This window comes from Pan paniscus, chromosome 4, assembly GCF_029289425.2.
Source record: "Pan paniscus chromosome 4, NHGRI_mPanPan1-v2.0_pri, whole genome shotgun sequence".
NCBI classification, from domain to species: Eukaryota; Metazoa; Chordata; class Mammalia; order Primates; family Hominidae; genus Pan; species Pan paniscus.
This window is the reverse complement of record NC_073253.2, coordinates 58,896,662-58,968,750: the sequence shown is the minus strand read 5'-3', so window position 1 is coordinate 58,968,750 and position 72,089 is coordinate 58,896,662. Positions and strand designations below refer to the sequence as shown.

The 72,089-nt window shown below is 39.5% G+C and overlaps 2 protein-coding genes and 1 long non-coding RNA gene across 3 annotated transcripts; 1 reads left to right on the top strand and 2 right to left on the bottom strand.

Moving 5' to 3' along the window:
- Positions 1–6,502: 6,502 nt before the first annotated feature.
- ESM1 (endothelial cell specific molecule 1) lies at positions 6,503–14,499 on the bottom strand. The gene is made up of 3 exons (XM_003827357.6): positions 13,857–14,499; positions 10,637–10,786; positions 6,503–8,079 (listed from the first exon to the last, which is right to left on the bottom strand). The coding sequence occupies exons 1-3, from the start codon at positions 14,452–14,454 to the stop codon at positions 7,976–7,978; spliced, it is 852 nt and encodes a 283-aa protein (XP_003827405.4). The 5' UTR covers positions 14,455–14,499; the 3' UTR covers positions 6,503–7,975.
- Positions 14,500–49,671: 35,172 nt separating this feature from the next.
- Positions 49,672–52,742, bottom strand: LOC130541566 (uncharacterized). Its single transcript, XR_008955635.1, has 3 exons — positions 52,502–52,742; positions 51,191–51,279; positions 49,672–50,074 (listed from the first exon to the last, which is right to left on the bottom strand). It is a non-coding gene; the product is annotated as an uncharacterized LOC130541566 (long non-coding RNA).
- On the top strand, positions 52,455–63,134 carry GZMK (granzyme K). Its single transcript, XM_003827358.6, has 5 exons — positions 52,455–52,959; positions 53,233–53,380; positions 58,998–59,148; positions 59,927–60,196; positions 62,330–63,134. The coding sequence occupies exons 1-5, from the start codon at positions 52,896–52,898 to the stop codon at positions 62,489–62,491; spliced, it is 795 nt and encodes a 264-aa protein (XP_003827406.1). The 5' UTR covers positions 52,455–52,895; the 3' UTR covers positions 62,492–63,134.
- The last annotated feature ends 8,955 nt before the right edge of the window (positions 63,135–72,089 follow it).

Here is a 72,089-nt window from a genome sequence, read left to right as displayed (position 1 = left end):
TAGGTGCAGAAGGTACATTGTAATTTAAAATGTGTACTTTGGTCCAGATAATCTAAGGATTCACAGGCATTGCTTCTGTTGAACCAAGGATATTTTCCAGAAGAGAGTTGCAATGTATGCACATGTGCTTTGTTGCCTTTCTAGCATTTACTAGAAAACTAGAATTCTCTACATTTACTTAATTTGAAATTCTATTTCCATATCTAACAATGTGCCAAGATGAAAAAATACGTCTCAAAACTACTGAAATATAGGATCATGTTCTTAAGTCACATTTTGTGTAGTAAGCCACTGACTTGTTTTGACATTGCAGTCTACGTTTTCAAAAACTGGACAGAGCTCCATTTTTTCCTAATTACAAAAGTAACTGCAAAAATTTCAGAAAACAGCTAAAAATATAAAGAATAAAATAAGTGTCACTGATAACACCTGGATTTATAGCCGTTTAAATATTTTTTCACAAAAATAAGACTATTCATATGGCATTGTAACTTACCTTTTTTTGCTTAATATACAGTAGAAGTGCTTTTAGGCAAACTTCACTTAATCACCTCACTGAAATCACCAACCTTGTCCATTCTCTCCCCCAAAACACAAAAGTATCGACATGGAGTACACTGATGGACCAGGCTGGCAGCACCCCCCAACCCCGCCCCACCCGGGATGTACCTGTTACTTGCACTACCACTGTTGAATTAAAAATATACCAAGAGATCAACTTTTTTTAGCTCCCACATATGAATCAGAACATGTGATATTTGTTTTTCTGTTCCTGACTTATTTCACTTAACATAGTGTCCTCCAGTTCCATCCATGTCGATGTTAATGACAGAATTCATTCTTTGTATAGCTGAGTGGTATTCCATTATATATATATATAGATAATATATGCATATATATTATATATTATATATATACCATGATCTATACCATGATATATAAAATGTGATATATATGATGATATATATCATGATATATATCATCATATATATCATGATATGTATCATTACATATACTATGTATACACATTATATATCACATTTTATTTATCCATTCATTCATTGATGGACACTTAGGTTAATTCCATATCTTTGCTATTGTGAACAGTGCTGTAACAAACATTGGGATGCAGGTATCCCTTTGATATATTTTCCTTTGATTTCCTTTCCTTTGGATAAATAAATACCCAGTAGTGGGATTGCTGGATCATATGGTAGTTCTATTTTCAGTTTTTTGAGAAATGTCCATGCTGTTTTCTGTAATGGCCATACAGATTTATATTCCTACCAACAGCTTATAAATTATATTAAGTGAAATAAACCAGGCACATAAAGAAAAATATTGCATGTTCTGACTCATAAGTGGGAGCAAAAAAAAAAAAAGTTGATCTCATGGAAGTAGACAGTAGAATGAGGGGTGGAGAATGGTTGGGAGCAAGCGGTAGGGACAAAGATTGAGGTCAGTTAATGGGTACAAACACAGAGTTAGACAGAATAAATAAGCCCTAATGTTGGATAGCAGAGTAGGGTGACTGCAGTTAACAATAATGTATTGTATATTTCAAAATAGCTAGAAGAGAGGATTTGAAATGTTCCCAACATATAAATATGATAAACACTCGGGATGATGAATACCCTAAATACTCTGACTCTATCATTACACTTTCTATGCATGTAGCAAAATATCACATGCACCCAACACTCAAGATGATGAATACCCTAAATTCCCTGACTTGATTATTGCACTTCCTACTCATGTAGCAAAATATCACATGCACCCCGTAAAAACGTACAAATACTATGTATCCATTAAAAAAATTTTAAAAGCATACTGAGTCTGCTGCATTTGTTCTCAAACCTGTTTGTGCAGTTATCACTGTTATATAACTTAATTAAATATTACATACATCAGTAAGCTAGCAATGCAAGAGAATTGTTATTTCCATGAATATTAAGGTGAATGTTTTAGGGAAATCTGATAAAAGTATTACTTTAAAAAACAGCTGCTCTCAAATTAGGGAGAGGGGAGTCATGAAAATCTAGGAGTCCACACTCTGATTGTGGTATAGTCAAGAAAGATGATGTGCACTCCTTCTGGCAGCCACACTACCTGACCAATGACCAGAACTCAGTATATGGCCTCTCTCTGCTTTGGAATTAACACATTGTACATCATCAATCATGATATATGTACCTCATGATTTTCAATATCTAAATTATATTCAATTATTGGCTATACTGTCTTTTTTTTTAACCAATGCTGTATCAATGACCTTTTCAGATTATTTGCCAATAGCAATTTTCCAATACTATAAAAAGGTTGTAACTTTTATTGTATATACACTTATGCACACTTTAACAAAGTATTTCCTTAGAATAAAATCATGGAAGTGGAATTTCTACACAAAAGAATGTATACTTTTTGGGCTGAGTGTAGTGGCTCATGCCCGTAATCCCAGCCCTTTGAAAAACCGAGACAGGCAGATCACTGGAGATCAGCAGTTCAAGACCAGCCTGACCAACATGGCAAAACCCCATCTCTATAAAAATACAAAAATTAGCCAGACATGGTGGCACATTCCTGTATTCCCAGCTACTTGGGAGGCTGAGGCACGAGAATCGCTTGAACCCAGGAGACGGAGGTTGCAGTGAGCCAAGATCGTGCCACTGCACTCCAGCCTGGGTGATGGAGTGTGACTCTGTCTCAAAAAAAAAAAAAAAAAAAGAATGTATACTTTTTAAAACCTACATATATGTGTGTATTTTAAGATATAGAATACATAAACTAAAAATGTTTAATATTTTCATTTTTAAAAATTAAATGGCTAAATGTGGGACGATGTTAATTAGTAGAATTTTCACCACCATGTACAAGATTTTATCACTGAATTTATTTGGATCTAGGTGTTTCATCTGTAAAATAAAAGGTTTAAACTAGATTGCCTTGAGGCCTCCTTCTGGAGTCCAATAAGACATTGCCATGCATGCCTATATTCTCTCAGGGGCTGGGAAGTGTATAAATGCATCTATTTTGTGAGTGTTATGTCTCAAAAGTCAATATAAGTGGAATTTTATAAACCAATTCAAGTAAGCAAATCAAACTATATCATCACTTACAGAAAGTCTCTATCTTCATTTCTGACTGATGGTCCTGACCTTAGAATGGTGTCTTTCTAACCATGGGGGTGGGGCTTTGGGGTGAACAGAAAGAAACTCCCTTTGTAACTCCATTTTCTCTCTAATTGCAAACTAAACCTTTGTCCTTCCCAGACAACCTTCTGAAAAAGTGCTCACCTTACATGTAGCATTCACACCCTTGTCTGGCTTTCACCCAATCTCCCCATGGACACTGCTCCACTGTGGTCACAAGGGACTACCTAAGGACTCTGGTTCGGCCTTTTCTTTCCATGACACATGACACCATTCACTCTTCTTGAATGTCTTTTTTTCTGTGAGACTATATTACTTCATTACTTCCCAAGTCTCTGGTTCTTCTACTTCCATCCTCCTTTTGTGTTCTTCCTCTATTTGTCCTCACAAAGTTCCCACAGTTTAGCTTAAAGTTTCTCTGACTTCTCAGCAGCTTAAACAGTTAAGAATCTTCAAACAGGCCAGACATAGTGGTTCATGCCTGCAATCCCAGTGATTTGGGAGATCGAGGCAAGAGGATCATTTGAAGCCAAGCATTCAAGACTAGCCTGGGCAACATAATAAGACCCCATCTCTATAAAAAAAATTTTTTTTAATCAGCTGAGTGTGGTGGTGTGTGCCTGTAGTCCTAGCTACTCAGGAGGCTGATGGGGAAGGATCACTTGAACTCAGGAGTTTGAAGTTAGCATGAGCTATTATTGTGCCACTGCACTCCAGCCTGGGCAACAGAGCAAGACCGTGCCTCCTCCTCTAAAATAAGAGTTTTCAAACAAATTAAGTATACCAGCTAGTTATGATACATTGCAATGCATTCCTTCATAAGGCCAACAATGATTAGTTTTGATCACCCCTTAGTTTATCTCCTTTCTAGACAAATCTAGATTTTCTTATATCTCAAAATATAAATCCCTAGACCAGCAGCATCTGCACCACCTGAGAACTTGTTAAAATGGGAAATGCTTGGACCCCACCTCAAACCTACTGAATCAGCAATATGTGTTTCAGCAGGGCTTTCAGGTGATTCTGATGCATGCTAAAGTTTGAGAACCACTACCCTATGTCAGACACCCTTTTAATGCTAGCTCTCAGTTTAATGACTAGGATAACTGATGGGAAATCAGAAATAATCACTTCTCCCTCTAAATTTCTGTATGGTGTTGAATGACATCTATAGATTCGTTACTCCTAGGGAGACCAGGATGAAAGAGGGAATAAAATGCAGGATGCAAAGGCAGTCCTCCCAAATTGCCTTTCACAGGAAATGACAACCTGGTCTGACTATGAGAATTACCTTACTGTTTTTGCTACCACTGGTGATATCCCCAATGCCTGAGGGAGAAGCACTTCCTGTCTTTGTTGTCTTGAACAGCCCTATTTGTCAGATTCACTAACTGTGTAGGCCCCCAACATTTTCAATCACCTCACAACCCAACAGGATGGATAAGTAGCTGGGCAGATGGGGATCTGACAGGTGAAAGGGAAGGAAAGCCTGTCTTCTTGAGCAGCTGCTGCTCTGGTGAAGACACAGGGCCTGTTACAAGCTTTATTTATTAATTCCTTCACCCATCCATCCTTTTATTCATTCACTCATCCATCCATCCCTTCATTCATTCATCCATCCTTCCACCAACCATCCCTTCAGTCATCCATTCATCCAATAGCCATCCATCCCTCTTCCCATCCATCTTTCCTACCTTCATCTATCTACCTATCCACCCATTCATTCATCCAATCATCCATTCATTCCAGAAATATTTATTATGCCTCAGCTTAGTTTCTCTCCAAAATCAAATGAGATTAGGCCCATTGATCTATGGAATTTTCTTGTTTCCCAAGTGTTTTCTGGAATGGTACATTGAAGTGTGGGAAGAAAATTTCAAAACTTCTATTTATATCTCTTATCTCTTCATTTTAATAATGTCTAGTTGGAGTGTATGTTTTATAATGAACGCAATATATTAATACGATAGTGTGTATATAGTTTGAAATTACATGCTCAAAAAAATTTTGCACTAGCAAAGTGTGCAGTCAGGGGTGTACAGATCCAAAGATTTTGGAGACCACAGCTATGAAGATTAGTGGTAAGACTACAGAGCAATTTGGGATAGACAGGTACTAGCTTTTGGGGTGAAAACCATGAAGAGCCCCCAGTACCATAAAGCTGGGCAGCTAGAAAACATGCCTGCCACTCAGAGCAAATGGGCCCACTTTCATCTGATTTTATTGCCCATGATTGCACAGGTGGTTACTGCAGCACCAGAAACAGAGGCCAGTCCTGCTCCAGTCTAGCTCTTTTTCCACACTTCCTCAAAGAAGCATTTGGACTGTGGCCCGGGCTTCAAACCAAGAGGGCAGATCTTTAAATAACCTCACTCCCTACCAGAGTAGCCTCAAACTTTCTTGCCCATAGGTGAAAATAGAGATTTTCAGTTAATGAAAATGTAAATATCTGACATTCATGTAACTTTGTATCTCATTCACACCCAATTTCTATCATCTTACAAAATATATTAATTCGAGCAAACAGGATTTTTTCTTATATAGACTTTTTTTTAGCATTTTTATCAATTCACCTGAAATGTTTCCATAATTTGCCCACAAGGCAGAATGAACATAGACTGTTCTTGAATACGATACTCAAGCTTCAAAGCTGTAAAATACTCTCTTCTTTCATAGGTACTGAAAGGTTTGTCTTTGGCTATGTTTTCTAAAAGCAACCCCCTTCAAAAATATTAGAAAATAAATGAAAATAAAATGCTAGTATTAATTATGAATGAGAAACTTAAACTGATAAAAGTAAAAATTGTTCGACATTTTTAGAGCTGTAATCTTCAGTAAAACAGCTAACAACTGATTGAGAGTTAATTTTAAGGGGTTTCCCCACAGAACATGGAAGAATGCAAAGGAGTACTCAGTAGCTGTTTAATGGCAAAGTTTCTACCATTGAAAATGTCAAAATCCAGGAAGAGAACACAAAACAAAGAAGAAAAAATGCTCTAAGTCTAGGACCTCAAGAACCATACAGGTAGCAAAATAGAAATGGTTATTTCAAGCCTGAGCTCTGCATCTAACTAATGATGTCAACAGAAGTGTTTACCTTTTGTTGTTGTTTTGCAGAATGAGTTAATATATTGGGACGTACTTTTAGGAAACTCTAAAAAATGAGTAGACCAAAAATGTGAGGCAGAGAAGCAAGTATCCTGACCCCCTGTTTTGATAGAAGAGGCTTATCCAGAGCAGAAAATTCTGTTGAAGAGCTTGTCCTTTAATATGAATGAGAGTTCTTATTTATTGAATGAATTGTTAAAATAACATTTAGCAATTTAACAAAATCACAAATCAACACAGAGAAGCTGTATCTTGTTCTTTTTTATTGAACAATAATAAACGTGTCCTTTTAAAACAAAACCTAACAGCTTATGCAGCTTTACATTCAAAGGCCTTCCCACACACATTCACAACTCTGTTGGCCAACTTCAAGAATAAAATACAGGTAAATACTGAAATAATTCTTAAATAAGTTCTTCACTTCAAATAAAATACTTCTGAGTTATTTCCTAACAACATCTAGTACAACAGTCCTGTTTGTGCTAAGATTCTTTCAAATATACTCCTAATTCCACTTATCAACCAAGTTTAAAAGAAAAAAATATGAAAATAAACTATATTTTAAAGTTGACATGTTTTCTGCTGAAAATTGATTCTTCTTTTACAAACCTCCTAAAAACTTATTTTCTACCTTAAATTGAAAATTCACCTAAGTCACAGCACTTATGTTTAAATAAGGACCCTCTGTTGCTCATTTTTTGACATTTTTGAAATCCAGAGTAACTCTGTTTTTCTTATGCTTATTAAGGTTATTATTACTATAATTATGGATAATAAATTTATCATGCCTCAGATGTTTGAAAACCTTATAGAGTCATAGCTTTATTCTAACCATTTTCAACAAATAATACTAGATTTCTTTCCTCAAGAGGATGATAAATATGGGTAGGGAGGATGACTTGCACTAACACATTTATTTATAAAAATATATAAATATTTACCTTCATACACACACAAACCACCAGTGGGTAAAATACTTCTTAGACTTATCTCTGAGGTGGCATACGTTAAAGCTATTTATGGAAGTGTATGTGTTTCCTCTGCCCCAGAACCGTCCTTCAGATACAGGTAACCCGGGAACTACATCAGCAGCCTTTTGAAATTGCTCTCAGTTCAAAGCTGTTTGTTACTCAAATTTCCATAAGCTTCAAACATCTTACTTCCTTCAGGGGTTTTCTGGTTGTTCTATTTTGACTTTTCCCAAAGCCAAAAAAAAAAAAAAAAAAAAAAAGCACAATTAAATTCTAGAGAAGCTACCTACCAAGGAAGGGCTAAATATTTTATTTCCCACTCCCACCCCCTCCCCATCTTCTCCTGCTCTTAAGTCTTCATTCCGTATCCCAACATTAATGTACATCAAAGTCAAAGAACTAATTTGACTCACTGCGGTCTTCAGCTTTGCCTAGCTCCCTCTTTGGTTGACCTGTCTCCATGTAAGATTACCTAAATTGCATTTTTAGTTCTTCAGTGTTACTATACACACACATTTAACAAATCTATATGCATTCAAATATTTAACAAATACATACAAGTGTTCAGTCATATGGATGTTATGGATTGTAAGTAGCCTACTTTTTGTTTTCTGGATCCACCATGCATCACATTTGGTCTTCAAAAATTACATGTCCTTATGCTATAATCTAGAAAGTTCCTAAAATGTTGGCTGTGTGTTGAACAATCACGAAAATAGAGCCTTCTCTCAGAAATCGCAGCCGGGATCAGCGTGGATTTAACCATTTCCTCATTATGGGAGACCCGGCAGCATTCTCTTTCACAACTTCTTCTCTCACAATATTGCCATCTCCAGATGCCATGTCATGCTCTGAAAGTAGACGGAATACAAATCATGTCCAAACATCTATAGCTCAAAGACAACACAGTTTTGCTTTATTTTTGTTTTACATGGAATTTACAATGAAATCTTTAATCAATTTAAGATTCCATGCTAACTGTATTCACTGCTCTATATCAGTGAGCACCTCTATATACAATAGCACCCCTTGAATTACTTATCTTTGTATACCTATCGTCACCTGACATTATCTTCTACATGTATTTGTCTTTTTTTCCTGTGTATTATTTCACTCCACCACTAGAATTCCAGTTTCACAAAGGTAGGGACTTTATTTTGCTCACTGCTATATCTCCAGCACTTAGGACAGTGCTTGCCACATAGTAGGCACTTAATAAATACTTATGGAATAGGCAAATGTTGTACAAACAGGTCTCAAGTTAGATTCTTACACTAACTGGTATGAAAGACAGATTAACTTTTGCTGCATCCAGAAGGCAAAAGGCAGACCAATGGGTAGAACGTTCATAAAGACACTTCTCACTCTACATATGAGAAAAGTTTGTAATATTTGAAATTTGCTAAAATGAAATTTTCTACTTCAAGGAGTAGTGAGGTGTGCTTGCTTTGGCAGTGCACATTCTGATATGGAATGCTTTAAGAAGATTAGCGTGGCCCAGCAGACGAATGTGTGTAAGTCCATGAAACATTCCAGATCTTACTCCCCCAAGACCCTCGTGCACAAAAACTTACTTGTGAATTCCCAACTTGGGAAGCTCACTGCCAAAAAAAAGAACACCAAGTGGAACACTGTGGACAGGAAGCACATTTGACAAGAGTGCTGTAGCCAGCAGGTGGAAAGTTGGAGAAGACCATGCTCTGGGGGGTCCTAGTGCTGGTGAAGCTTGCAGCCATTTAGCCTGCTCTCAAAGGCTGGGCCCAAACAGGTTTGTGCAGAGGTGATGTGAAGCCTGTGTCAGGAGTGAAGCCCAAGCCTTCTCCTGTAAACTCCAGTGCATGAACCTGGAAGTCTCATGTAGTCTCAAAGACACATGTAGACTACAAAGACCCCTAGGCAGCCTCCCCAAGAGGTCCTTAGGGTTTTCTGCTCTCCATCCTGAACCTGACTAAGGTTTACCAAGATCACACTAAAAATCATCTTCTGCTGGTTGCACCTTTAGCTAATGAAAGGAAATACCCTAGGTCAGAAAAGAGAGAAACTGACTGCTTTTTTCAAATATTTCTGATAAGAATTTCAATGCCTAACTTTGATGTGGAAATATTTTTGTGTAACCTATAATGTACGTATTGTTATGGGCATCACCATACTTAAAACTAATAATTCACTTAAAAGCACGATATTTCCGCTTCATTTTAATGTGTTTAGTTGACCCATACGTAAGAAGGAGGTAAAATTAGAAAACAAGCACCTTTGCCAAATAGTTTATATTTTATTAACTTGAAATGCAAAAGACCAAAAGCAAAAACTAAATAAAATGGACTTGAATTGTTTTTTATAGTTGTGGTGGGAAAAAGTATATCATTTGTTGATACTAGCCATCTCTGTGACTATATGTTGGGCTTATTATTTATTTATTTTTTATAATTTTAAATACAGTTTTTAATTGACAAATAATAATTGTATATATTTAGGGTACAATATGATACTTTGATATATATCTCCACTGTGGAATGATGAACTCAAACTAGGTAGCATATCCATCACCTCATATACTTATTTTTTGTGATGGGAACATTTAAAATTTATTATTTTACCAATTTTGAAATATATAAGAATTATTAATTACAATCGCCATTCTGTGCAATGGAGGCCTAAGCTTTAGTGATGCATGTTGCTTTAAATGAGCTACTTTCAGTTTAATGGAACTCTCCTGTACTGGCCAGCTATTCAACAAAATAAACAAATATGTACATAGCACCATCTCATAGGTTGTGTATTCCTCACATTCTAACACCTGTATAAGAAATACACACGGACTAACAAGCAGCACGTATTACTACAGTTTCATTCATTTCCAAAATTTCAATCACATACTATTTCTTATCCTCTCCAAAATCCATAAAAACACACACTTGGAATTATTCCACTTAAATGCTTTCATTTGGTTAAAAAAAAGAAACGTTCTATATTTTCTATCTTGACTCTTAAAGCTTATCCAATAAATTCCTCACAGTACTTTTTCTATGTGAAGTTGGGAGATAAATAGTTTTGTCTAGTAAATATATAAAACAGATCACTGAAGAATTTAAAGAAGTTTATGTATCTCAGTTGGTTATTTTTTATTACAGATTTTTGGTAATCAATCATATTTATCCTCCTATAAATCATATTTAAACCAGGTAAACTTTATGAGAAATTATATGTAAACCTCAAAATTATTGATGGGCTCTTTTTAGAAAACAGCAACAGCAACCAAACTCAGCTACCACCCACCGTTCCCCTGAGTAAAGCAAAGGAAATAAAATCATTCCAATCCACATCTTATTCTACTCACAGATATTTTCTAAGTTATTCACACTGAAATGAGACTATTCTTCCAATGCTTATACCAGAATCAATGCTTACCTGTGAGAGAAACAAATCTGTTGGAAGACTTGGTTACTGAATATTGGAAGAAGGGGAATTTCAGGCATTTTCCCGTCCCCCTGTCACAGATGCCTGACTGGCAGTTGCAGGTCTCTCTGCAATCCATCCCGAAGGTGCCGTAGGGACAGTCTGGGGACAAAGGAAAGGTTGGAGAGGACGCTGCTTGTTGTAAATACGTCTCCATCCTAACAGCCCTGGGTGCATAGCCTTGCGATTTGAACCAACCTCATGACTCTTGACTGTAAAGTAAAATCCAATTCTCCAAACCCAGGATTTGAAAGTTGAAACTTTGAGTCATAAATATGAAATCACACATTAAGAACAGATAATGGATGCCTCGGGCTTAGTGTTGTGACGTAAAGTTAAGTTGAAGACAGCTACACACAGCCAGTCTCCTTGGACCAGTCTTCATTCTGGTGATGTTCTGCTTAGATACCAATAAATTCTCACAGATGACCCCTGTAACAGCTCAGCAAAGGTGGGAAATTGAACAGACATATATGCATCAGCTCCTCAAAGAGTTTTTAAAATGTGATGCTATCTTTGAATCTACTGTATTCACAGATAATTTACTATTTTAAGTGTATAGGAAAGGGCTTCAAACTAACCAGGGAGAGAGCTATCATCCTAGCTCACCATGAAGCAATCAATCTTCCATCTGCTCCAACCCTTATCAAGTTCCTTATTTGTCGAAACGGCATGTCATACAACTTGCCTGACTCCCTCAGTAGTTAAGAGGGCTCCCTAGTAAAATCCTCTGCAAGGCTAACATGCAAGATGCTAAATGAGCAAGAAAGCTCAGGGCTTATACACCCTGAGGGTTTGTACACCTACCAAGAACTAGAAGCTTTTAGACCTCCAGTGCTTACACTTATGCCAAAACATCCTACATTGAAATAAAGAGGACAAAGTCGTTTATTTAAAATGCATAAAATTATTTAAAATGGTGTTTTTAGGATAAACAGCATCTCAGTAGACTAACCAACCTTTAAAAACCAGCAGAATAGATATAGAATATTCTCTTGTTGTGAAAATACCTTGTAAATGTACAATCACAGGTGGGTAAAGAACAAATTGTGAGCCATCTGAGTCTCTAGCAGTCTAATACTCCACTGACTGACCAAGTAGATCATCAATGAGCTATCTTTTTTTAAAGAGTTCTATGAGTGCTCTTTTCAATATGGTTCAGATCACAGAGGAACCTGGTTTTGAACACTGTTCTCTTTGCTGGGAAGAAGAGATCTTAAAAAGGGATCCTGAAAAGGCCTCTTCCAGAAAAGCACACAGGATTAGGATTTGACTGTGCCTGCAGCGATATTGAAAACTAAAACTTTAGCCAAATTCCCAGAGATACTTCTAGTGTATCCCCTGATGTACTGAACAGTGCTGGGCAGATAGTAAGTGTTCATTAAATATGTGTTGGCTGCTGATTGTTAATCTGGGCAAGATGTTCACAGACATCTGAATATTTAGAAGACATTTGGATACGCAGCTGAAGTTTACAGTTTTCATGTGGATGTTCTTTTAAAAAGCTGAAGAAGGGAGATGATTGCCAAATGTATTATCTCCATCTCGAGTTGCTAAGGCTCACAAAGTCTCCTATTTCCAGCAGAGAGAAAAATGCTTAAAACTAGATTCATCAGCAACCTGAAGAAAGCCAAAAGAAGCAATCTTAAAGATCTTTTTAGTGTCTTGATCATTCAGTAGAATACTACAGTGCTAAAGACTCCAGATGCCACACAGCTTGTTTCTTTGCCCATATGTAATGTACATTTACAATCACATGTACAAAGGCATATTATGCCAAGAGAAAAAGCAATCCACTGCATATACATGCTATATCATAAGTATGATTGTGTTAACCACTTCCTCCCTAATTTCCTTATGTGAAGTACTGTTTTCTTGGTCAATAAGCCCCATAATTTACAAAATATACAGATCCTATTCAGTTGAAAGAAACATGCATATGTGTTCACCAAACAAAATATTTTCTCAATATTCTATTTCTTATTGTATATAAACAAAAATAAACTAAGCAAAAAATAAAACTCTCCTAATACTTAAAGAATTTGTTTTTTTAATTTTGTATGTCTTGCAAATTAAAAGATGATTAATTTATACATTATATGTCTAAGAAGTAGGAGAATTAATGAGATTAGCACAATACTGGATAAATATTATTCATAAAAAATATATTAAATACATAAAACATAATAATTATTTAGAAATTTCTCAGTCCTTTTTATAATTTTGAAAGCTTCCTGGTATTACACAACTGATGGATGGGGTTATAGCATGTGTTGCTTCTTAATAATAGCTCTTCATAATAAGATCATGAGATATCTATACGTAGAGTATTTTTAAATCATCATTCTTTTTATTCTAAACATTTTTAAAACGTTAAATATTTTAAACTAGTTACTATGTTTAAAATAAATTCTACAAATGCTTAACTACATTATTTAGCTAAAATTTCAACCGACGAAGTTTTTCTTTAAGTGTACAAGTGGTCAACCTCATTCTTTACAGACTTCCAGTTTTTATTTTTCTCTATTGTTATTTTTCCTTGTCTTAACACCATCTGCTATTTTTCCAGATGACCAAAACCTTTATAAAGTCAGATGAGGTTTGTTTTATGCTTCAGGGGACCCTCTTTGAAGAATGAGTTATTTTGTTAGATGACTTAAGCTCACTCTATTCCATAAAGTGCATTTGTGTTTATCAGAAATATTTGATCTTGAGAGTGGCCCTCCATCCTGTGGACCCTTTCAAGATCAAAGAATCACTAAATCTGGGGGCTAGAAACCATTCCAAGAGGTTATCTAGTGCAGACCTTTGTAATCGCTGCCTCGCAGAGGAGAGAGCACCTAAACCATCCTTAACAGATTACCTGTCAAGTTTCTAAAGTTTTCCAGAAAAGGAGCCAACACAATCTTCCATTGCAGCTTTCTTTTTGCGATCTCCTAAGGCAACGAGTAAAATGCCACACTTCTTTCTGTGCCTTCCTGCACACTGGTTTCAGTTGCTACTTGGAGCTATCCTTCAGTCTCTACCCATGACAATACCTGTGTGGTGCCTTGTCAAGAATCCACCTGCCTTTTCCCTCTTACTCTTGAGGAGCAAAGCCACCTCACCTCCCAAGCTGGCTAAAAGCTCTCAGCATGCCCCGGGAGGGGAGAGGTAAGGGGTCACTCTTTACCTTTGCAGATACCAAACTCTTCACCAAAAGGATCCTCCCCATTAGAAGGCTGACACCTCAGCCCCGGGCCACACTTCATGCCATCCATGCCTGAGACTGTGCGGTAGCAAGTTTCTCCCCGCCCTGCAGCGCACACTCGGCAGCAGCCACAGTCGTCGAGCACTGTCCTCTTGCAGCGCGGGCTGCTTTTGCACTCACTGCTGTCACAGTGTTGAGGGCAGTCCACCGCATAATTATTGCTCCAGGCGGCCACCAGGTGTGCAGGCACGAGGAGCGTGGTCAGCAGCAAGACGCTCTTCATGTTTCCCAGCTGCCTCCGGCTCGGCTCCCCAGTCGTGGTCTTTGCTGGTGGGAAGCAGCCGTCCAAACTGGTAGCTGAGCCTCTGCCTACACGTTTATGAGTTTTATACACTGGGTTGCCCGCATGCTTTCCCGTCATCAATTTCCTCAACCCAGCAGCAGCGCTGTCCTCCTGCCAGGCTCTCTTGTTTTGGTTTATGAAATCCAGGATGAAGGCTGGATTAACACGCTGCTGCCATCCAGGAATTGAAAAGCCCAAGCTGATGTCATCTGTTATGTTTAGATGGTTGTTTTGCATGAGGACTGAAAAACTCACTCACATCCGTCTCAAGGGCTCAAGGACGTCTGTGAAGGAGGGATAAAGAAGGTTGCACACCCTCCTTCAGGACGGGAATTGTTCTGACCCTGGCATATCACTTGAGGTGTAGCTTTGTCTCAGAGCCTCTGTAGTCAGGAGGAAAATGATATCAACATGAATCATCAGGACCGAAGAAGCTTCTTCAAAAAAAATAATAAACATTTGGTATTTCCCCTCAACAAATAGCTATGAGATCATTTGAAAGAAGAAAGGGTTATATTGTGTCTTTTCAATACTTAGAAGAAAGAAAATATTTTGATAGGGCTATTTTTTAAGACCCTCTCTTCCTTCCTCTCACCCCTCTCCTCAAATGTTATTTCTAAAGCAATTCATGTCACATATATCTAAGTCTATTGTGGATATAGCTGTGCTTCCAGTACAATGTGGAACTGCCTCTGAGAATTTCTTTTAAAATCAATACAAAAAGCCACAAGAGAGGTAAGATCCTTTCGGCACTGCTTCTGGGTTACTCAATTCTGGAAAAACTTATCAGTTGGACTTCTGATCCAAAACTTCCTCAGGGGAAGGCTCATCCATCACTAAGTCTGCTTGTCCAATGACGGAGTCCACCCAGAGCCCTTCCCCTCACCTCCTGGCATCTATCAGAGCCCTCACTAAAAACTGCCAAGCGCGGCAGCCAGCCCAAGGCAACAAGTGGCTCAGCAGGAAAATCAGAACACAGCCCCCAAGAAACAAGTCACAGGGAAGGGAAACATTACCCCTCAGGAAACAAGGTCTGCATGCTAAGAGGGTTACCGTGCCTAGGTCCCTCTGGGAAAACAGAGTAGCCCTCTTAAAATATCAACTGTGCCAGGGTCTTATTAAGTAAGGTTAAAGAGGAGAGAGGGGAGTTCTTACACCAACCACATGCCGAATTCCATGCCCCCACCTCACTTGTCAAAAGAGATATAGACTCACTGTCACTTAGTAAATAACAACCCAGTAAAGTGGGTAATTCTTGGTCTGTCACAAATGAGCTGTAAGAAATTCACAGGACTTCTCTTGGCCTCAGCTTCCTCTTTTGAGAATTGATGGTGTTAGGCTACCTGACCTCTAAAATTCTTGTTTCCCATAGAAGATGAGGCAGAGCGAGCATTGGATGTAACTTGAAGATCGGCTTTTGCAAATGCAATTTTAGGGGGATACAGGGAGTAAATTCAGAATACAGAGAATTGAGGCAGTAGGAAATGAAAGCAAGCGTTTTAGCTTTCAAATTTTCCAAATTTTTCATGACAATCCAATTTGAAATACTCTATCTCCCCAGAAGCACTTACTTAGCAGGTGGCACACTCTGATGTTTTCAGTAATGGGTAATATTTGTTGAGTTAATAGCTTAAACACTTTACATGCATTAACTCATTTGTACCTCATCACAATATTATGGCTGCTATTATCATGCTTATTTTTTAAAAGAAGAAACTGAGTAAGAAAGAGGTTAATTTGCCTAAGGTCCCTATATTGAAGGGATGGATGTTAGTCTAATGTCAGAGCCACATATTCTATTGCCTATTACAATACATAATTGTGCTTTCATGGCCAATAGTTCCAATGGCCTAGGTCGCAATTTAGGCTGACCCTAGAAAATGTCCCTTGTTACTGAACACCACTTTCTGAGGAGTAGTTAACTGGAATAGTGGTTAATAATAATATCTAACCTTTACAGAGATCTGACTGTGTGCCAGATGCCATGCTAAGCAGTTTATGTAGATTACCACATTTAACTTTAAAAACAACCTCAAGAGCTAGGTGCTATTCTTATCCCCATCTTAGATATGAGAAAACTGAGGCCTAGAGAGGGTAAGTAACTTGTCCATCATCACACAGTTAGCAAATGGTGAAGCCAGGACTCCAGCCCTGAGACCAACAAGCTCTGGAGACTGGATTAAGGATTGTAAAATCAAATACATACAGGTGCCAAACAGGTGCCCAAGGTGGGTGACATGGTAAGCTATACTAGATGTAATACAGAAGGAATGGAGTGGATTTTGTCCTCCTGAATAGCACATAAAGACATGAAACTCTTCCACTATGGAAGATAAAGGGAAAACAAATTGATAATACCTTCAGTAAATGACAACTAAACGAATGTAAGTTGAGAGTACCAAATCCAAATAGTAAACCAAACTACAATGCACAGGTAAGTGCAGAAAATATGCCCAATAGAGTTCACCAGTGGTGGAACTATCTCAATACACAGTGCCTAACAACTCATTTTAGGGAAACCTTCAATCCCTCCAAGACCCAACAAAAACCATTTGTCCCAACACAATCCCTGTAAGATTTTTATCTAGTGATTTCTGTCTTCCCCAGAGCCTTGAGCCCAGATCAATGAATTCCATTAGGAAAGTTAGCAATGACCACAAAGGGTTAGGAAATGGGAGCACCAGCAACCAAGGAGCCAACTCTAAGCTGCATTAAAAAGCAATAAGATGATGGCAGAGCTGTTGATACTGAGTGCATGAGGTCCACCCATTTCACTTGCTTTGTGCTGGGGACTGGAACATCTCTCATCTTGCTCTGCCTGTATATCAGTTGTCAAGTCACAGTGAGAAAGGGCAAGAGGAATTGCACAAGATTTTCACAACTCCTAAAATGTAAGTTCAAACTAAGGTGGGTCAAACCACACCATCTGTGGATCCAAATGTTACAGCATATGGTGTTTTGCAATGGGGACAGAGAAATGATAAAACCAAATATCTATTTAACCCAGTATACCCTGTATACTTAAAATGCCACTTTGATTTTTTTCTTAAAGCTGGTATTGTGTTAGGAAAATAAGCTTTGGTAATGTGCATTAATATTTTGTGTTTATTTTGTACATTATGATTGCTTCTATCCAAATAACAAGGATTTTTTTCTGGATAGGTAAAAGTAGTCCAGTGGAAAGGCTCTGGGCAGAACCCAGACTCTCAGAAGGTGGTTTATGGTAAAGCGAATTATACTGTACTTACTGTGCCTTCCTAACAAACCAGCTCTACCAGAGAAGTCTGGTTTAAATTGAATTACAAAGGCAGACTTGAGGGCATAAAGTTTGGAGGAGCAAGTGGAGACATTTACATGCAGATTTTAGGTGATTTGGTTTTTAGGTTAGTTTTGGTTGTGGTTTTTGATACCATCTGAAAGTCTTCCTGCTTTGACACTAGCTGATAGCAATTTTGCATGTGCCTACTGCAAGGTCTAGCCCACAGCAGGAGCTTAATACTTAATAAACACATAAAAGGAACCAACTGTTTCCCAGAATCATCTTCAGATGATAGTAAGTTAAACGGGCATCAATGTGTTCCCTTTCTTTCTCTTTCCACCAGGAGAAGCAAAGTGAGGCCCAGATTCTAGGGCAGGCTGGGTTAAGCTGCAGAATGTGTTTACTTCTGGGAATGAGGTAGAGGTGTCAAGAAACAGCAGAAGACATCAAGGATTGGATGGAGCCTGAGCAAAGACTGTAGTCCCATTGCGGCAGTTCCTTCACAGCTAACCAAATTTGTCCTGTTGACCTTGGGCTTGGCAATATCACATCCACCCTGGAAAGTTCATGGGAGCCCCTCATAGCCAATAGAACTTGGTGAAATACTTCTGCCAAACTGGCTGGGATTCACGGCAGTCACAGGTCAGCTGTCAAAGCCCAGGGCCTGAGGAATCTTCCCAGAGCCTCCTGCCCTGAGTACAGTTTGCCTAGAAACAGCTTTACCACTGCCAAGATATGTGATCTTAGGCAAGTCACATGCCACATACCTTAGACCTCTCCTTTCTCCTCAGTACCTCAATAATAAGAGGGCCAAACAGGGCAATAGATATGAAACCACCATGACTATTATTATCAAGAGTCTCATTTCTGAAGATTGGCTTCATTCTTTAAATGTGATCTTATGTCTTGGAGCAAATATTTTCCCAAAAGAAATCTCTCTAATTCTTTACGTTTCTATTTTTAATAAAGACAATTTTAATAGCAAAGTGAAATTGAATGTACCAATATATGATTTACAGGCAATTTTCAAAAACTACACCTGCTTAGAAGAGCAAAGTGAAATGCATCTGCTTTAATTAGGCTTCTTGCCCATATGGGGGCTCTCTGATTTGTCTTGATGAGCAGGTCAACCTCGTAGGCAGCTGGGGTGCCATCACACAGAGCTCTGCAGGAGCCCTGAGTGTGAGGGTGTGTGAGTGACTGCAAGAAGATAAGGAGAGGACACCCACAGTGTCTGCTACAAACCCAGAATGTCTGGGCACCTCTCAGAGAACTTGGCACTATATCCAGATTTTTACTCCAATGGAGCCTCTGAGGAAGCAGCCACAGAGTCAGGTTGTTTTTTAACCCTGTTCAAATCTAGAAACTTCAACTTTGGGTTCACGCTGCTAGGAACTTTTTTAGAGCCAGGAAGTCTGGCTTGGAAACATGAAGAACTCTTACTCACTGAGGTGCCTTCTTCTCCTCTTTGCCCCCAGTTCTGGCAGTTTCTAATGTGGGGCATCAAGGCAAGCTTTTCTTTCTAACAGCTAGCTCCTTCTCAAATCAGGTTCTGAATCTCGGACTCCATCAGCAAGAGATTCCTGTTTCACACAGCATCCCTCTAGCTGCAAATATGAACCCACATCCAGAAGCACCATGTGCCACCCTGACATGAGAAGCAATGTGAGTAGCAAAAGTAGCTCTGAACTCAGGACCAGAAGACGTAGGTTGGCATCCCAGTTTCATAATCAGCTATGGGTAAGGCACCAACCAGCCTCCTCATTAACATTAAGTCATTTTCTTTTAATAAAATATAAGGGAGAGAAATGCCTTCCCTTTCTCAAAGAGATGTTGAGCTCAAAGGAGAATGTGGATTAAAAACATGATGCCAACTAAATTACTGTACAGGTGTAAAACATTATTACTTACTCTATAAGACAAATTAAACCATGAGAGAAAATAAACCAGTGGCTCTCTCAGGTCTCACGCATTCCTCCATTCCTCTCACATTCTGCAAGATGGTCTAGTTTCTCATTCACTTAATTCATAGCAAACCATGATGACTGAGTTTCAACATTCTTCCTTAGGAAAACTCCACCACCCCTCCTAGCAGCCTGCCTCACCCCATTCAAGCATGGGATGACTAAACAGCTCACTAAACTTCTCTGCTAAAAGAGTTTTTAAAAGTGTCACCAGTTTCCTACATGACTAAAGAATTACTGTAGGCATTGGAAGTCATTTAGACACTAGAACTAGAGAACATAGATTTTTAAAGTCATATTAGAAGTTATTGCTAAGATATTTGGAATTTCCACTAGGAATTTTAGAAAGATAGAATTTCTCATTAACACAAGAATCATAGGAAATGATTCTGCTACTTTGCTTCTCTAATGACATGAAATTTCCTTTGCCTAACCTTAAACTGACCCCTTTTATAATGTAATAAAATGTTAATCAGGACCACCCTCACCAAACTCATCAGTTTGTCCAGTGATAAATCGCCTTAGCCTTTTATATGACATGTGAGTTGAATAAATGATTGAATGTTCAAAAAAAAGTTAACCACTAGATGAAGAGAAATAAGAAACATAACTTCCAAGCCCCTTATTTAGGACATTTTCAGGATTTGGCAGTTTCAGACTCACTCTAATTTGGCGTCAAAATATTTTGGCTTCTTTCTTCCTAGGCAGTTCCTGATGAAGTCTTTTTTTTTTTTTTTTGGCTGCCACAGACTTCATGAAGTCTCCAAGCCTGTGATCTGAGAGCTTAGTGCAGCACAGCTGAGGGTGCCTGTGATGGGTCTCAGCAAGTGTGTCTCAAAACAATTCTCCACACCACCTGCATGAGAGTGTCCTGGGAAGTTTGTCAGAAATGCCACAGCCAGGGATTCCAATCTGATGGGTTGGGGTAGGTCTGGGAGTTAACATTCTTAACAAATAAGCCAGTTGATTCTGACAAATCCAAAAATTTGAGGAACCTCTAAACTAACAGTTTTTCCCAGTCACATCTCTTCAGGTTAGTGAATTAGTACTTAACGTTACTCTGAAGACTTCTGACAGAAAAAGTCTGTCTCTGAGGGATTGACCTAGGATTTTTATTTATATTACACTCATGAATTTTTAGCTTATTTCACTAATACACATCTTCACATGTTAACATCAATGAAGATGAGATGTAATCATCATGATGTAATTGTCGCTGACTACATGTGCACATTAAAATTTGCAGGATGGGTGCCAGTCTCTGGGAAGAGAATCTTAAAGACAATCGTGGAGTTCTCTTTTTAAAAATGTTGTATCATCAATGATTTTGATGACCCAGAAGACAATACTATGTGAAATAAACATGGATGGCATTTACATGTGATTTAGGAGGATCAGATACGAATGTGGAGACATTTTAGGAATATTTTAACCAATTTGTTGAGTTTATATTTTTCTTTCTTTTGAAGGTACAAAAGTTCTAAATTATAAAAATCTATGTCCATATAAGCCCTAAAAGGGTCCTTTCAATAAGTATGAGTAAAAATTCTAGTGCTACACGCATGTTTACAGCTGCACATTTTGCAATTGCAAAAATATGGAATCAGCCCAAATGCGCATCAATCAATGAGTGGATAAAGAAGCTATGGTAGATAGATAGATGATAGGTAGATAGATAGATAGATAGATAGATAGATAGATAGATAGATGATAGATAGATAGATGATAGATAGATAGATGATAGATAGATAGATAGATAGATAGATAGATAGATAGATAGATAGATAGATGATAGATAGATAGATGATAGATAGATAGACAGACAGACAATGGAATACTACTCAGCCATAAAAAGGAATGAATTAACAGTATTCGCAGCAACCTGCATGGGATTGAAGACTATTATTCTAAGTGAAGTAATTCAGAAATGGAAAACCAAATATCATAGGTTCTCACTTATAAGTGAGAGCTAAGCTATGAGGATGCAAAGGCATAAGAATGATACAATGGACTTTGGGGACTCAGGGGAAAGGGTGGGAAGGGGGTGAGGGATAAAAAGCTACAAATTGGGTACAATGTATACTGCTCGGGTGATGGCTGCACCAAAATCTCACAAATCACTGCTAAAGAACTTACTCATGTAACCAAACACCACTTATTCCCCAAAAATCCATGGAAATAAAAAATTAAAATAAAAAAATTCTAGTGCTACAAAAGCATTATATCAGAGATTAATTGGAAGAATTTTTTTCTTTAATGATACACTTAAAATAATGGTACATATCACACTGATGCCATCTTAGATGCAATGAAATATGATAGTTGCCTAAATAGATAGATTTGTTTTTATTTTTGTTGACCCGTCATCAATTTACCTAGTAGTAGAATGTATTCTGTTTTATCAATCTTTAATCTCCTACTAGGACTTTACATGATGAAATCTAAGACCTTACTCTTACAAGCTGCCTAACAAACATCATCCTAACTTGATCTGACTAGAGGTATTTTGTGGTAAGATATATGTGCTGTAAAAATCCAAGTTTAATATTCTACTCTCAGTTTCAAATTGCACAAACACATACTCCCTTCAGCTAACATTTCTAACAGCATATCATGAGTCTGAGCGTACACCACCACTTACAGATAACATGCTGAGCCTGTCTTCCTCTGTAAACATATTTAGGAAGTACTCATTGAATAAAACACCAAACAATGACCCGAAGAATGAAAGGAATCCAAGGTGCTTTGAGCTTTCTCTATTCAGAGTGTTCTCCAGACAGCAAATAAAAATTTCAACCTTCATGTGGCCTAGTCTAGAAAGCTGGTCTATGAGAGATCAGAGTTATTACAAATGGATAATTTGATGACCCAGGCTATTTTTTTAAGCATTAATGTCTTCATTTTACTAATTTAAAATAACAAAACTTTAAATGAGGCCATAAACTTTCAAGTATCCCGTATTTGGACAAGAACCTATGCTAAAAACAAGAAAATGCAGGGCATCTGATCTTACCAGGGAATATTGAAGGACACTTTGAAGGGGCCTGAGGAAAAAAAATCACTGAGTAATGCTATTTGGAAGAGGGGTTAACATGTGTGGCATGCTTCCCATGGTAACCTCTTCCTAATTGCTTGAAATACATACATATACATACACAAACACACACAAACACACACCCATAGAAACAACAGCAGCAACAACAACAACAATAACAGAACTTTGAGGGATTCACTTGATCAAATAATCCTACCCATGGAGAGCCTTCAAAACCGTTCACTTGCAATGTGAAAGCCACACAAGCCTGCTGAAGGAGAGCGCCTTTCCCCTTTGAGGGATAGGATATATACCAGAGCATTTCACATTCAATTAGGAGAGTTCAAGTCTTCAAAACACAGAATAATGCTTCCTTCCACATACAGTCCCACTGCTAGGACAATTATAACATGCAGCTGATCAGAAACCTTCAATACCTGAAAAGAAGAGGTAGAAAGGAGAAGCAGGACCAATAAATGTGGCCCCAGAAAACTCCCCAAGCCCTAAATACACCAGAACTCTGAGCTTAGAGCTAGAAAACATCTAATTTAAGAAGTGGTTCAGGGAGAATTGTTTATTCAACTGACAAAAAAAAAACAGAGTTTTTAAATATTTGATGGCTTAGAATTTTATAATTTATTTTCAAGTAAATATTTTTAAACTTTTTTGTTCTTTTAAAATCTCTCTACAGTAGTATACTGTATTATATTAACATTAGTATTTACAGTCTAATAACTTGCTAAGGATTTCTTTTCATAAGAAAGAAAATGGACCAGAATGTAGGCAAATGTAACCATTCCTTGGTCAGTTTGTACTGCTATACTAAAATACCACAAACTGGGTGGCTTATAAACAACAGAAACTTATGTTTCCGTTTCAGAGGCTCGAAGTGTGAGATAAGGGTGTCAACATGGTCAGGGTCTGGTAAGAAACCTCTTCCGGGCTACAGATTGCCAACTTATCCTTGTATCCTCACATGGTAGAAAGGAAGCAAGAGAGGTCTCTGGGGCCCCTTTTATAAGGGCACTAATTCCATTCATAGGGGTTCCAACTTCATGCCCTAATTACCTGCCAAAGACCCCATCTTGTAATATGATCATTTTGGGGATTATGATTTCAACATATAGATTTGGGAGAAACACAAATATTCCATTCACTGTCATCTATAATTATGATAAATGTGGCCTGGGCCTGGGCCTGCTCCCCTTCATCCACCTGCTTAATCTTCTCCACCCATCAGAACACCTCACCCTTCAAGGGGCAAGGCTGGCATGCCAGTGTCTCTTTGATGTCCTCACCAACTTCCTCCAGGCCCAAATTAATCCCTTGCCCAACCCAAATTTTGCATTTCTGGACTTCTTGCACAGTCTTCTACATGCAGGGGCCCTCTAGTTCGCAATGAGCAAGAACCGTTTTATGATCATTGTGTGGTTTTCACAATGCCTGGCTTAGGTCTTACACATAGTAGATGCTCAATGAATGACATAGTGTCTAGAAAAAATATAAGCCAACTTCAAAGACCAGCCTCATAGAGCCCACCCCTCCATGGGAAAGTGAATGGGATAGTCCTCACCCCCTTCCTTTGGCTTCCTCCCACCTGCCCAAGGTCTCAAGGAGTGGTGTTTAAGGAGGGCTCTCTCTCCTCAACCAATTTTTTTTTGAGACAGACTCTCGCTATGTCACCCAGGCTGGAAGGCAGTGACGCAATCTTGGCTCACTGCAACCTCCACCTCCTGGGTTCAAGCGATTCTCCTACCTCAGCCTCCCGAGTTGCTGGAATTACAGGCGCCCACCACCACGACTGGCTAATTTTTTTGTATTTCTAGTAGAGGCAGGATTTCACCATGTTGGCCAGGCTGGTCTTGAACTCCTGGCCTCAGGCAATCTGCCCACCTTGGCCTCCCAAAATGCTGGGATTACAGGCATGAGCCACCATGCCTGGCCTCTTCAACGACTTTTAAAATTAAAATGCCAGAGGTCGCTGTAACATTGCATCACTAACACATTAGTGGGTGGGAGTTTATCAAGTCACCTTCCTCTCTACCACCCTCTCTTGTACCAAGTGCACCACTCCCTGTGACCCCTGCCTCCTCCATCAGGAATTAAAGGGAGGTGGAAGCAGCAAATTGATTTCACAATATAGAGCATACACTCTGAATGCAGACCATCCGAGTGGGAATCCTGAGTACACAACTTACTAACAGTACAAACTGAGCACAATGTTTAAATCTCTGGACTTCTATTTCCCAAGATGCAAAAAGAGACATACGAGAATACTTACTTCAATGCCTGGTAAGTAGTGAGCACTCAAAATATGTTGATGACAACATGGCCTTTGGCAGGGCCTCCAAGAGACATCCCTGCTGCCCCAGCTCCCCATGACCCCGTGATTCCTGGTCTCCTTAGAGCACCCAAGCGGATACACAATGGTCCCTGGGAAGTGACAGAAGTTCAAGCTGTGTTTCCACCCACCAAACCCTTTGATTCAATTTACTTGGGAGCAAGGGAGGGAATGAAGCTTGAATCAACCCGTTGAAAAATCAATTTAACACCAAACAAAGTGGTTTGTTTCTACAGACACGGCCTTACATATTTGGAAAGAGTCCTCAGCATTCGTCCAGGATTCTAGGGGCTTTGAGGTCTGCAGAATCCAGTTGAGAGGCTGAAGTTCAAGACAGCTAGGAGTGGGCTTTATTTATAACAGTCCAACAGTTTCCAAGGGAGTGAAACAACAAAACCTTGTATGAGATGAGTCACACGGACTTGCAGGATCAGAGAAGTCATGGAGGATCAAAGAACGGATGAGCCTTCCAGCTCACTGCCCCTCTGAAACCAAAAGACGCATTTCACAGAGTCCTCTCTAATCTGTTCCAACTAATTTTCAGGGATTGAGTCTAAAGGAAGATTCAACAGGAGACTTAGTTGCTATAGCCACTTGGATCCCTGACAAAGTGGGCTTCAGTGCAATAGAAAAGCCACATTTTCCCCACAATACCTTCCCCCCAAACAAAATGAATGGAAGTCAAAACCTTATTTCCAATGGAGGGATGAAAGACAAAATTGAGCCACTTGCAAAACAGTCAGAAATAAATACGGACATCATTGAGCAACTTGCAGTGCACCATAAATAAATATTACTAATTTATTCAAGGGCAATTATGTAACTGTGTTTTTCATGGGCACGTCTATTTTGCTTTTCCTTTTTAATTTGTCAGCCCATTGTGTAGTCTGCCCACTGAGCCACAGGTGAGGGATTAATGCCAAACATGCTGGGTCACAACATTCAGTATTCATCCCACTGATCATCTCACTTTGCAAAACATCATAGCTGAGTGGTGTGCAGTCGTCTTGGCCCCATGAGCTGGCATGCAGTTGATTAAAGGAGGTGCTGGCTAGAGGTCTGGGGAACAGGAGAACTGTCCATGTCAGCTGTGGGAGCCCTGCTGCCACCCATGCTATCCTGAGCTTCAGCCCCAGCATCTTGCAAACGAGAGCAAATGGCAAAGTAGTCCACACACACAAGATCGGACAAAGCAGTTCCCAGGGGAGACAGGATCAGTTTCCCTGTGACCCACGTAGAGCAATGCACAGGGAGTCAAACAGAACTAGACTTTGGTCTGTACAGCTTTCCAGCTCCTTCCCTGGTGTGATCAGAAATGGGACACAAGACTAACATGACGTGTCAGTACCTAACTCCGGCCCTGTACCATCACTCAGCATGCATGCTTAGGAGAGGCTGCTCTTTCCCGGCACAGTGGGGGCTGAAACTGAGGCTTGCGGCTCCAGGATGTGTAAGCTAGCTGAAGAATACCCCAAGGCAGCATTCGTGGTGGGAGAAGCACCAGCCCCTCTCCTGGCTTGATCATAGGCTGACCAGGATTGTTTGTCATAAGCACTGGCGCATCTAGGCTTCCATGGAGAGGCCCATCTTTTCAGGGGAGAACAGCCAATCACATTTAACAAGCTAACCATCACCTCTACCAGATGAGGGCCGCTCCATACAGTCACATACCTACCACCCACGTTGCCCACCTAGGCCCTGCCTATGGCCAGAGAAGGGATTTGGACTTTTCTATCTGAGCACAAATAACAAATTTCTAAAGTATCATGTGGGTTTTCTCCATTTGTCCCTACCCACCGCAAATCCAATCTCCACTCTTTCTTGCCCTGCCTTATGCCCTCTATGGACTATATCACCCAGGTACCCCTACCCTCGGCATCTGGCTGGGTTTGGCCTTTAGGAGACACCCACAGAGGATCAGAGGAGGAGACCGGGGCCATGGTATCTCTTCCCTATGCTCTGGCCTTCGTTTCTAGCAGGGCCTGTATCCCTCAGTGCTTACAGATCCTGCTGAGCAGCCCCTCCTCCACAGCTCAGCTCTTGCTGGGCTATCCGGAGCAGCTTCCTGCCTTTGCATGTCACTGGGTGCCTCAAGTCCCTCAGCCCTGCCTGACCGTCTGTGAGTTGTCCCCTTATTAAATCTCTTATCTGAACCACCTGAGTGAGATTCAGTTTTCTGACAGGGGCCGGGCATGGTGGCACACGCCTATAATCCCAGCACTTTGGGAGACTGAGGCAGAAGGATCACTTGAGCCCAGGAGTTTGAGACCAGACTGGGAAATATGGCAAAACTCTGTCTCTACCAGAAATACAAAAATTAATGGGGCATGATGGTACATCCCTGTAGTCTCAGCTGCTCAGAAGGCTGATGTGGGAGGACTGCTTGAGCCCTGAAAATGGAGGTTGCAGTGAGCTGAGATCTCACCACTGTACTCCAGGCAACACAACAAGACCTTGTCTCAAAAAAAAATAATAATAATGCTGACAGGATCTGACTGAAAGAGGAATCACAGTGGTTCTAACACTTGTGATCCATCCAGACATGTTTATGTGCTTTGTTAAAACAACATCCTGAAAGAAGTGTTGTAATGGACTTCCATGCTTAGGAAAAGAAGTGCTATAATTTGCTTCCATACTCAGGTGGGTTTTGTTCTGCCTGGAGAGTCATCCTACATGAGCTATTTCTTTAAATCAAGATGCTAAACAGTAAAAGGACCTATTAATAATAATTTAATCCATTTATATCAAGTTTACTAAACAATTACCTTGAAAAACACATATATAAACATACCCATATGTGTATATATACATACTCCGAAATAGTATAATGGTGCAGGTTCAGATATATACTTTGTATTCACTAACGAATTCGAGAAAACAGAGTTGGTATGGGTTGGCTGTGTCCACATCCAAATCTCATCTTGAATTGTAGCTGCCATAATTCCCACGTGTTGTGGGAGGGATTCAGTGGAAGATAATTGAATCATGGGGGCAGTTTCCCCCATACTCTTCTCGTGGTAGAGAATAAGTCTCACAATGTCTGATGTTTTTATAAGGGGTTTTGTCTTTCCCTTGGCTCTCATTCTCTCTTGGCTGCCACCGTGTAAGACATGCCTTTCACCTTCGGCAATGATTGTGAGGCCTCCCCAGCCACGTGGATCTGTGAGTACATTAAACCTCTTTTTCTTTGCAAATTACCCAGTCTTGTGTATGTCTTTATCAGCAGCGTGAAAAAGAACTAATACAAGAATAATCCCTGTTGACTTGAACTCAGCTCTGCACCAAGCAGACCTCATAGACATCTACAGAACTCTCCACCCCAAATCAACAGAATATACATTCTTCTGAGCACCACATCGCACTTATTCCAAAATTGACCACATAGTTGGAAGTAAAGAACTCCTAAGCAAATGTTAAAGAACAGAAATCACAACAAACTGTCTCTCAGACCACAGTGCCATCAAACTAGAACTCAGGATTAAGAAACTCACTCAAAACCAAACAACTACATGGAAACTGAACAACCTGCTCCTGAATGACTACTGGGTAAATAATGAAATGAAGGCAGAAATAAAGATGTTCTTTCAAACCAATGAGAACAAAGACACAACATATCAGAATCTCTGGGACACATTTAAATCAGTGTGTAGAGGGAAATTTATAGCACTAAATGCCCACAAGAGAAAGAAGGCAAGATCTAAAATCAACACCCTAACATTACAATTAAAAGAACTAGAGAAGCAAGAGCAAACACATTCAAAAGCTAACAGAAGGCAAGAAATAACTAAGATCAGAGAAGAACTGAAGGAGATAGAAACACAAAACATCCTTCAAAACATCAATGAATCCAGGAGGTGGTTTTTTGAAAAAATTAGCAAAATAGGCCACTAGCAAGACTAACAAAGAAAAAAAGAGAGAAGAATCAAATAGATGCAATAAAAAATGATAAAGGGGTTATCACCACCGATCCCACAGAAATACAAACTACCATCAGAGAATACTATAAACACCTCTACACAAATAAACTAGAAAATCTAGAAGAAATGGATAAATTCCTGGACACATACACCCTCACAAGACTAAACCAAGAAGAAGTTGAATCCCTGAATAGACCAATAACAGGCTCTGAAATTGAGGCAATAATTAATAGCCTACCAACAAAAAAAAGTCCAGGACCAGATGGATTCACAGCCAAATTCTACCAGAGGTACAAGGAGGAGCTGGTACCATTCTTTCTGAAACTATTCCAATAAATAGAAAAAAAGGGAATCCTCCCTAACTCATTTTATGAGGCCAGCATCATCCTGATACCAAAGCCTGGCAGAGACACAACAAAAAAAGAGAATTTTAGACCAATATCCCTGATGAAAATCGAAGCAAAAATCTTCAATAAAATACTGGCAAGCCGACTCCAGCAGTACATCAAAAAGCTTATCCACCATAATCAAGTTGGCTTCATCCCTGGGATGCAAGTCTGGTTCAACATATGCAAGTCAATAATGTAATTCATCACATAAACAGAACCAAAGACAAAAACCACATGATTATCTCAATAGACACGGAAAAGGCATTTGACAAAATTCAACAGCCCTTCGTGCTAAAAACTCTCAATAAACTAGGTATTGATGGGACATATCTCAAAATAATAAGAGCTATTTATGACAAACCTACAGCCAATATCATACTGAATGGACAAAAACTGGAAGGATTCCCTTTGAAAACTGGCACAAGACAGGGATGCCCTCTCTCACAACTCCTATTCAATATAGTGTTAGAGGTTCTGGCCAGGGCAATCAGGTAGGAGAAAGAAATAAAGGGTATTCAATTAGGAAAAGAGGAAGTCAAATTGTCCCTGTTTGCGGATGACATGATTGTATATCTAGAAAACCCCATCGTCTCAGCCCAAAATCTCCTTAAGCTGATAGGCAACATCAGCAAAGTCTCAGGATACAAAATCAATGTGCAAAAATCACAAGCATTCTTATACACCAATAACAGACAAACAGAGAGCCAAACCATGAGTGAACTCCCATTTACAATTGCTTCAAAGAGAATAAAATATCTAGGAATCCAACTTACAAGGGATGTGAAGGACCTCTTCAAGGAGAGTTACAAACCACTGCTCAATGAAATAAAAGAGGACACAAACAAATGGAAGAACATTCCATGCTCATGGATAGGAAGAATCAATATTGTGACAATGGCCATACTGCCCAAGGTAATTTATAGATTCAATGCCATCCCCATCAAGCTACCAATGACTTTCTTCACAGAATTGGAAAAAGCTACTTTAAAATTCATATGGAATGAAAAAAGAGCCTGTATTGTCAAGACAATCCTAAGCAAAAAGAATAAAGCTGGAGGCATCATGATACCTGGCTTCGAACTATACTACAAGGCTACAGTAACCAAAATAGCATGGTACTGGTACCAAAACAGAGATATAGACTAATGGGACAGAACAGAGGCCTCAGAAATAACACTACACATCTACAACCATCTGATCTTTGCTGAACGTGACAAAAACAAGAAATGGGGAAAGGATTCCCTGTTTAATAAATGGTGCTGGGAAAACTGGCTAGCCATATGTAGAAAGCTGAAACTGCATCCCTTCCTTATACCTTATACAAAAATTAACTCAAGATGGATTAAAGACTTAAATATTACACCTACAGCCATAAAACCTGTAGAAGAAAACCTAGGCAATACCATTCAGGACATAGGCATGGGCAAGGACTTCATGACTAAAACACCAAAAGCAGTGGCAACAAAAGCCAAAATAGATCTAATTAATGGGATCTAATTAAACTAAAGAGCTTCTGCACTGCAAAAGAAACTACCATCAGAGTGAACAGGCAACCTACAGAATGAGAGAAAATCTTTGCAATCTACCTATTTGACAAAGGGCTAATAACCAGAATCTACAAAGAACTCAAATAAAGTTACAAGAAAAAATCAAACAACCCCATCAAAAAGTGGGCAAAGGATATGAACAGACACTTCTCAAAAGAAGACATTTATGCAGCCAACAGACACATGGAAAAATGCTCATCATCACTGATCAACAGAGAAATGCAAATGAAAACCACAATGAGATACCATCTCACACAAGTTAGAATGGCAATCATTAGAAAGTCAGGAAACAACAGGTGCTGGAGAGGATGTGGAGAAATAGGAACACTTTTACACTGTTGGTGGGACTGTAAGCTAGTTGAACCATTGCAGAAGACAGTGTGGCGATTCCCCAAGGATCTAGAACTAGAAATACCATTTGACCCAGCCATCCCATTACTGGGTATATACCCAAAGGATTATAAATCGTGCTACTATAAATTCACATGCACACGTATGTTTATTGCAACACCATTCACAGTAGCAAAAACTTGGAACCAACCCAAATGTCATTAATGACAGACTGGATTAAGAAAATGTGGTACATATACACCATGGAATACTATGCAGCCATAAAAAAGGATGAGTTCATGTCCTTTGTAGGGACATGGATGAAGCTGGAAACCATCATTCTGAGCAAACTCTTGCAAGGACAGAAAACCAAACACCGCATGTTCTCACTCATAGGTGGGAATTGAACAATGAGAACACATGGACACAGGGCAGGGAACAACACACATCACACATCAGGACCTGTCATGGGATGTGGGGAAGGGGGAGGGATAGCATTAAGAGAAATACCTAATGTAAATAATGAGTTAATGGGTGCAGCACACCGACATGGCACATGTATACATATGTAACAAACCTGCACGTTGTGCACATGTACCCTAGAACTCAAAGTATAATTTAAAAAATAAATAAATAAAAGAATAATCCCTGTTGTAGATTTGTCTGAATTATCTCTCATCTCTTACTTGCATTGTCCACATTCTGATAATCCTTCTATGTATGTTCCTTGTTGATCTTGTTTTATGTCCGGGACTTACTTGACTCTCTCTCTATAGTATAAATTTCAGCAGGGATTGAGCCTTCATTGCTAAATTGCTACGGAGTCTTGGCTTTGCTCTGATTTACTTGGCAAAATGCTGGCTGCCTGCTTCTTTTATTCCTTGTTTTCCCATCAGAAGAGTAATCTTTATTTAGTAAGTTGAAAATATAGTTCAGGGTGCCAATTGTTGCCAGTGATTGTTATTACTACTTTAAAATTTGAAAATGAAGGGATTTCCCCCAAAAAGTTATTTCTAAAATGGAAGATAGGTTTACCATCTGCTAGTTTTTGACCCAGAGATTTCCCATCAGTTTTCTGACCCTTTTCTGCAAGTGTATTGGTCATTTGGATGCACATAATCTGCCTCATCAGCAGTCTCCCTTCCCTGGATCTCTTCTGACACATTCACAAAACAACATCTGGGAATAAAAGCCTTAAGAATAAACAATGGAAGTGTTCTAGATGTCTGGGATGGAACGTGACTTGTCTGCTAGAAGAGTTTTCCTTCCTCCCTGAATTATGAGTTATTGAAAACTTCCTTGTCTTATAGAACACTTTGAGCACTTCGGTTTGGATTCCACAACAAGCATTCTCGGCTTTGATTTGGGTTGTTTTTGTTTTTGTTTTTTGCATAATATCAGCCAGTACTGTAACCTGCTGGCTTGGGTCCTTGGGTCCTATTGAGTGAGTCACGAGGACATTTTTCTGACTCTGACTCCAGAAGACTTTGTTCTTAAAGCAAGTTAGGAACATAGGGGAAGTACCACTCTGGGACTAGACCTTCTTCCCTAACATCACGCTATGCTACTGCCCGACTTCCATTAGTCTTATTATTTATTACATTGGAAATGGCTTGTATACCTGTGTGCGCTCATGTGTGCATGTGTATATGTGCATGTGAATGCAATCTGTAGACTGGATGCTCCATCCTCTGCCTGGGGACCTCACTCTTTAGGTTCTTTGCTTCTTCAGAGAGGTGTTTAAAACTGATGTTAGTGAAAATAGTACTTTCTGACTGAAATCCAAACTTTAAAATATTTCTCTACTCATCTTCCGCATAACATACATACACATTGGGCAGAAAATGCATTTGCTTAGTCCTTCCAGTGTGACAGTTTTAAATATCCCCGGGCAACAACCACGCAAAGGCTTCTGGCTCATCTGTGACCCAACAACATGCAAAAACAAAACATCATGCCTAGTGCCAGACTGTTACATACTCAAAGCAGGTGATGCCCATGTGGTGTGATTTAACAGGAACACGGAATATTCTCAATCCAAACTATCTCCATCCCTGTCATCACTCTGGGCATCTCATCAGTGGAAATCCTTCCTCTGAATTTTCAATTTTTTTAATATTTAAGAAACACTAAATAAAATGAGAATACACTGAAAAGTGACAACACTTTAAATTATTCTTGAGCAGTGAGATGTTGGTGGATATTTGCTGACAATTAAACCCTTGCAGAAGAGGACTGTTCAGAGAAACAGAAACACTGAGAGTGGAGATGGCAGGATTCATGACCTGCTTCCAAATTTGATCTTGAATCGATTTGACCAGTTCTGGTAATTCTGTGTTTTTTGGCAAATTTCAGAAAGCATGGAGGGAACTAAAAGACAGATATTGAAACTTCATTTTGTTTATTAAGAGAGAAATGGGCAGAAGTGGATTTTGAAACATGTTCTTTCCTGTTGACACATGTTCAAAGAATGTCTGGAGGAAATACTAAGTTAAAATACAGACTGATTCAACTATTGGCATCAAATCACTTACAGTGAAATATGGTTGCTATCTTGGACATAAGCAAATAGAAAAGAAGCTTCTCAACATTAAAATTTTGTTGAGGAAAACAATGAAAATCTTAATTTAGAATCTATTTTATGTTATTTTTATTTTATCATTGTGAATTCCCTTGGAGACCTTTATTCAGAATGACTCTATTATATCCCTAGTTCCTGATATTACTGGTGTAAAGAATACAGGGAGAAAAGGCTTTAGTATTTAGAATATACAATTAACAACTATAAATGTTCACCTGTGAATATTTACACTGTAAGGTAAATTTTTAATCTTCCCCATAGAAAGTCAGGAAAGGTAGTCGACAGATGACAAGTTATAAAATCTTGACTAAATGCATTTGGCACAACCGTTTGTTTACTCACTTAGCAAGTCTATAGAATGTACAGTGTACTCTGTGGAGGCTAAACAGAAGAATATTAAGGTGTAACATATGCTATTCCCAACCTTGCTGATGGAACATTTATTTTGTTCATGTCTGTCTTCCTCAGTGATGATGACCCAAATCCCAACTCGGCTGATATGTCTAAGTCAGTCCAATGGAAAATTCTATTCCCTTGCTGGTGACTGGCTTCAGGAAAGCATGTGATGTTGTTCTGTCCAGTGAGATGTGAGAGGGGAGAGGTGCTTCTTGGGAAAATGTGCAATCCTAAAAGGCACCTATAGGAACAGCTGCTCCCTCCTTCCCTTTATCCTTGTTGTGGCCAGATGTGACACCTGGGACACAAGGTTAGTGAGTATGAGGACTGGGAAAGCACATCAGAGTCTTGATAGCAACATTGAGCACTGTATTGATCAACCCTGGTGCCACCTTCCCTCTGAGCTTCTTATTATGCGATAAAAGGAATTTCCTCATTGTTTAAGTCCATTTCTGTTAGATTCCCTGTTATTTTCAGTTCAGAGTATTTCTTGCTGGTACAAAGTGCATAGATGCAGCCCTCAGGAAGTTACCAATCTCAGAGATGAACAGAGAGATAAATAGGGAAAATATGAAAATATAATAATATTGTGCAAGATGTTGACTCTGTCACTTCTATGGGTCCCTACTACTTTTAGAAAAAGGAAAAAGCACTTCCATCTGGAATGATCAGAAAACACTGTGGAGAAAGTGGCATTTCCCATAACACGTGAGTAATAGGGTAAGTGCTTGACTGGCATGGAGTCAGTGAGTAGAAAATAATCAATTTTTACTTAACAGTAAGGAAGTAAGAGGAGAGCAGTAGAAGAAAAAGTTGTTGGAGCAATATTATGAAGAGAGGTCAAGGGAGAAAAAAAAATCCACAATGCAGTTGATGGTTGACATTCTGGGAGTGGGAAAAATCCTCACAGCGTCTTCCATCCTGAGTTCTGTAGAATCTGTGAAAACTATGCTCTATAAAAAGAACTGTTCTGTGGTCCAGAAAGTCCCAGAAACTTAGCATACCACATAACCCCTTGGTTATTAACAGTACACCTTAGTGTTCAAAGGCCCTTAGAAGTCATATACCAGAACTAAAGCTGGGCAAGATGGTATATGCCTACAGTCCCAGCTACTTGGGAGGCTTAGGCAGAGGATTACTTGAACCCAGGAATTTGAGTTCAGCCTGGACAACATAGTGAGAACCCCCATCTCTTAAAAAAAAAAAAAAAAGAGGGCGAGTGATCAAGATGGCCGACTACAAGCAGCTAGGGTTCGTGGCTCTCACAGAGAGGAATGAAAGGGGCAAGTAAACACAGCACCTTCGACTGAAACATCCAGGTACTCGCATTGGGACTAATCAAGGAAGCAATTCGACCCACAGAGAACAGAGAAAAGCAAGGCAAAATGATGGCCCACCCAGGAGCAACATGGAGCCAAGGGAACTTCCTCCTCCCACGGAAGTGGTGAGTAAATGTGCAACCCCAGGAAATCACGTTTCTCTGACAAATCTTTGCAACCCTCAGCTCAGGAGATCCCTCATGAACCCACTCCACCAGGGCCATCAGTCTGACAAACAGAACTACATGGAGTCTCGGCAGATCAGCCTCTCAGGCATGCACAGAGGCCCAGGAGCTTTACATACTCCAGCTCTGGGCTTCCTGGCAAAAGTACCCGGGAAAAGTAACCCAGCAAAGTGGGAGGTTAGTCCTCTGTGCATACCTTTAGGAAAGAGGCTGAATCCAGGGGGCCAAGCAGTGACATTCTGCAGGCCCCACTTCCACAGTGCCTCACAGGATAAGATTCACCACTTGGAATTCCAGCCAGCCACCCGCAACAGTGTCACAACCACCTGAGATGGATTTCCTGGGGGAAGGGATGGGCCTCCATTTTTCCTGTTTGTGCAACTCAGCCGTTCCATCCTGGAGGCTTTGGAGAGTCCAAAACAACCAGGGATGGAAGGGGACCCCCGGCACAGCACAGCTACTTTACCAAAATGTGGCCAGACTACTTCTTTAAGCAAGTCCCCAATCTGTTCCTCCTCACTCGGCAGGACCTTCCAACTGGGGCCTCCAGCCATCCCTGCCAATGTTCTCTGGCCTACAGTGGTATGAATTCTCCCTAGGACAAAGTTCCTGGGGGTATGGGCAGGCTGTTTGGGAGACTTAGATGTTCCAGCCTGTTCAGAAGTGGTACCCCAGCACAGCACAGCTGCTCTACAAAGGCATGGCCAGACTGCTTCTTTAAGCAGGTTCCCAATCCCATTCCTCCTGACTAGGGCGAGAGTCCCAGCCAGGATCTCCAGCCACCTCCTACAGTTGCATTTGGACCAGCAACAAGTCCATACCTCCCTGGGACAGAGCTCCCAGAGGAAAGGGCAGGCTGCCATCTTTGCTGTTTCACAGCCTTTGCTTGTGATACTTCCAGGTACTGGAAAATCTGAGGTAACTAGGGACTGGAGCAGACCCCAAGCAAACCACAGGAGCCCAATGGAAAAGTGGCCAGACTGTTCAAATAAAATAAAAATAAAACCATCCAAAGGTCAGCAACCTCAAAGATTGAAGATAGATAAGCCCACAATGATGTGAAAAAATCAGCACAAGAATGCTGAAAACTCAAAAAACCAGAGTGCCCTCTTTTGTCCAAATGACTGCAGCCTCTCTCTAGCAAGGGTTCAGAACCAGGCTGAAACTGAGATGGCTCAAATGACAGAAACAGGCTTCAGAATGTGGATACTAATGAAGTTCACTGAGCTAAATGAGCACATTGTAACCCAATGGGGGGAAACTAAAAATCATGATAAAACATTGCAGGAGCTGGCAGAGAAAATAGTCAGTATAGTGAAGAATGTAACTGACCTGATAGAGCTGAAAAACACACTACAAGAATTTCATAATGCAATCACAAGTATTAGTAACAGAATAGACCAAGCAGAGGAAAGAATCTCAGAGCTTGAAGGCTGTCTTTCTGAAATAAGACAGGCATACAAGAATAGAGAAAAAAGAATAAAAAGGACCGAACAAAACCTCAAAAAACTGGAGAATGGGATTATGTAAAAAGACCAAATCTATGACTGATTGGTGTACTTGAAAGAGATGGGGAGAATGGAACCAATTTGGAAAACATATTTCAGGATATCATCCAGTGATTGTATTATGAAATTCTTATAGTGTGTTTTTCAGCTCTATCAGGTCAGTTACATTCTTCCCCAACATAGCTAGACAGGCCAACATTCAAATTCAGGAAATGCAGAGAACCTCATTAAGATACTCCACAAGAAGATCATCCCCAAGACACATAATCATCAGATTCTCCAAGGTCCAAGTGAAAGAAAAAATGTTAAGGGCAGCTAGAGAAGTCCAGGTCACCTACAAAGGAAAGCCCACCAGACTATAATAATGGACCTCTCAGCAGAAACTGTATAAGCCAGAACAGATTGGGGGCCAATATTCAACATTCTTAAAGAAAAGAAATTCCAAACAAGAATTTCATACCCCAAAATAAGCTTCATAAGTGAAGGAGAAGTAAGATCCTTTTCAGACAAGCAAATGCTGAGGGAATTCATCACCACCAGAAATTCCTTAAAAGAGCTCCTGAAGGAAGCACTAAGTATGAAAAGGAAAGACCATTACCAGCCACTACAAAAACACACTGAAGCACACAGACCAGTGATGTTACAAAGCAACCACATAAACAAGTCTGCAAAAAGCCAGCTAATATCATGATGAGAAGATCAAATCCACATTTATCAATACTAACCTTAAATGTAAATGGGCTAAATGCCCCAACTAAAAGACACAGAGTGGCAAGCGGATAAAGAAGCAAGACCCATTGGTATGCTATCTTCAAAAGACCCATCTCACATGCAGTGACACACATAGGCTCAAAATAAAAGGATGGAGGAAAATCCACCAAGCAAATGGAAAACAGAAAAAAGTAGGGGTTGCAATCCTAGTTTGTGACAAAACAAACTTTAAACCAACAAAGATCAAAAAAGACGAAGAAGGGCATTACATAAAGATAAAGTGTTCAATTGAACAAGAAGATCTAAGTATTCTAAATATATATGTACCCAACACAGGAGCACTCAGATTCATAAAGTAAGTTCTTAAAGACCTTCAAAGAGACTTAGACTTACACAAAATAATAGTGGGAGACTTTAGCATCCCACTGACAATATTAGACAAATATATTTAGGACCTGAACTCAGCTCTGGGTCAAGCAGACTTGATAGACATCTATAGAACTCTCCACCCAAAAACAACAGCATATACATTCTTCTTATGACCTCATGGCGCTTATTCTAAAATTGGTTACATAATCAGAGGTAAAACACTCCTCAGCAAACGCAAAAGAACTGAAATCATAACAAACAGTCTCTCAGACAGCAGTGCAGGCAAATTAGAACTCAAGACTAAGAAATTCACTTAAAACCATACAATTACATAGAAATTGAATAAACTACTCCTGAAAGACATTTGGGTAAATAATGAAATTAAAGCAGGAATCAAGTTCTTTGAAACTAATGATAAAAAAGATTCAACATACCAAAATCTTTGGGACAGCAAACACGGTGTTAATAGGGAAATTTATAGCACTAAATGCCCACATCAAAATGTTAGAAAGATCTCAAGTTAACAACCTAACATCACAACTATAAGAACTAGAGAACCAAGAGCAAACAAATCTCAAAGCCAGCAGAAGACAAGAAATAACCAAAATCAGAGCTGAACTGAAGGAGATAGAGACATGAAAAAACATTCAAAAGACCAATGAATCAGGAGCCGGTCTTTTGAAAAAAATAATAAAATAGATAGCCCACTAGCTAGACTAATAAAGAAGAAAAGAGAGAAGATTTAAATAAACACAATCAGAAATGAAAAGGGGGATGTTACCCCTGACCCCACAGAAATGCAAACAACTATCCAAGAATATTATAAACACTTCTGGGCACATAAGCCATAAAATCTAGAAGAATTGGATAAATTCCTGGACACATACACCATCCCAAGACTGAACCAGGAAGAAACTGAATCCCTGAACAGACCAATAATGAGTTCTGAAATTGAGGCAGTAATAAATAGCCTACCAACCAAAAAAAGGCCAGGACAAAATGAATTCACAGCTGAATTCCACCAGATGTACAAAGAAGAACTGGTACCATTCCTACTGAAACTATTCTAAAAAATTGAAAAGGAGGAACTCCTCCCCAACTCATTCTACGAGGCCAGCATCATCCTGATACCAAAACTTGACAGAGATGGAAACAAACAAACAAACAAACAAACAAAAACTTCAAGCCAATATCCTTGATGAACACTGATGCAAAAATCCTCAACAAAATACTGACAAACTGAATCCAGCAGCACATCAAAAAGCTTATCCACCACAATCAGGAAGGCTTCATCCCCAGGAAGCAAGGTTGGTTCAACATATGCAAATCAATAAATGTGATTCATCACATAAACAGAACTAAAGACAAAAACCACATGATTATCCCCACAGATACAGAAAAGGCTTTTAATAAAATTCAACATCCATTCATGTTAAAAACTCTCAATAAACTAGGTATTAAAGGAACATACCTCAAAAATGATAACAGCTATATATGAGAAACCCACAGCCAACATCATACTGAATGGGCAAACGCTGGAAGCATTCTCCTTGAAAACCAGCACAAAACAAGGATGTCCTCTCTCACCACTCCTATTCAACATAGTATTGGAAGTTCTGGCCAGGGCAATCAGGCAAGAAAAATAAACAGCATTCAAATAGGAAGAGAGGAAGTCCAACTATCCCTATTTGCAGATAACAGGATCCTATATCTAGAAAACCCCATCATCTCAGCCCAAAAGCTTCTTAAGCAGATAAATAACTTTAGCAAAGTCTCAGGATACAAAACTGATGTGCAAAAATCACTATCATTCCTATACACCAAAAACAAACAAGTCAAGAGCCAAATCACGAACAAACTTTGATTCACAATTGCCACAAAAATAATAAAATACCTAGGAATACAGCTAACCAGGGAGGTGAAGATCTCTACAAGAAGAGCTACAAAATACTGCTCAAATAAATCAGAAATGACAAAAACAAGTGGAAAAATATTCCATGCTCATAAACAAGAATAATCAATATCATTAAGATGACCATACTGCCATTTATAGATTTAATGTTATAATGCAATTTATAGATTCAATGCTATTCCTGTCAAACTACAAATGACATTCTTCACAGAACTAGAAAAAACTATTTTAAAATTCATATGGAACCAACAAAGAGCCTGAATTGCCAAGGCAATCTTAAGCAAAAAGAACAAAGCTGGAGGCGTCATGCTATCCAACTTCAAATTATATTACAGGGCTACAGTAACCAAAGCAGCATGGTACTGTTATAAAAACAGACACATAGACAGTGAAATAAAATAGAAAGCCCAGAAATAAGGCTACACACCTACAACCATCTGATCTTCAACAAAGCTGACAAAAACAAACAGTGGGGAAAGGATTCCCTTTTTAATAAATGGTGCTGGGATAACCATTCTACCCAACCATTCCATTACTGGGTATATACCCAAAGAAATATAAATCATTCTGTTATAAAGACATGTGCACACATATGTTTGTTGCAGCACTATTCACAAGAGCAAAGACATGGAGTCAACCTAAATGTCCATCAATGATAGACTGGAAAAATAAAATGTGATATATATACACCATGAAGTACTATACAGCCATAAAAAAACGAGATCATGTCCTTTGCAAAGACATGGATGGAGCTGGAGGCCATTATTCTTAGGAAACTACAAGAACATAAAACCAAATACCACATGTTCTGATTTGTAAGTGGGAACAAAATGATGAGAACACATGGACACACAGAGGAGAACAGCACACACTCGGGCCTTTCAGAGGGTGGAGGGTGGGAGGATCAGGAAAAACAACCAATGAGTTCTAGGCTTAATACCTGGATGATAGGAAGAATCAATATCATTTACCATTAAAAAGCCTATACTGCCCAAAGAAATTTATGGATTCAGTGCTATTCCCATTAAACTGTCATTGACATTCTTCACAGAACTAGTAAAAACTATTTTAAAATTCATATAGAACCAAAAAAAAGAGCCTGAATAGCCAAGGCAACACTAAGCAAAAAGAACAAAGCTGGAGGCATCACACTACCTGACTTCAAACTATGCTACAGGCCTACAGTAACCAAAACAGCATGGTACTGGTACAAGAACAGACATAGAGGAATTTAAACAAAGTTCAGTCTTGTTCTGGTCTTTTTATTCTTTTTTTTAACCTTTATTTTAAGTTCAGGGTTACAAGTGCAGATTTGTTACATAGGTAAACTTGTGTCATAGGGGTTTGTTGTACAGATTATTCAATCAACTGACTCATCAACCAACATTAAAAATTTAGAAGACTGAAGGGCAGTTCCAAGACGGCCAAATAGGAACAGCTCCAGTCTACAGCTCCCAGTGTGAGCAACAAAGAAGATGGGTGATTTCTGCATTTCCAACTGAGGTACTGGGTTCATCTCACTGGGGCTCGTCTGACAGTCGGGGAAGGACAGTGGGTGCAGCCCACTGAGTGTGAGCTGAAGCAGGGTGAGGTATCGCCTCACCCAAGGAGAGCAAGGGGTCAGGGAATTCCCTTTCCTAGCCAAGGGAAGGGGTGACAAACGGCACCTGGAAAATCGGGTCACTCCCACCCTAATATTGCACTTTTCCAATGGTCTTAGCAAATGGCACACCAGGAGATTATATCCCGTACCTGGCTCGGAGGGTCCCACGCCCATGGAGCCTCACTCATTGCTAGCACAGCAGTCTGAGATTGAACTGCAAGGCAGCAGCGAGGCTCAGGGGAGGGGCGCCCACCATTGCTGAGGCTTCAGTAGGTAAACAAAGAGGCCAGGAAGCTCAAACTGGGTGGAGCCCACTGCAGCTCAACGAGGCCTGCCTGCCTCTGTAGACTCCACCTCTGGGGGCAGGGCATAGCCAAACAAAAGGCAGCAGAAACCTCTGCAGACTTAAATGTCCCTGTCTGACAGCTTTGAAGAGAGTAGTGGTTCTCCCAGTATGGAGTTTGAGATCTGAGAACAGAGAGACTGCCTCCTCAAGTGGGTCCCTGACCCTTGAGTAGCCTGACTTGGAGGCACCCCCTAGTAGGGGCAGATTGACACCTCACACAGCTGGGTACCCCTCTGAGACGAACCTTCCAGAGGAACGATCAGGAAGCAACATTTACTGTTCAGCAATATTTGCTGTTCTGCAGCCTCCGCTGCTGATACCCAGGCAAACAGGGTCTGGAGTGGACCTCCAGCAAACTCCAACAGACTTGCAGCTGAGGATCCTGACTGTAGAAGGAAAACTAACAAACAGAAAGGACATCCACACCAAAACCACATCTGTATGTCACCATCATCAAAGACCAGAGGTAGATAAAACCACAAAGATGGGGAAAAAACAGAGCAGAAAAGCTGAAAATTCTAAAAATCAGAGCACATCTCCCCCTCCAAAGGAACACAGCTCCTCACCAGCAAAGGAATAAAGCTGGATGGAGAATGACTTTGATGAGTTGAGAGAAGAAGGCTTCAGACGATCAAACTTCTCCGAGCTAAAGTAGGAAGTTCAAACCCAATGCAAAGAAGCTAAAAACCTTGAAAAAAGATTAGACAAATGGCTAACTGGAATAACCGGTGTTGAGAAGTCCTTAAATGACCTGATGGAGCTGAAAACCATGGCATGAGAACTACGTGATGAATGCACAAGCTTCCGTAGCTGATTTGATCAACTGGAAGAAAGCATGTAATGTAAAAACATTACAAATTGTAAAGACTTATCAATGCTAGGAAGAAACTGCATCAACTAATGAGCAAAATAACCAGCTAACATCGTAATGACAAGATCAAATTCACACATAACAATATTAACCTTAAATGTAAATGGGCTAAATGCTCCAATTAAAAGACACAGACTGGCAAGTTGGATAAAGAGTCAAGACCCATCAGTGTGCTGTATTCAGGAGACCCATCTCACTTGCAGAGACACACATAGACTCAAAATAAAGGGATGGAGAAAGATCTACCAAGCAAATGGAAAGCAAAAAAAGGCAGGGGTTGCAATCCTAGTCTCAGATAAAACAGACTTTAAACCAACAAAGATCAAAAGAGACAAAGAAGGCCATTACATAATGGTAAAGGGATCATTTCAACAAGAAGAGCTAAATATCTTAAATATATATGCACCCAATAAAGGAGCACCCAGATTCATAAAGCAAGTCCTTAGAGATCTACAAAGAGACTTAGACTCCCACACAATAATAATGAGAGGATTTAACACCCCACTGTCAACATTAGACAGATCAACAAGACAGAAAGTTAACAAGGATATCCAGGAATTGAACTCAGCTCTGCACCAAGCGGACCTAACAGACATCTACAGAACTCTCCACCCCAAATCAACAGAATATACATTTTTCTCAACACCACATTGCTCTTATTCCAAAATTGACCACATAGTTGGAAGTAAAGCATGCCTCAACAAATGTAAAAGAACAGAAATTATAACAAACTGTCTTTCAGACCACAGTGCAATCAAACTAGAACTCAGGATTAACAAACTCACTCAAAACCAAACAACTACATGGAAACTGAACAACCTGCTCCTGAATGACTACTGGGTAAATAACAAAATGAAGGCAGAAATAAAGATGTTCTTTCAAACCAATGAGAACAAAGACACAACATATCAGAATCTCTGGGATACATTTAAATCAGTTTGTAGAGGGAAATTTATAGCACTAAATGCCCACAAGAGAAAGCAGGAAAGATCTAAAATTGACACCCTAGCATCACAATTAAAAGAACTAGAGAAGCAAGAGCAAACACGTTCAGAAGCTAGCAGAAGGCAAGAAATAACTAAGATCAGAGAAGAACTGAAGGAGATGGAAACACAAAAAACCCTTCAAGAAATCAATGAATCTAGGAGCTGGTTTTTTGAAAAGATCAACAAAATTGATAGACCACTAGCAAGACTTATAAAGAAGAAAATAGAGAAGAATCAAATAGATGCAATAAAAAATGATAAAGGGGATATCACCACCGATCCCACAGGAATACAAACTTCCATCAGAGACTACTATAAACACCTCTATGCAAATAAACTAGAAAATTTAGAAGAAATGGATAAATTCCTGGACACATACACCCTCACAAGACTAAATCCGGAAGAAGTTGAATCCCTGAATAGACCAATAACAAGTTCAGAAATTGAGGCAATAATTAATAGCTTACCAATCAAAAAAAGTCCAGGACCAGACGGATTCACAGCCAAATTCTACCAGAGGTACAAGGAGGAGCTGGTACCATTCTTTCTGAAACTATTCCAATCAATAGAAAAAGAGGGAATCCTCCCTAACTCATGTTATGAGGCCAGCATCATCCTGATACCAAAGCCTGGCAGAGACACAACAAAAAAACAATTTTAGACCAATATCCCTGATGAACATCAATGCAAAAATCCTCAATAAAATACTGACAAACCAACTCCAGCAGCACATCAAAAAGCTTACCCACCATGATTAAGTGGGCTTCATCCCTGGGATGCAAGGCTGGTTCAACATACAAAAATCAATAAACATAATCCAGCATATAAACAGAACCAAAGATAAAAACCACATGATTATCTCAATAGATGCAGAAAAGGTCTTTGACAAAATTCAACAGCCATTCATGCTAAAAACTCTCAACAAATTACATATTCATGGGACGTATCTCAAAATAATAAGAGCTATTTATGACAAACCCACAGCCAATATCTTACTGAATGGACAAAAACTGGAAGAATTCCCTTTGAAAACTGGCACAAGACAGGGATGCCCTCTCTCACCACTCCTATTCAACATAGTGTTGGAAGTTCTGCCCAGGGCAATCAGGTAGGAGAAAGAAATAAAGGGTATTCAATTAGGAAAATAGGAAGTCAAATTGTCTCTGTTTGCAGATGACATGATTACATATTTAGAAAACCCCATTGTCTCAGCCCAAAATCTCCTTAAGCTAATGAGCAATGTCAGCAAAGTCTCAGGATACAAAATCAATGTGCAAAAGTCACAAGCGTTCCTATACACCAATAACACACAAATAGAGAGCCCAATCATGAGTGAACTCCCATTCACAATTGCTTCAAAGAGAATAAAATATCTAGGAATCCAACTTACAACAGATGTGAAGCACCTCTTCAAGGAGAACTACAAACCACTGCTCAATGAAATAAAAGAGGATACAAACAAATGGAAGAACATTCCATGCTCATGGATAGGAAGAATCAATATTGTGAAAATGGCCATACTGCCCAAGGTAATTTATAGATTCAATGCCATCCCCATCAAGCTACCATTGACTTTCTTCACAGAATTGGAAAAAACTACTTTAAAGTTCATATGGAACCAAAAAAGAGCCTGCATTGCCAAGACGGTCCTAAGCCAAAAAAAAAAAGCTGGAGGCATCACGCTACGTGACTTCAAACTATACTACAAGGCTACAGTAACCAAAACAGCATGGTACTGGTACCGAAACAGAGTTATAGACTAATGGGACAGAACAGAGGCCTCAGAAATAATACGACACATCTACAACCATCTGATCTTTGATGAATGTGACAAAAACAAGAAATGGGGAAAGGATTCCCTATTTAATAAATGGTGCTGGGAAAACTGGCTAGTCATATGTAGAAAGCTGAAACTGGATCCCTTCCTTACACCTTATACAAAAATTAATTCTAAATGGATTAAAGACTTAAATGCTAGACCTAAAACCATGAAAACTCTAGAAGAAAACCTAGGCAATACCATTCAAGACATAGGCATGGGCAAGGACTTCATGACTAAAACACCAAAAGCAATGGCAACAAAAGCCAAAATTGACAAATGGGATTTAATTAAACTAAAGAGCTGCACAGCAAAAGAAACTACCATCAGAGTGAACAGGCAACCTACAGAATGGGAGGAAATTTTTGCAACCTACTCATCTGACAAAGGGCTAATATTCAGAATCTACAATGAACTCAAACAAATTTACAAGAAAAAAACAACCCCATCAAAAAGTGGGCAAAGGATATGAACAGACACTTCTCAAAAGAAGACATTTATGCAGCCAAAAGACACATGAAAAAATGCTTATCATCACTGGCCATCAGAGAAATGAAAATCAAAACCACAATGAGATACCATCTCACACCAGTTAGAATGGCGATCATTAGAAAGTCAGGAAACAACAGGTGCTGGAGAGGATGTGGAGAAATAGGAACACTTTTGCACTGTTGGTGGGACTGTAAACTAGTTCAACCATTGTGGAAGACAGTGTGGCGATTCCCCAAGGATCTAAAATTAGAGATACCATTTGACCCAGCCATCCCATTACTGCGTATATACACAAAGGATTATAAATCATGCTGCTATAAAGACACATGCACACATATGTTTATAGCGGCACTATTCACAATAGCAAAGACTTGGAACCAGCCCAAATGTCCATCAATGATAGACCGGATTAAGAAAATGTGGCACATATACACCATGGAATACTATGCAGCCATAAAAAATGGATGAGTTCAGGTCATTTGTAGGGACATGGATGAAGCTGGAAACCATCATTCTCAGCAAACTATCGCAAGGACAGAAAACCAAACACCGCATATTCTCACTCATAGGTGGGAATTGAACAATGAGAACACTTGGACACAGGAAGGGGAACATCACACACAGGGGCCTGTTGTGCGGTGGGGGGAGGGGGAAGGGAAAGCATTAGGAGATATACCTAATGTAAATGACAAGTTAATGGGTGCAGCACACCAACATGGCTCATGTATACATATGTAACAAACCTGCATGTTGTGCACATGTACCCTAGAACTTAAAGTATAATAAAAAAAAATTACAAAAAAAAGAATATAGTTTGGGATTATCTAGTGTAACTAGCAATTCAAATATATGATTGTATTTTCTATAATATTTACTTCAAAGCCTTAATTTTAAACTTATTTGCACATATTTCTGTAACATAACTAATGCACTGAATATTCCCATTCATATTGTCCTTATGTGGTATTATGGTTAACAACTTAAGTCCTTCATATTTCCTACTGGAGTATATATAGTCTGTGAACCATCTATGCATCTGGAATTTTTGTAATTCTCAATGTGATTTGCTTATACCTAGTAGAATAAGTTGAATGTGGTATAAATTTATAAACTAACTAATTCATTCATTAATTAAAAATAATAAAGAAGATACTTGGTAACTTCTCAAAAAAAATTTAGAAGATTATGCTTTTGTTGATAATCTCTTCTCAGCCTGCAGCCTTTTTATCAAATACTTGCTATAGCAGTTGTGTCCTTAGCATATCAAACTTATGTTTATTAAGCCTTGCAAAAATGTAAAATGTGCTTCATTATTTATCCTGTAATAGTCATCAAAATTATTTCTAAATATCATTTATATACCAGGTCCCTAGTGAGGTAGTTTAACTAAAATACTGTTTTATTTGTCTTCATATTGATTTGCTCACATTGAGCCCACTTATTGTTAATTTTATTTATAAGGACCCTTCACATATTAAAGATATTGTCTTTGGGGGGAAATGCTTTCAATGTAAGTGACAAGCATTTTGCCATATGTCTTTGGATATTGCCTATGGTATTTTCTACCTTACAAAAGTCTTCTATGCTCTAACTTATTGATAGTTTCCTTTATGCCTTCCCCTCTTAAACATTATTTTTAATTTACCATCTCATTTAGTGTATATAATTATTTCATTTACTAATAGAAAAAAGGGTGGGAGGGGAAGGTTGTGTGTGTGTGTGTGTATGTGTGTGTGTTGTTTGGTCACTTTTTGGAAAAAGTATTTATATCATATCTAGATTTCTACTTGAATTGATTCTCAATGGAAAATTAGTGAATACTGAATCAATTGATAACACTTGCTGTGTTCCAGCTTGACCATAGCAATTACTGTGTTTCCCTCATTAATGAATGTGTTCGTTCATTTTGAAATTCCTACTACTTTGCCTGCTGTGACTTCGTTTATTTTGTAAAATCATCCTGACTAGTTTAAACAATTTAATTGCTTTCAGCATGATGAGATTATTTCTTGTAATGTATCTGTTTCTATTGTAAAACAATGATAACATATTTGGCTTTGGGGCACAGTACTGTATCACAGTAGTGTATCTGAGATGTTCAAATATAAATGGAAGTGTTCCATTATAAGGCCTCCCATCCTCAATTGATCATTTTTCCTTCTTTATTCAACAGTATTTATTTTCTTCCCTCCCTTCCTGCCTCCACCTTTCCTCTGGTCTTTATTACCTGGTCCTTCTCTGGTATTTTTCCCTTAACTTGGCCTACATATTTACCCGTTTTCTCCCTATAATACTGGTAGGCTCATATAGTCCTCACCTTCCTCTGTGCAAGGCAAGGGTACCTACGAGCCTGGAGCTGAAAACCTTCCTTTGGCAGTCATTGCTGTTGAAAGGATTTCCACATGTGCAAATCTTTCAGGACAAGTAATTGCGGACAATGTGAGTGATCTGTCTTGAGTCCAGCGACATCACAGGGACCACCCCATGTGGCACTTTCCTCATCCCACCCATAACATTTGAACTTAGTTAAAATGAACATCAAAGCCTGCTCTAAAGAAGAAAAGAAAAAGAAGAGGAGTCATAAAAGGGCAGTGTAAGGCCTGGAGACAAAGTTGAGATAGGGACAGTGTATGACCAGGCAGCCAGCACCAGCAGTGCTGGGACATCCCTATTTGCCAAGTCCTCAAGGTATTTTCCTGATTACTCCATATGTGAGGATCCTGCACTTAAGGCAATTCTCATCCATTCCAGTCATTTCATAGCTGACGTGGAGAGGAGTAAAGGAAAAGGAAGTTGAAGTACTATTGTGTGACTTAACTCAATAATGATGGTTTAGAAAACGTATCTTCATATTTATGAAAGGAAGATTTAACATGCAAAATATATTCTGATTTAAAGTTGAGATAGAGGAAGACAAAACAAATTTCCCTCAATCTCACCTTTGCCACCACCATCATTCCACCAAGAAGAGGCCCTAGAGCAGCCCTCTGAAGTATTTACATTTAAGTTGCTTAGGAAAAGGCAGTATTCCGTGTGCCCCAACCCTTGTTACAGCCCCAGCTCTGAGCTGAGGGGTACTTTGCTTTCCTTGCCAACTGCCCTTAAGCTCATTCATTTTAAGGACCTAGTGGGAGGGATGGCTGTAATCTGAGGTGAGATTTACATTTTCTTGAGAACTTTGGACTTAATATCATTATATAGCACCCCAATATCCTTCCCAAGCCCAATTTTCAAATCTGCCATAGTTTCACTATGGGTGTTAGCAGATACATTTACCAAATTAGCTAAGCCATTACTGGACAGAAGTCAAGGCCTGGAGGGTGGTGGGCTACAAGGGAGGGATCCAGTGAAATTCTGCCAAATCCTGATGTCAAGTGCCAAGGGCTGGGGATGGTTGGATAGCCTAGGAAAACTTGATATTGAGAACATTTTTCAAAAGAATGTAAAAGGGAATAAATGGGAAGAGCTTGAAACAAATCTGCTTTGCACTTATGTCTACAGAGCAGTGTTTCTCAGACTACCTGTGGGAAAGACCAGCGTGTTTGGAGTTTTAGTTTGTTAATTTGTTTGTTTTTAGTTTCAGCCCATTGTGAACTGATACGTTTATACAACACAAATAAATAGAAAAAAGTAATTAAATAAAAAACAAAGGCATACAAAATACACACCCAATTTTTATTAGATTGGACAAATTTTATTTCATTAATAAAATAAATTAATACAGTGCCATGTTAAGTCGCTGTTACAGTTTCTAAACTCTGGCTCTCAATTTCTGTCCCCATCTTGCTCCAAATCGGTAACAAAGAGGTTTGGAGACTGGCACAGGTCTGCGGGCCATGCTTTGATTGGCATGGCTCTAGGGGGTGTGGCTTATAAATCTGACAGAGCAGGTGTCTGGGCTGTTGAAGAAAGGCAGTCCAAGGGATAGAACCACACGAGGCCTTTGGAACAGTGGAACAGCTGTTCTATAAGGGTCTCCTGAAACACAGGAGAGGCAGAAACAACATCTCTAAGAGCAGCAAGAAAGACAGCTAAACACAGCAAAGAAGAGCCACAAGGCTATGACGTGTGAAGCCAGCCCTCCTCTGAGCACAGCCTTGCACTTGCTCAGTCCGGTACAGTTGCTGTAAAGCCATCCAAAGCAAACATGGCCCTCCCTGCAGCAGACTCAACAGAACAAAAACCAACACCCAGAAATAAATTAGATCGCCGAGCTCATCATGTTACACAGCCCACTGTTCTCAAATCCAGAATCCTGAATATAATAACAAATGATACTATTAACTGGCAAATCGGTCTAAAGCCAAAACCAAATAACTCATTACTATTAATCAACATGATTCTCAGAATTTTCTAGGTCAGCTACAAGAAAGAGTTATGAGACTCTTCCCAACTGAACTAAATCTCACCCATGTCTAATTACACGCAGTGTGTATGGCTAAATCCTTTTGTCTTCTGCACAGCCAGCTTGTGTCTCAGAGCCCCTAAACCCCCAGGGACTTCTCAAAGGAGGCAGGCATGTAGTCAGGTTGAAAGGAACATAGAGCCGGGAGCCAGCACATAGGAGCTTAAGGGCCACCTGCTAGCTCGGTAATCTCAAGCAAGTCCCTGAATTTCAGTTTATTTATCCATAAAACAAGACTAATGACAACCACTTCCCTGGAAATACAGCTTAAAACGTTCAGCAATTTGTACAACTCTATGTGGACATTAATCCTTACTACTCAGAAATAAGCAGCTGAGAGATGTTTGTAACCATTCCCATTTCCCCCGCCACACACACACACACACACACACACACACACACACACACAAAGCTTCGTCCTTTACAATTTATTTCTTCCTTAGAGTTTGGATCACTTCTACCTGTCACACACCATCTTCCTTATGATCCCAGCATCACTGGAATGTAGCAGGGAACTGACGCCATCCTGTCTGCCTTCCAATGTGGAACAATGGCACACAGTAGAGCATCCAAGGTACATCAACAGTGACAAAGATGACTTGAAAATTCACAGGGACATTTGAGTGGGAGTAATAAGTTTGGTTTATTAAGCTTGTGGCTTTTCTTAATCTGGCTCCTCCTTATCTCACCTTCTGCTCTCTCTGACAGAAAGTCACTGCTCTGCGTTGGTTTTGTTCATTCTGTTTAACATGTAGAAAGCTTTACTGTTGCCACACCCCTGTACAAGGAAAGCAGGTTTTTTATAAAATTCTGTGTTCTGGGAGGGTACTCATTCACATACAACTTAACATACAGGGAGGTCAGGCAGGTGATTTGGTCTAGGTCATAAGCTGTGTTGCCTTGGGCAAATTACTTAGCCTCTTGGAACTTATTTCTTCCATTGTAACATAAATATAATAGTTGTCCTGCTTTCCTCAAAGACATAGACATGAAACCATAAATGATCATATAAAAAGAATTTTGGAAATAAGGTATTTTACTTATATATTATTAAGTTATAATGAATAATACATAATTATAGTATTATTTATTATTATTCCTACTCTTTGTGCTAGAAAACAATTTGAAAGGAGTCTCTTGCAATCTGCCGAGCATAATAGCTCTGGATTTTAATTCTCCTTTCTAAAATGAATGGAAGATAAAATGCATACCTCTTAAAAGAAAGATCTGTTGATTTAATGCAAATTTTGATCAGTGTTACTAGGAAGTGATTGGCATTCTGATGCGTGATCTGTTTGTATTCATTTTATATTTGCACTGCTGATCAGTGTCTGGCACAAACAGAATCTTGTAGAATCTTGAGTCTAATACCTTTTGTATTGAAGGCCTGGCAATGCATTGTCATCTGTTCCTGGGAAGAATTACAAAATGCAGTCCTTTATTTTTAAAAGACATTATTATTAAGTCCCTGGAAAAACACATGGCCATTTTCAATTAAAAATGAGTAAAAGAGAGACTCTGAATCAAAAATAGTTGCCAATGTTCACCTTTAACAACATTATGAAATCTCACAAAAATGTAACTAAAATTTAACCAAATTTGGGCAAACTTAGAGAAACGACATGAGTAGGGATGTTTGCTGCAAAACATGGTTTTCTCTGGATGGTGCTCAGGCTTTAGCTAAGCCACATTGTGAAGTAACCATAATCTGTGCAAGGTCCATGTCTCTCTTCATCATAAGTCTATGTCCAAATGAAAAAGAGAGAAGAATGAAATATGATAGGCACCATTTTGTGCCAGGAAAAATAGTAAGTATTGCTTGAGAGCAATGGACATCTTTGAACTCTGTCTGCAACTTCATTACATTCTTATGGCATGGATATTTTTCATTTATAAATATTATATACACATATAGTATAAATTTTATTTATAGCATAAGTACTCTGATACAGGTATTAGAGATGGTATCTCCAGATATGAGTTCTTTATGGCATACATACCTCTCCCAAAAAAGTGCTAAAAGCAATTAGCCAGATGTGGTGGTGGGCGCCTCTAGTCCCAGCTACTCGGGAGGCTGAGGCAGGAGAATGGCGTGAACCCGGGAGGCAGAGCTTGCAGTGAGCCAAGATCGCGCCACTGCACTCCAGCCTGGGCGACAGAGGGAGACTCCGTCTCAAAACAAAAGAAAACAAAAAAGTGCTAAAAGCACAGACCTGAAAGTCCCCAAACTGATACATAACGTTTACACCTAGGTGTGAAAAAAAATCTTACCCCTAGAGCACCTGTGGTGAGAAAGTCAAAACTTACAAGAACAAAACTCAGTCTTCAGAATCTTCTTCCTTCATCACAGGATCAACACATTTCATCTGGGCTTCTTAAATCTAAATCTTTAAAATGACTAAGTTTTCTTCCTTTTCTCTGTTTTTCCTAATAGTCGGGGCTTATATGACTCATGTGTGTAAGTATCTCCTATATCTACATGTAAACATTAAATGAATTTCTACTGACTATATTGTTATATTATAGATGAAAATTATTTTCACAATCATTCCTATCTTTCTGAACTGTAATGTATTATACAAATTTTTCATCAGTAAAATTATTGTAGCTTTTAAGTAGGGTTATTGTTGTTTTTTAAGCTTTGAAAATAATATAGTGACTGTCATTGGAAGAATTACATGAAACAGTAGTTTAGATCTTTTGTGTGAAACCTTTTGGTCTACTTTTGTAGGTTTCAATATGGAAATTATTGGAGGGAAAGAAGTGTCACCTCATTCCAGGCCATTTATGGCCTCCATCCAGTATGGCGGACATCACATTTGTGGAGGTGTTCTGATTGATCCACAGTGGGTGCTGACAGCAGCCCACTGCAAATATCGGTGAGTCCTCCACACTTTTCCAGACATGTGTTTTTTCTGAAAGTTATTATAGGTACAAGAGAAGCTTACCTCTCCTGAATGAGAATTTGATCTACTGTTAGCTTCTGTGGTTACTGACCAACTGGTGGCGTTTATTTACCTTCTTCCACATCCATGCTTTCTGTCTTGGGTTTTCCTTTTCAGAGAGAACTGAGCTGCTTTTCCCAGCCAAGACATTAGACAAATTCAAGTCTTCTGTATAATGCAGGGAACACAGCAACAGTAATACTTGAAGCAGCAGTACTCTTGACCTTGTTAGATCACACTGCTCAAAAGGAAATCAGACAACCTGAGCTTGCTCTGTGCTCTGAGCTTCCCCATTTTACAAAGGGGTAATAATCATATCATACCTGCTTTGTGGGTTTTGAGAATTAAATAGTATCTGTTTAAGTATTTTGGCATGCTTGGCACATTTAGTAAGCACAAAAAAATTGCAGCTATTATCATTAGTATTATACGCATGAGAAGCCTACTTTGCCACTCCTAACAGTAGCTACCTAACAGTAGCTACTCAGCACTTACAACTTTCCTAGGTGGAAAAAAACAAGTTATTGATGACTTCTAGAAAAAGAAAGATAATGAGAGAGTTATTTTCTAGGATACCTAGAATGAAAGCTTTTCTGAAGACAGAGTAAAACCTTCCAAAGTCCATTTCAGCCTAGGATTCTCTTACTTCAGCTAATAAAGCACAAAACCCCTCTTGGGATGCTGCAACCATCACAAAAGGAAATGCCAGTAGAAAACTAATTTGGTATTTGTTGTTTTGTTTGTTTGCTTGGGTTTTTGGTTTTGCTTTTTGTTTGTATATATGTTTCCTTCTGTTTCTTACCTAATAAGCTGAGATGGAGCCTTCTCCTTTTCTTTCACTTAAAGATCTCTCTTAGCTGTAATGGTTTGCTCTCCAGGCATTGTCTATATCTAAACAGAACAATTGAATTGATTTGCTTTTCTATGCTTTGGGGGTTTTGTCTGATTACCCCATTTAAATGGAACTGTTTGATCACAAATTGGAAGTTTTGAAGCCTGCAAACTGGGAGATCTTCTGCTATCTCTAAATAGCAAGCCACTGATTTCCAATTTAATATGGTTATTTCATTTACACAGGGTTCTTGCCCTCATAGAAATCACACTGTCATCCCCATCACTTCTCTCTTCTCCAGGGCATTTGCCCCCTCGAGATCAGAGAGACAGAGTGGGGAACTGTCAGCGAATGTTCATTTGATGCAAAATATGCACATCTTCAAATATGCTCATAATACACATTCAAATGGTCTATAACCTCCCCAGACACAGAGCTTGACTTCTAAATGTTCAACAAACTTTGGATGGAAAGAAAGAAATACACTGAAAGATCTTTCTTTCTTTCTTTCTTTCTTTGGCTAGGCCTGAAACATGGTGTATGAAAAAGTGCTTCACTAGCCATAAAGTGTTATAGGAAATTAAATAATATCACTAAGTTGAATTTTAAATTTTGTCAAGTGGATTTAACTCACGAGAAGCGGATTCCCAAATTGGGGAAAGAGATTATTGACAAAAGACTGGAGAGAGGTCTTGGAGTTTTTTGTGTTTTTTTTTTTTTTTTTTTCTTAAAACAAACTATTGCTAAATATCATTTTAAATGGCTGGGGTATAAAGAACTCCAAAATATGTAGATCAAATTTCCTCTACAGGTCACTTGGGTGTAAAAAGTAGGCAGATCGGTGGTTGGAAAAATATTAAGCTTTATGAAATTCAAAATATTTACAAAATAGCTCAATGGTGGCTTCCCACAAATGTACTCCCCAGTATCCTGTGGGAATAGTTTGCCCCAAGCCTCTCTCTCAGCAAAATTGTGAAGAGGGCCAAACCTGGGAGTGCTCCCTTCTCACCAGCCATCCACACGTCTCCTCCCTCAATATTCTGGCCCCTTTATTAGTTGCCATGTCAAATATAAAAGGAAATTGATAAAAAATGTCCTGTACAAACTTATTTTCAGCATTTTAACTTACCAGAAGCAAAACTCTCACCAGCTGTTGTACCCTGTTCTCCTGATTCTCTCCCAGGCCCCCCTCACAGAGCACTTCCTCCTGCCCCAACCTGCCTAGCAAGTTGTTAGATGGAACCTTCCACAGCCCCTTCCACATGGCCTCACTCCATCTCAAATGCTCAAGGCTCCTGGAACAAAATGGTTCAATGTTCAGGCTCTAGATTCAAGCCAACTGAGCTTTAATCCTGCCCGAATTTGCCTCCTGGAGGCAAAGGTCCTCAAGTTTATTCGTTTACCTGAACCTCACTTTCTTCATCTATAAAATGGGGATTGTCATAATACCTATCTCACCACGCTGTTGTGCGGTTTAAATGAGGGAAGCTTTGTAAAATGCTTAGCACAGAACACAAAGAACTTAATAGGTGTTATCGAGTATTGTTATACAATTATCTGTGCCTTCCATGGTAATAACCAAGGAACTAATCTGATGTTGACGAGATAAGACTGGGAAGACCTCCCTCTCTGACAGCCAAGTTCTTCTCCCTCTCTCTTAGGCAAGAGAAATCTCCAAGACATAGGGACCCTGCCTTTGCTGCCAGACCTCAAGGGGCGGGTCTAAGCAGAAGCACTGTTGAGCGTCCAGGCGCGCTGGCAGAGAAAAGAAGAGGCTTGAAGGGGGTTGGCACGGGGTTCAAAGAGGGATTGAGGAAAGAGCACTGGACTGGGAGTCACCAAAAGCCAAATTTGGGTCCTGATTCCCCTATTTATGAGGTGTGTCACCTTGGACCAGTCAGAGAACAATCTTTTACTGGTAAGGAATACACAGCCCATCAGCTTTACCAACCTTGAGAAAGGTTATTGTTAGGCTCAATGGAGACAATGTTTACAGATGTCTTCAGCAGACCCACTATAAGCCGCACTGTAGTTCTGCTCCATATATGATTCTCTTCCAGGAAAGCTCAGGGTGGGACTCCGGAAACCACATTTTAAACCAACACCTCCAGGTGATTCTGAAGCAAGTCTGAAGACTACATTTGGGGAAATCCTGTGCTGTGCAACTGAAAAACACTGGCATTATTACTTCCTCTTTGTGTGAATTCAGACTTCAGTTTAGCTAAGGAGGTGGCATCCCAGAACTCAAGTAATTCCAGGTATCCCGTGGGCAGAAAATTTGACCTGAGTAGCACAGATTACAGTTGAAGGATATCTAGAAATTGAAAGTTCAGAAGGAATAATGGTCTGCTTGGGTTGTTTTTGGTCTTAACATGTCCCAGTGGAGACAAAAATAACCAAAACATTTCAAAGGCAATAACTAGCCGAGTAAATTAGTAAAAGATGAAAGAAACCCGGACATTTTTTCAGCATCCCTCCCTTAGTGAGAATCCACCCTCCATACCTCTCATTTGTACCTCATAGCCTTCTTTGTGTGAGTCATTTAGGCACGTGCCCACCTTTCTGTTAGAGCATTCATCGTGAAGATTTTTATGTCATCCTTCTCCTACAAAGTTTTGGGTTTAGTGGGTATGTTGAATTTGAATTCAAATCAATCCTAGGAAATCCAGTCCACATCCTATGAGAAATTTCCACCCCGTCCTGATTTTGCAATAGGCAAACTTTTCAACAAATAGAGCTGGAATTCCCAAAATAAATAAAAATAAACTCTTTTGGTAGAAACCAAAAAGTGGTCATTCCAGGCAGTCACAGCTCTGCCATAAGCAAACCCACTCTACCACAGGCATTTGCTCATTTTCAAATCTGAAACAATCATGTCTTCCTTTTTCTGTATGTTTCTGTGCTCTTTGTAACTTTTATTAATCTTTATTAATCTATATGCATGAGTATGTGTGTTTTTACTGCAATCTACTTTGGTAGCTTTTCCAAGTAGCAAAGAAATAGTTACATGTAAACAAACAAATACAATTAAAAGATCTGAGGTGGACTTCATAAAGATAGACACTGTAATGGAATATATCTGTAGTATACAAGTGGCTCTGCGGTACTGCCAAAATCTCCAAAAAATTATTTCTACTTTATCACTGCTGTAAATGTAATTTTATCCAACAAAGAGTAAATCATATCAATTGTGGCGCTGTTGAAACACTGGTACTAGAACTGTGTATGACCAGAGATTTAAAAAGCAAACCTTGCCAGGCACAGAGACTCACGCCTGTAATCCCAGCACTTTGGGAGGCTGAGGCCAGTAGATCACCTGAGGTCAGGAGATTGAGACCACCCTGGCCAACATGATGAAATTCCGTCTTTACTAAAAATACAAAAATTAGCCGGGTGTGGCGGCACAAACCTGTAGTCCCAGCCTCTCGGGAGGCTGAGGCAGGAGAATCGCTTGATCCTGGGAGGCGGAGGTTGCTGTGAGCCGAGATGGTGCCACTGAACTCCAGCCTGGGAAACAGAGCAAGACTCCGTCTCAAAAAAAAAAAGTTAAAAAAAAAGCCAAAAAACAAACCTATTTCTTCACCTGACTCACCAGTTCGTATCCTCTAAATCTCCCCGATGGAATGGCTACTAACCTTAAAGTATCTTCATTTTAAATTAGCACTGTTTTCTTACCTTGAGGAAAGTTTTCCTTTCTTGTCCAAATCTTTGTTCTAATTGAGGGGACAGGACATATGGACATATCTGACTGTCATGTAATAGGCCTTACTTCCCCACATTGACCTGAGATGAAGTCTAGGCATGTGGGTGAGCAAGTGTAGGGTGGGGATCTTCATGGTTTTTGTTTGTTTGTTTGTTTGTTTTTAAGAGATGGGGCCTTGTTCTGTCACCCAGGCTGTGACACTTCAGCCTCCAGCTCCGGGACTCAAGCAATCCCTCCTGCTTCAGCCTCTCAAACAGCTGGGACTGTAGGCATGCACCACCATGCCCAGCATGCACCAGTGTGCCCCTTAATGTTTTTTTAGAGATGGGGGTCTCACTGTATTGCCCAGGTTTCTCTCAAACTCCTGGCCTCAAATGATCCTCCCACCTCAGTCTCCCAAGTGGCTGGGATTACAGGCATGAGCCACCACACCTGGCTACCTTAATTATTAAAACACTTAATGTTGGGAAGATAAAAAAAGTTCTGGGGTTCTGGAGATGATAGTGGTGGATGAACAACAATATACATGTCCTTCATACCACCAAACTGTACATTAAAGAATGGTTAAAATGGTAAATTTTACCATTCTTATACCATTATGTATACTTTACCACAATAAACAAATTTTAATGGTAGTTGGTGTAAATCTCAAACTACAAACTCAAGAAATATAATTTGCTTTATTTTTACATAAATGAACATAATTTTGTTTTAAACTTGATCTAAGTCAATTAGGATTTCACTCCTTTTTCTTCCCCCAGTTGGATACAAGTTCTGATATTCTTTTGCAATGCCAGGGAATTGGTTTAGGGTGGGATTAAGGGCAAGTCATTTGGCCCTTAATATCAATTCATGCTGGGGTCCACTAAGACCTTTGTCACTCCACCTAATCTTAGGCAGGTTACCTTGGAGATAGCCCTTGTTTCTCTGTGTATACAACCCCCTCGACCATCACCACTCCCCACTGGGGGATTTGGAAATCATTCTGCTGCTTTCATTGTCTTTGCTTTTTTTAGGTTTACCAAAGGCCAGTCTCCCACTGTGGTTTTAGGCGCACACTCTCTCTCAAAGAATGAGGCCTCCAAACAAACACTGGAGATCAAAAAATTTATACCATTCTCAAGAGTTACATCAGATCCTCAATCAAATGATATCATGCTGGTTAAGGTAGGTAGTAGCATTGTCTTCCTTCTATTTTGTCAACATTTTTATACAGGATGGCTCAATTAGTTAAATCACCTACAAAATGCATTTTGCTAGCACCCTCCCCATGTTTGAGGTGATTATGATATATTTTATAAGGGCCCATGTTATTCCATATACTGTCTTGAAAGAAACAAGAATTTATCACAAATGCACCAGGGCTGTGTTTATACAAGGAAAAGCAACTCTGATACTCACATATGTAGGAGGGGAACATCTTAACAGGCCCAAGGATCCACACTGAAAGCTTTTCTCCCAAATGCTTTTCTCATTAGCAAGTAAAAAAATACAACAGTTGTTTATACAACAGAGCCAACCAAGTGACTTCAGGGGCTCAGCAGTGAGTTACAACTTAGTCTAGACCACACTTAATTTAGTCCAAACTTGGTCTAGACCATACTCAAGGGTCCTATCCGGCAGGAAGCAGCCCAGCCCTCAAAGTCATGACCTATGGATGTTATTCCACACAAAACCATCCAATGCAGGGCAAAGGCCAGTTTGCTCGAGACTGAACAAATTCCTGCTCTCTATAAGCTCCCGCCCCAAGCCTCAGTGAGCTCCTCGGGGAGTAGAGAGCATGGTCAGAAAAGCAACAACCACAAATGCAGCTGCAGGCCACCACCAAAGTAGATCCCAGAACAGGGACGCCCACCTAAGACAGAGGGACCACACATACAACGCACAGGCTAGCATCAGAATACTACTGGGAAAGAAATAATTCCATCTTTTTTCAATCTGTCAGCTTCAAACAGCCGCAAAACTCAATAAACATGTCAAGATGCTCCACATAAGATCCAAAACCTCTCTTAGATCTGGAACCAAATGCAAGGTTACTGGCTGGGGAGCCACCGATCCAGATTCATTAAGACCTTCTGACACCCTGCGAGAAGTCACTGTTACTGTCCTAAGTCGAAAACTTTGCAACAGCCAAAGTTACTACAACGGCGACCCTTTTATCACCAAAGACATGGTCTGTGCAGGAGATGCCAAAGGCCAGAAGGATTCCTGTAAGGTAAGAATCTCTCTTTCAAACAGGCATCTCGGAGCGCTGTACAGTAGCCAAGCCTCTATTGCTCACTGACACTGAGGAGGAGGGAGGGGCATGGAGAATACAAAACCACAATTCTAAACACTTTCTCTTCATTCCTGCACAGCATTCTCTATTCTTTTTCATCTACCAATGTGGATGGATTGTAAAAACTTCCCCAATACTTTATAAGCACCCACTAAATGTTTGTTAATCAGGATAATAGACCATATCTGACAACTTTTACAGGCTTCCTATGAGAGGTGTTATCCTCCTTACAAAGTCTACCAACCCTGAAGTCACTAGTGGTGATTAGAAGATAACTTATTTAAAGAACCACCTTGCAGATTAATCAATAAGGAGGCCTTATAAGACTCAAATGCAAAAAGCTCAAATATACAGTATGTGTTTCATAAGTAATGCTGACTGACTGTCTTCGTCTGTTTGGGCTGCTACCACAAAATACCATAAACTCGGTGGCTTATAAATAACAGAACTTTATTCTGTTCAAGATCAAGATCAAGGCACCAGCACATTTGGTGTCTGGGGAGGGCCTACTTTCTGGTTCATAAACAGCTTCTTTTCACTCTAATCTCACATGGTAGATGGGATGAGGGGTCTCTCTTAGGCCTCTTTAATAAGGGAACTAATCTCATTCATGAAGCCTTCACCTCCATGACCTAATCACTTCCCAAAATCACCACCTCCTAATACTCTCACCTTGGGAGTGAGGATTGCAACATATGAATTCGGAGGAATCAGACTTTCAGACCATACCACTGACTAACAAAAAGGAGCAAAAGGCCGGGCATGGTGGCTCACACCTGTAATCCCAGCACTTTGGGAGGCCAAGGTGGATGGATCTGTTGAACTCAGGAGTTCGAGACTAGCCTGGGCGATATGGTGAAAACCCGTTTCTACAAAAAATACAAAAATTAGCCAGGTGTGGTGGCACACGCCTGTAGTCCCACCTACTCAGGAGGCTGAGGGGGGAGGATCACCTGAGCCCAGGAGGTTGAGGCTGAAGTGAGCCAAGATCTTGCCACTGCATTCCAGTCTGGGTGACAAAATGAGACCCTGTCTTAAAAGAAAAAAAGGAACAAGAGTCATTATGTTTTTCAAAATCATTTGTTTATTGAGATGGTAAGAAAAAAATAGGTGTTCATGTTTGTATGAACTATACTAATATATAGCACAAATGAATTACTAATTTTTAAAAAATTAGAATACAGTATTCATCTCATACTATATTAAGTATAATTGGGGGAGAGGATATGATGACTTCAAATGTCTTGTGCATCTGCAGTACCCAAGACCATCACCCTCCTAAACATCGGTTATCATGGTTGACCAAAGTATAAGGCACTGCAGTTTGCAATGTGAATATTAGCAAAGAGAAAGGCTGGTCTTCAAATGTAGAAGCCAGCTCTTCATCAAAAGGCCATGCCATCCCCTCTATAGCTCTTTCCCTTCACTTGATAGAATTTAGTTACATGTTTTGCTGTTAGAGTGAGTCTTCAAAAATCATTTCATTCACTAAGTATTTACTAAGTATGGTACATATACATAGCACTATGTCCAACCATGTGAGGATGCAAAAAATAAATAAATAACAGAGAACATATAATTCCTGCCATGAAGACATTTACTACAATACATTGCTCTTTTCTGCTAGCCTCAATAACAACTCAATTTTAGGTCTGTGAGCATCAAAATGAAATCTACAATTTTAAAAGATTATTTTATTTCAGTGGATTATTTAAAACTTTATCCATTCTTTAATAAATAGTCAATAGTCATTGATTCCCAGAGGAATGTAGACATAGATAGGGACAAAACAGAGATATAGACATGGACACTGAGACAGAGGCAGAGGCATAGTCATAGTCATAGATAGAGACATAAACAGAGAAGCAAGTAGGCAGAAACATAGTCCTTGACAGAGAAAGGCACATAGACAACCTATAACGAGTAAGAGGCAGTGTCAGACACTCTTCTGGACATAAAGAAAGCAAAGACCCAGATAATAATCCCTTGAGCAATCAGCAGTTGGTGGTTAAAAAACAAAAATATCCCAACAGCTTCTTACCACGTATTTGCCCTTTTTCTTCCTTCCAGGGTGACTCAGGGGGCCCCTTGATCTGTAAAGGTGTCTTCCGCGCTATAGTCTCTGGAGGTCATGAATGTGGTGTTGCCACAAAGCCTGGAATCTACACCCTGTTAACCAAGAAATACCAGACTTGGATCAAAAGCAACCTTGTCCCACCTCATACAAATTAAGTTACAAATAATTTTATTGGATGCACTTGCTTCTTTTTTCCTAATATGCTCGCAGGTTAGAGTTGGGTGTAAGTAAAGCAGAGCACATATGGGGTCCATTTTTGCACTTGTAAGTCATTTTATTAAGGAGTCAAGTTCTTTTTCACTTGTATCACTGATGTATTTCTACCATGCTGGTTTTATTCTAAATAAAATTTAGAAGACTCTCTGTTTGTCTTTTATCACATGAAGTAATATCTGCCCCCATTCCACCCACACTCCCCAAAGGGCAATAAGGTCACTGAATAAAACAGTAATGGTACCACCTTCAACCAGGTGTAACTTCTGCTGGATCATCCTAAGTTGTTGGGTTGTTTTCTTTTCATTGTTGTGAATACATTAAACATGAGATAGGCCCTTTCAACAAATGTTTAAGGGTACGATACATTATTGTTAACTATAGGCATGATCTTGCAGTGCAGATCTCTAGAACTGCTTCATCTCATATAAATGAAACTTTATGCCAGTTGAATAGCAGCTCTCTATTTCCCCACCACCCCCATCCTCTGGCAACCCCATTCTACTCTAAGCTTCATGAGTTTGTATTTTTTAAATATAAATCATAAATATAAATATCCTAATTCAAGCAAGCAGCTTATACAAATATTTGGACAGTATTTCTTATTTATATATGTCATATTTTGTTCCAGAAAGGATTGAAAGCAATGTACAACAACGTCTGCAATAAAACAAAATGCAGAATTAAAAATAAATTGATGAAGGTATTGGGACAATGGGGAAATGAGAGTAAGAAAGAGAAGATGAAGGCCGGAGTGGTCACATGGTACTGATAGTGCCACAAGTTTCTTTCTGTACATTTGCTAGAAGGATTCACATTTGGCTCTATGCTTTGGCCAATGCAAGAAAGAGCAACACAATCAATTATATGAATTACAGTGTCCAGGAAATAAAAATAAATTGTTTACCCAGAAGTAGGACCCCTGGTGCTGGAACTAAAACTAGAGAGAACTTTTTTCCACGGTCCTCATAAGAAGGACGCTGTGACGGCCGGGCGCAGTGGCTCACTCCTGTAATCCTAGTGCATGGAAGGCCAAGGTGGGTGGATCACAAGGTCAGGAGATCGAGACCATCCTGGCTAACACAGTGAAACCCCGTCTCTACTAAAAAATACAAAAAATTAGCCAGGCTTGGTGGCGAGCACCTGTAGTCCCAGCTACTCAGGGGGCTGAGGCAGAGAATGGCGTAAACCTGGGAGGCAGAGCTTGCAGTGAGCCGAGATCACGCCACTGCACTCCAGCCTGGGCGACACAGCGAGAGTCCATCTCAAAAAAAAAAAAGAAGAAGAAGAAGAAGAAGGACACTGTGCCATGTGTCTTATTTCCCCACCAACTGCATCAGAACCACCTCTAAGATTATTTGTAATACAGGTTCCCTTGACCCCTTGCCTAGAAATTCAGATTGAATAGGCTTGGGGTGGGCCTGAAAATCTGCGTTTTTTTCAAAGCAACTCAGTTGATGCTGATAAATGGGCAAATCTGAAAGCCACTGATAATGAACATCCTTAGTGACTTCTTATAATAAAGACAACAATTGATGTGAAGGGATTGTTACAAATCTTTCATTGTGAACTGATGGCTTCAGACCAAAGTGCAATTCAGTAAGATCACTGGAGGATCTCAGCTGTCTTGGACTGTGGTCGTCCAGTGATTAGAGAAGTAACAGTTTCTAATTTGGGCGGAGGAGCATGGTGGGAGATTGGTGGGGGATGGCGTCAACAGTCAGAAGCCAAAAGATTAATCTCAGCCTCTACATTTAATTTGAGTTTGGGGGGACAAATAGTTCTCGTTTCCAGGCAACATCAAGTTCTCTTACATGCATATAGAAATAGATGCTTTTGGTAGTTTGTTTATTTGCTTATCTTTTGTCATGGTTCTTAGAAACCATTAACCAGCACTACCCCGCACTATGAATACTTAGAGAAATGGAAGCACTGGGTTAAAAAGGCAACCTAACTAAAATTATTGAGAATGATAATTTTTAAATTATTGAGAAAATAGTAAAAGAAGGTTCTTTAAATATCTCATCTTGTGTCATTTTGATTTATTAAAAGTATACTGATTATGAGACTACATTTTACAACAAAAGAAAAGGAAAAAATTGTAGATTCTCTGGACTTATTAAAAAATAATCCTGTGTCTATTTTCTCTAAATTTCAAATCCATGAAACATACCATTATAAATCTTTTTAACCAAAAGGACTATTGCCATTGTCCCTAATTCCAGCTAATAAGTTATCCTGAAAAGCTGTCACTAAAACTTGAGAGCTGTGTTTTGATTTTAGGCACCCTGTTGTTAATATCCAATAGTCGAACCTGATCAGATTGCCAGAGAAGGTTCTTTCAACAGCTGTGGCAGACCTGGCAACTCTGAAATTGGAAGATAAACAGTTTATTTTGACAAGCAGCTAATGATAGAAACTGCAACTGAAATGCATTCCTTATCCCTCAGGGAAGTAGTATTTTATTAAATGTACCAGTATCTCCCAAACATACCCTAAAAGAATATAGTATTTTATTTGGAAACTTCTGTCTTCGAGAGCCTATTTGATTCTATCTATGGCCTCAAAATGAAGTTGAGAGTCAAACTGAAGCAAATATCCAGATTTTAAAACTGCTCAAAGGTTTTAGAGCAAAGTGGTTTGCTGTTGTCATTCCAATCATTCCATTTCCTCCCTTCTTTGTGGTTGTGGACAGAGTATATTTGCCTTCCACACAGATGCAAAAGAAGGCTTTATGCTTTATTTTATGTCCACCCTGTTATAATAGAAAGTGACAGCACTAAGTCCAGATATAATACATGAAATACATCAGTATTGATTCAAATAAGCAATTAAACCAGTCTAGAACCAGGTAGCAGAACTAGTCCTACCTTCTGACTCTCTTAGTTCTTGCACATATTAAATCTCAACTCACTCTAAAATGATATGAAGAGCAGTGCTTCAAGCTTGGTTGTTTTTAGAAAACTATCTGATTAAAGGAAGGTGCTGTTGGTCAATCAAAGAAGTGCTTCTTTTTTTACTAAGCTCTTAGTTTGGGAAAGAACACTGCTGTAGACTGAATCACGTCTGCTCCAAATTCATATGATGAAGGCCTAACGCTCAGTGTGACTGTTTGGAGGTGGGGCCTATAAGGAGGTAAATAAGGTAAAATCAGATCATAAGAGCAGGGCCCTGCTTCAATGAGATCCCAGTGTCCTTACAAGAAAAGAACTAGAGAGCTCAATTGCTCCCTCTCTCTGCTATGTGAGGACACGGTGAGACAGTAGCCATCTACAAGCCAGGAAATGGGCCCTCCCCAGAAAATGCATTGGCCAGCACCATGATCTCGGGCTTCCAAGCCTCTGGAATCATGAGAAATAAATTGCTCTTGTTTAAGCCACTTAATCTGCAGTATTTTGTTATAGCATCCCAAGTTGACTAAGCCAGACACACCTGTGGTGAGGGAGAAAGGACACTGTATGCAACCTGCCCACGGGCAGTGCAGCTGATGTCTCAAAAGCCCTACAATTTCAAAAGATTACTGAGACGTGCCTGAAAAGCTATATGTATGTTGTCTGATGACTTATTTGAGGACCAAACGCATCCTGGCTGAACGGTTGGGCTCCTGTGTCAACTGATTCAGCCCCGCTTTCACGCTTTCACACATTGACTTCCTGTTGACTTCTCCAGTCTTTTTGCTGAATCTTACCAGTCAACTCTAGATTAACAAAATCTCCTCATCACTTCTTATGTTCTACCATGAAAGGATCACATTCTTTTTCTGGTTTTAGCCATAAATGTCTGTGTGACAGCCTGTTAGAGTCAGCATATGGGTTTACACTGAGGCTTTCCCTGAGAACTTACAAATACGTTGAATAAAATTGCTCTCTGAAAGTTAAAATTTAAACTCTATACATATTAGGTCAGAGCAAAGATACATAAAATCACTCTGAAGAGACATGGGACATTCCCAAAACTGCAAGACTACCTGTAATCTGCTTGAAGGTTAGAGACTACCAGTTTGCTACTCAGTCATCTCCTCTTTTTTTCTGGCATCAAAACTCAAATATTATTTGTTACCACAAATGTGCACAGCCAAAACATGGTATTTTCCAACCTCTCTCCTTGCGAGTAGTGGTCAATGAGAAATAAGTGAAAGTGATTGGCTGAGGGCTTCTAGGAAGTGCCTATAAAAGGAGCTGACTCAGCTGGAAGAAGTGCCCTTTCCCCTTTCTTCCTTCCTACTGCCTGGATTGCAGATGTGATGGCTAAAGCTCCAGCAATAATGCTGAACCACGAGGCAAACTTAAATAGAAGCCAAGTGCTACTGAGAGTGAAGTGGAAAGGAGCAGCTGATGACCAAGGAGCCTCCATGCGAATCCTGTACTTTTTCTTTTACACAAAATAAAAATAAAAAATATTTAATCCACTATTATTTGAAGCTTTCTGTTGTATACATCCCACCTAATCCTAATAATAAAATTGGGAACCTAAAACTTCTATGCCTGATATATGCTCCAAACAATGACAAGCATATGCCTTTATCCCCTCATACCCAGACCCTCTCAAATCCTAAATGGCTTTAGCTTTCCACCTTCCCTTATTCATACAAGAATCGATTAAGAAAAACTAACATTTAAATGTTATAATCAATAAACGATTTCCCCCTCACTGTTCATCTATAGCTTACTATGGAGAAACTTCCCTGGCCTACCTGACAAGCTATTTTTATCTTAACCACATACTGCTATATGGCAAACATTTTTGTTTCTATTATAAAAATGATACATAGCACTCAGTAGTCTGTAATACGTTTTACTCCGTTGGTGTTTGTGTGTGTGTGTGTGTGTGTGTGTGTGTTTTTGGGGGGGGGTACAGAGTCTAGCTCTGTCACCCAGGCTGTAGTGCAGTGGCGTGATCTCGGCTCACTGCAAGCTCCATCTCCCAGGTTCACACCATTCTCCTGTCTCAGCCTCCGGAGTAGCTGGGACTGCAGGTGCCCATCACCATGCCTGGCTAATTTTTTGTATTTTTAGTACAGACGGGGTTTCACCGTGTTAGCCAGGATGGTCTCGATCTCCTGACCTCGTGATCCACCCGCCTCAGCTTCCCAAAGTGCTAGGATTACAGGCGTGAGCCACCGCGCCCAGCCCCATCCATGTATATTTTGTAAATGGATCTTGTAGAACTGTTTTTTGAAAAGTTGCCATGAAAATAATGTTTTCTGGCATTTCAGGTTATTGTTTGTTTTATTATTTCACAATCATTCGAAGTAATACAGCACTGTTTCCAAATCAAACTACAAAAGCAACTCTATTGGAAGACAGTTGATACAGTAATATCCTGAATATTAGCAGTGTTGTAGGAAATCAAAGCAGTCCCATATGTGGTCAGTCAACAGCACATGAGATGGCCATGTTAACAACCAATTCAATAGATTCCAGAATCCCCACCATTTAGCATCTAGAGAGAGAGATATTTATTCATTTATTCATTCACTCACTCACTCACTCAACAAACACATCAAGCACTTCCATTTGCCAGACACTGACCTGGTCACTGGAGCAAGAGGAAAAGATACAATTCCTGCCCTGCAAGAACTCATAGTCTAGACATGTCCATGTTTACATGCAAATAAACATACATATGAAAATAAACAAATATACTATGCTTCAAAATTGGTTACAATGCAGATGTGCACAAAAATTATTATAATACAGATATGCACATGAGACAGAAAACCGACTTACCTCAGGCGTAAGTCAGTCATTCAGAATTCCTGGAGGACAAATAATTGGCCCTACCTGGCTAGACCTATGCAGATGAGACCTGATTCAAAAATTTCCTAAGGTAAAGAGAGGGAAAGATCTAGATCACCAGATTTGTACAAACCAAATCAACCGGATAAAAGAAAACACAAGCTACAGCAATTCCCATCGTAAAACCATGTCAATAAAGGTGAGCACATTTATTCCTTTTAAGAACTCAGCTCTCTCCCACACCTCTGTGGTCTTCCATAGAGACATCCAAGGCAAAACACGTGACCAGCAGAGATGTCTCAGGAGGAACTGTTCCATTTCCCTCAGCAACAGATGATTCAGCTTTTTCCATGAAGCAAGAATGATTATTGCCATGCTCTGTGGCTCACGCCTGTAATCCCAGCACTTTGGGAGGCTGAGACGGGAGGATCACCTGAGGTCAGGAGTTTGAGACCAGCCTGACCAACATGCAGAAACACTATCTTTACTAAAAATGCAAAAATTAGCCAGGTGTGGTGGCACATGCCTATTGTCCCAGCTACTTGGGAGGCTGAGGCATGAGAATTGCTTGAACCCGGGAGGCAGAGGTTGCAGTGAGCCAAACTCACATCACTGCACTCTAGCCTGGGCCACAGAGCAAGACTCTCTCTCAAAAAAAAAAAAAAATATTCGTCTGACCTTTTAGAAGCTTTGGAGATTCGGGGAATGAGAAGAATTTGTGAACTCCACAAAGCACGGAAACTCTAAAACATACCTATCCCAAACTTTGCCTACCTGCCACCTCTGTTCTCTTCATTTTTATTTTTTTCAAATAAAGGCAACTCAGCAATATTAAAACAGAAGTGGGCTGATGTACTGGCTTCCATGGGCTGCTGTCCTGCCTTACCATACTGGAGGACTGGTGCTGGAGAGTTTCCCACCTTATAGAGTGATCAAACCGCAGTAACCTGCACAGACTACAGATTAGGGTTTGTCAGATTCAGCCATATTTACACAAGACCTGTGTTCTCTATCCAAGTGCTCTCACTTTCGAATCTACGTCATTAAAAATATTATACCTCAAATTAACTGTTTGAGTTTTAATTAGGAAAAACATATTTCACAAAACATTTTAGGCTGGTCTGAGTGCAATGGTGTTTAAACTAATTGATCACAATGTTATGGATTTCTTTGTTCCTCCTCCACTCCCATTGCTTCACTTGACTAGCCTTCAAAAAATTTTTAGATAGAAATAGTATCATCACAGAAATGTTACTAGAATTTGTGCTGTAGAATTCACTATGCTATTAGCTCCATGAGAGCTGGGGCCCATATCTGTTTTGATCAACACTGTACAGGCAGAACCTAGCAGAGGACCTCATATGCAGTGACTACTTAATAAATATTTGTAAACGGATAGACGGGGGAAGGGATGAATGGATGGATGAATGAAAGAATTTATTGTATCAATTAATGATTGATTTATGATTGAATGAGTGAATGATCAATTAATAACTCTGCTTCTGGAACCATTTAAAGACATATATAATAGTTAAAACATCATAACTACTTCATAAAGGCAAGGATTGTGTTGGGCATAAAATAGAAATAATCTCATAATTATTTGATAATGCTTTGAGCTCCATGGTAGGAAAAAAGCACTATATAAACATTGAATATTATTATTATTTATTTGAAGGTTTCAATGAGCCATCTTTTATATAAGACTTAGTAAGTATTGCCATTGCTTTCCAAGGAGGAAAAAAAAAGATTAAGAAAATGATTAGTATGTTTGGTCTGAAAGAGATTACTTTCAAAGTTACTTGTTTTGGCCTTGTCATCGTTGTCTAAATACTACAGTAGTTTAGTCAGCTTTTAGCAATATTGAACTTTAAGCTGTAAATTACCTTATTAATTTTCCTAAAATGTTTGTCCTCTTCAGTTCATTGCATACTTAAAGGATTTAGAAATGTTAACATTTTCCAATTCTGTATAAAATTATACTTTCAGAGAAGTTTGGTGAATTTGCAGTGGTTATAATAATACCATCAGGGTCAGTAAATCTGAAGACAGGTATAAACTGCAAATCTTATAGACAGTGGTATTGATACAAGAGATGTCAGATAACTTACCTCTAGCCCAAATGGAACTCCCTGATGTTGTTTAGGAATTGGTTGTCAAGGGGATTGAAGTCTTGAACTCTGCAGAGAAATGGTGTTTTGACAGTTTTTCCCCTTCCTAAATGTCATTCTATATGGCACTGATAATCATTACTTCTCAATACCCACTTCCTTGCTACCCCAAGTAGAATGCAATAGAAATATTTGAGGACAACAAGGTGTCTGTTTCACACTGAAGTAGTAGCCGAATAATCCCTAAAATAGAAAAATAATATTAGAAAAATAATCTCTAAATTTGAGGATTGGAATTGTGGTTGGAGATGTGGGAAATTCAGAGAAGCAGAAGAAACAAGAGGCTGGGAGACCCCAGCCAAACACTTGGATGAGGCTATCTTGGTTTGGGCTCCCCCAAAAGCACATCCTGAGGTACAGATTTGGTGCAAAGAGTCTCATTGGAAGGCAACACCAGGAAACTGATAGGAAAGTAGGGAAGGGAGAAGGGAGAGAATAAAAAGCCAATAAAAGGTACATTTTCATGCATTTATCACTATGGGCAACTGGAGCACAATCCCACTGGGAACTCCAGGAGACAGTGTGGAATGCTCCTCAGAGCTATTCCAAATGAGGGACTAGGAAGCTGTGATCCTTACCAACCAACCTCCCACCGTCATTGCTTGAGAGCCACTCCAGGGTCATTAACTTTCCAGCCCTTCCAGCTTGTCCTGCTCATGGGCTGTCATATGGTTTGGCTGTGTCCCCGCCCAAATCTCATCTAGAATTTTAGCTTCCATAATTCCCACATGTTGTGGTACAGACCCAGTGGGAGATGATTGAATCATACTCTTCTTGTGGTAGTGAATAAGTCTCACAAGATTTGATGGTTTTATAAGGGGAAACTGCTTTTGCATGGTTCTCTTTTCTCTCTTGTCTGCCACCAGGTAAGACGTGCCTTTCACCTTCCACCATTATTGTGAGCCCTCCCCAGTCATGTGGAACTGTGAGTCCATTAAACCTCTTTTCCTTTATAAATTACCCAGTCTCGGGTATGTCTTCATCAGCAGCATGAAAATGGACTAATACAGGCTGAATATACTCCCACAGCTAGGAAGAATACACAAAACATTCTCAGATAGAGCTGCAGGTTTGTTTTTGTTTTTTTGTAGCAAGGAGTTTTTGTTGTGTAGGCAAGTGCCAGAGGCACCAATGGTATCTGCTACACTGCGTTGGAGGCACTCACTACTCCTTGACCATGTTTCCTACCAGAAAGGCTTGACTGCATGACTAGCTCCCTCAGATGATAAGTGAGTTGGCTATGAGACGTGAATGACTTACATGATTACATTTGCTACTTCCAGATAACACACTGGATTGTAACACAGTGAATCCAGGGCTGAGACTTTCAGGCACCGAACTGGCTCTGGAAAGGAGATTTTTAACACCATGAAATCCTACCCTACAAGTAGGTTCAGCAAGTAGGCCCTATTTGAAATTCCAAGATACCTACCAGTCTCATGTGTATGTTCTATTGGTCATGCCCATTGACGGCTCTTTGCATCCAGTTTCCCCTCTGAGATCACACACATTTCCTGCATGGTGCCAGATATTGGTTTAAGAATTTTACCTATCTTAACCCATTAAATATACACAATGAGACCATGATGTGAGTGCTGTTATTATCTTCGCTTCATAGATGAGGTACAGAG

Coding starts and splice junctions, on each gene's coding strand:
- GZMK (XM_003827358.6), top strand. CDS start 52,896: ATGACTAAGTTTTCTTCCTTTTCTCTGTTTTTCCTAATAGTCGGGGCT. Junction 53,381..58,997: donor GCAGCCCACTGCAAATATCG/GTGAGTCCTCCA, acceptor TGCTTTTTTTAG/GTTTACCAAAGGCCAGTCTC. Junction 60,197..62,329: donor GCCAGAAGGATTCCTGTAAG/GTAAGAATCTCT, acceptor TCTTCCTTCCAG/GGTGACTCAGGGGGCCCCTT.
- ESM1 (XM_003827357.6), bottom strand. CDS start 14,454: ATGCAAAACAACCATCTAAACATAACAGATGACATCAGCTTGGGCTTT. Junction 10,787..13,856: donor AGAGTTTGGTATCTGCAAAG/GTAAAGAGTGAC, acceptor CTTTGTCCCCAG/ACTGTCCCTACGGCACCTTC. Junction 8,080..10,636: donor CAGATTTGTTTCTCTCACAG/GTAAGCATTGAT, acceptor GTCTACTTTCAG/AGCATGACATGGCATCTGGA.